The 72,089-nt window shown below is 35.5% G+C and overlaps 1 long non-coding RNA gene across 1 annotated transcript, besides 2 other annotated features; it reads right to left on the bottom strand.

Moving 5' to 3' along the window:
* Positions 1–26,384: 26,384 nt before the first annotated feature.
* On the bottom strand, positions 26,385–57,197 carry LINC02790 (long intergenic non-protein coding RNA 2790). Its single transcript, NR_125991.1, has 5 exons — positions 57,143–57,197; positions 56,756–56,862; positions 53,071–53,144; positions 42,844–43,072; positions 26,385–26,732 (listed from the first exon to the last, which is right to left on the bottom strand). It is a non-coding gene; the product is annotated as a long intergenic non-protein coding RNA 2790 (long non-coding RNA).
* Positions 45,070–45,611: an enhancer, noted in NCBI's record as "OCT4-NANOG hESC enhancer chr1:96469210-96469751 (GRCh37/hg19 assembly coordinates)". NCBI's record gives its function as "activates a minimal SCP1, AML or CMV promoter by ChIP-STARR-seq in naive H9 embryonic stem cells {active_cell/tissue: H9 hESC(naive)}" and the evidence as "EXISTENCE:reporter gene assay evidence [ECO:0000049][PMID:30033119]".
* Positions 45,612–46,154: an enhancer, noted in NCBI's record as "OCT4-NANOG hESC enhancer chr1:96468667-96469209 (GRCh37/hg19 assembly coordinates)". NCBI's record gives its function as "activates a minimal SCP1, AML or CMV promoter by ChIP-STARR-seq in primed H9 embryonic stem cells {active_cell/tissue: H9 hESC(primed)}" and the evidence as "EXISTENCE:reporter gene assay evidence [ECO:0000049][PMID:30033119]".
* Positions 57,198–72,089: the final 14,892 nt, after the last annotated feature.

The following is a 72,089-nucleotide window of genomic DNA, read 5'->3' as shown; positions in this document are numbered from 1 at the left end:
TAAGATAGAAGAGAGTCATGGTACTTGGTTTATACTCCAGGGCACTGGCTTATGGTAAATGTAAATGCTTGAGAGTTCCACTCACTTTTCAAGGTTCAAGTCATAATGTTATTGTGATGGCTAATTTTATGTGTCAACTTGACTGGATTAAGGGATACCCAAATAGCTGGCAAAACATTATTTCTGGATGTGTCTAAGAGGGTGTTTCTCGAAGAGATTAGCATTTGAGTCAGGAGACTAAATAAAGAAGATCCACCCTAACCAATGTGAATGGCATTATCCAAATTGTTCAGGGCCTGGATAGAACAAAAAGGTGGAGGAAGGATAAATTAACTCCACCTTTTGGAGCTAGGACATCATCTCTTGCCTTCAGACATTAGGACTCCAGATTCTGGGCCCTTCAGACTCCGGGACTTAACACCAACAGCCCTCCTTGTTCTCAAGCCTTCAGACTCAGACTGATTTACACCACCAACTTTCCTGGTTCTCCAGCTTGCAGACAGCATATCATGAGATTTCTCAGCCAATTCCCCTAATGAATAACCTCTTCTATGTCTGTACATGTTGTATTTTTTCTGTTTCTCTGAAGAACACTGACTAATACAGTTATCTTCATAAAAGCTTCCCACTCATCATGTTTTCAAACTGTAATTAATCATTTGCTCTTTGCAGTTCAACTACATGTTTTTTCCTTTAATAATGCTGAACACAGACTGCCTTATTTTGTAATTACTTCTGTAGACATCTATGGCAGAGGCTGGCAAACTTTTTCTGTAAAGGGTCATACAGTAAATATTTTAGTCCTTGCAAGTATAAAGTATCTGTCATAATTATTCAACTCTGCCCTTGTAGCAAAAACAAAACCATTCACAGAAAATACATACACAAATGAGTGGGGCTGCATTTCAATAAAACTTTATTTATAAAACCAAGTATAAAACCAGATTTGGGCTGTAGGTTGTTCATCCTTGATCTATGCCGAGAGGACGTAAGTTCAATTGAGGCAGAGAAGTTCTTTATTATTCTTTGTAAACCACATCAGGTACATAAAGACCGAAAAATTGTTTCGAGGTTCAGACTCTTTGGGTTAAAATAACAATTATTCACTAGTTTTGGGAACCTAAGCACGGCATTTAACTGCACTCTGCTTTAGTTTCTTCAAGAAACAACTGTGAAAATAATAAAACCTACTTCACAGTGTTATCGTGAGAGTGTGAAATAATCCCTTGAAGGTATTTAGCACAGTGTCTGGCACATGTTAAACACTCAGGAAATGCCAGCCATTAACATCGTGTGCAGTGTGGGTGCTCAATAGATAGATGGTTGTTGAATAAACACATAGTAAGATTTAATTCATGTTTCAAGTGTATCTTTAGTGTATTTACTATCACTTAAATATATTGAATATAAAAATGTTATTAAAATATCTATTATTCAAAGACATATTTACAAATCTAAATATCTATAGAAATTTAAAGTGGCTGTTACCATCTTTAACAATAAGAAACATTTTTTGAAAGATACAGAATATAGATATAAAAAAGGAGATAGTGGGAAAAGCCAGTGCTTAATTTTATGGAAGTAAACAAAGACAATTCTGGAAATTTATCATTTTTTCAAAAATTGAAAAACCAATAAGTTAACTCAATTAGAAGTAATAAACATGATTTTTAAAGAACAAATCAATACCAGAATTTTTGATTGTTTAATAATGTTAAAAGACTAGTAGATAAGTAGGTTAACAAATCAATTTCTATCTTGATTTTAATAAAAATTATAATATTTTATCATAATTATTATTTATATTCAGCATTATGTCCCTCCAAATTAACAAAAATCAATATACACAAAAGTTTGCTGAGTAAAAAGGAAATAAGATGAGGAGGATATTCAAAACACATTCAGTGAAGGAGATTTGGGAAGAAAAAGTAAGTTAGTAAAATATCTGAGGCATCCAACCTTGAGAAGTACATTGGAATTTAGACCCCCTTATTTTGCCTCTCTGAATATTTTCCAGTCTTACCTGCCTTGATGTAAGTCCTGGGAGGTCAGCCTCCTGTGAGGCTTCACCTGGGATCCCTTGCCTGTTGGCGTTCAGTTTTTTGGGCCAGTGGAAGGAACAAGAAAAGAGTAAAAGAATGGGAGAAGAGAGACCAGAGGGCTTCCTCACTACCCCATGTACTTGGGGGCTGCATCTCTGGTAGATCCCAGGTCTCTGCACAGCTCCAAGTCCGGCCCCAGAACCCTAGAGCATTCTCTGTTCTCACTGGACACTGGCCATGCCCTCCCCATTCCATGCTCCTCCTGCTTAGGGAAATTCACAGCTTCCTGCTGCTACTAAGTCTCTCGGCACCTCAGCATTGCTTGCCCACACCTTTGCGGGTACTTTCAGCAACATCTCCTGACTCTGAATGATATAAGAAAGACCTCTTACGGATGTCATTATTTTAGCAAAAGTCTAACTTAGAGAGAGGTGATGAGGTAATCAACATTAATTTAATGCCTTTCAAGCTTATATGCTGCAAAATATTTATTAGATGAGATAAATTGGGAAACAAAACTGAAACAAATACCCTAGAAAGTAGTAGCATAATGTATTTTGTGTTTATATCACTAGTAAAGTGAAGCTGCAAGTCTTGAATAAGACAGAAAAAATCATTAAAATATAAGAACTGATATAAGAAGTCCATTTCTAAACATTTTACGCTACCTTTTGGTCTCAGACACATCCTGATCAGCTCAAGGCCCTTAATAAATTCCTCCGTGACCCTGGATTAGACACAAGGTTCCCATTAAAACCTGGCCCCTCCCATTGACCAAACATTTCCTTCTGTCTACACGTCTCTGGTTTCCATCTTGGCCATGTAATTATACATCCTGATCCTTTGAGGCTGCCTCAAGGCTCCCCCAGGCCACCTTTGTGCAGCAGGTCTGTGTTTTGTTTTGTTTTGTTTGTTTGTTTGTTTTGTTTTGTTTTTTGACAGTGTCTCGCTCTGTCGCCAGGCTGGAGTGCAATGGCACAATCTCAGCTCACTGCAACCTCTGCCTCCCTGGTTCAAGTGATTCTCTCGCCTCAACCTCCTGAGTAGCTGGGACTACAGGCACGCGCCACCATGCCCAACTAATTTTTGTATTTTTAGTAGAGACAGGGTTTCACCATGTTGGCCAGGATGGTCTCAATCTCTTGACCTCGAGATCTGCCCACCTCGGACTTCCAAAGTGCTGGGATTACAGGTGTGAGCCACTGCATCTGGCCAGGTCTGTCTTTTGACTTCTGCTTTCCTTCACACTCTGAGGGACTGTCCTGCCCACTACCCAGGCCCAGCCCTCCCAGAACTCCAGCTTCAGCAGCACGCATGGCACTTCTCACTACACACACTACCCACTCGCTCAGGAGGGAAATTCAAATAACCCATTTTAAGACACGTTTTCAAAAGATGTAAATACAAATGTCTTTCTCCTTTCTCAGAGGGAGAAGTCGTAAGTCAAAGGACCTCCAGGAGCAAACCTGAAATAGAACTGTATCTTTTCAATGATTTGCTTCCCTCGGTTTTGTTTGTTAGAGCTAAGGTCCTCAAATTATTTTGCTCATGTATCTCCTACAATAATTTTGCAAAACTATGTATCTTCTTGCACATTTTAACCTGATATCTAAAATGTTTCATCGTAAGTTTTAAGTAAGTTTATTTCTCATCACTAGTGAGAATTCACTGCAGCTAGAATATGTATTTCTTAATGTAATTTGATAAAATGTATATTAACTCTCTCGTTACATAAACTTCATCAGATCTGAGAGAAATTTCATAATATTTTATATGTTTTATCTAATGTGTTGTCCAATAAAGACAAATCCAGACTTACATAAAGAAAGACTATTAGAAAGATTATCAATAGGGAGAATACTCTGACTACAAGATCAGTGAGTGCCTTGAACGTCAGGCAGAAAAGGGCTTTTCTTTCATGGGGAGGAGTAAACAAGGCTAGAAAGAACCCGAATTCAGCAACTGATCAGGAAATATGGCTTTTTGTGGTCCAGCAGTGTTGAGGAAAGGTCACTAAAGAGGGGCTGTTTCCTATTCAGCCGGATCAGGCTGAGGTGGGTCAATGTTGAAGGTCCAGTGGGAAGAAGAGAAGCTTAACAAAAGATTGGTCAAATCAGATCAACAAGTGCTTTGTTCTGATTGGTCAGTGGAGACAAATAGTTCAGCTACTCACTTATGAAGCAAAGAATGGAAATTTGGAAAGCCTGAGTCTGGCCTGGTGCTAAATAAACAAGGGGATTATCCACAAAATTTATCTAAATCATATGAGAATGGGTAGTTCTTTGCAGTAAGCAGTCTCCCAGAACAACAAAAAAAAAAAAAAAAAAAAAGGGGGAATTTCTTTAATTTAAATTTCTTTAATTATGTTTTCCAGGATTACAGAACTCAGACAAAGCTCAACATTTTCTATAAAATATTCTTATTATGTTGATAAGACGAAGTGTCACTAATCTCTACTGTTTCACTGTTTCCTGTATTCTGAATTCAGAATGTCTCAGTATGGGCCAATGTCTTCTGAGGAAAAGCCAGGAAGTGCTATGTGTGTAAGGTCCCTTGGTTTGTATTGAAGGGGAGGCTCCTACTAGTATTTCCATATTGTTAGGGACTCTGGGAGGTTTCATATCCCATGGCAAAGCACCACAGTATAATCTGCAATGGAAACAGGCTCTGGCTTTCTTCTGTAAAGTGGGAGAACTACTTAAAGTATTCATGCCTGGATTACACTGGGAAAGTCTTTGTATAACAACTATGGTTTTGGTGTAAAAAATACTGTTTTAGACTACCAGTGCTTTTCACTGAGAAAATTTAGCAGAGATTTTCATTATTACTGTTTAAATTTCAAGAGCATCAAGTGTTGCAATAGACAATAATAATTATGTTTATTCTGTATTTCTTTCTTTTAAGGAACACATAATATCAACTCATAGGCCCTTGAAGATGCATATTATCTCCTGAAAACCTCTCTACTAGACCATGTCAAGACTTTAGAAGACAGCTATGATTGAGTGTTAGAAAATCTAAGTTTATACTGTCATTGTAGCGGGCAGTGCAAACAGGAGGAAGGTCAGTGATGTGCGCTTCCACATAGTTAAGTATTTCATGGGTTACCTTACCTAACCCCTCACATCATCCATTGGAAATGTAGGATATTCTTTCCATTTTTAAATGAGAAAACTCAGGTTTATGAAGGTTATCTAATTTGCTGATGGTAGCCTAAAGTCAATGGAAGAACCAAGATTTCAAATATGATGCATGTTCTCAAATTCTGTCCTCAGTTACCAGGCTCCTTATTTTTAAAATTGCTAAATTTGGAAGCAATAGACCTTGGTAAGATATGTTTCTTCCATTTTCCACTTTATCATCCAGAGCAAGTCCATGAAACTCTTGAGATTTGGTTTCCTTGTTCATAAAATGGAAATAGCATTACATACCTTATATAAAGTTGAGAAGAAAAAAAGAGATTAAAATATGTAAAAATACTTTGAAAACTCTACACGTGTTGGATCTTGTAATGGATCATGGATCTTGTCCATACCTGATTTCCAAAACACTCAAATTAAGAGGATTTCCAATCCTCTTCCCTATACATACACAAAAAGGAAATTTTGATTTTTTACCTTTTGTAAGAACTTTTGTAAAAAGTTCTATTTGGAAAAGGTACATTTTGTAAAAAGTTCTATTTGGAAAAGGTACATTTAAGATACCATTTAGTGTGCAATTATTGGATTTGTACACAGTTCACCAGGAACTCATTTACTTCCGTGAAGTGAAAGTATATCTGCCAGGCTTGGTGGCTCATGCCTGCAATCTCAGCACTTTGGGAGGCTGAGGTGGACAGATCACTTGAGTCCAGGAGTTCAAGATCAGTCTGGGCAACATGACGATACCCTGTCTCTACAAAACAATACAAAAATTAACTGGGCAAGGTGGTGTGCACCTGTAGCCCCAGCTACTCTGGAGGCTGAGGTGGGAGGATCATCTGAGCCTGTGAGGTCCAGGCTACAGTGGTGAGCTGTGATCATGCCACTGCACTCCAGCCTGAGCAAGAGAGCAAGACCCTGTCTCAAAAAAAAATATATATATATATATATATAAAATATATATCACATATGACCAACAGATAAATGATCTTCTCTAAGACATAGTGAAGTAGTGTTTCATTCTGGGAGCCCTATTATCAGAGTGGTATAGACACATTGGAAAGTACTAACAGGCACTCCAACAAGCATGATGAAGATCTGATGTAATTGATTTATGAGGCAAGATTAAGAGAATTAAATATGTATGGATTGGTGAAGCAAAGACTATGGAAGGATAAGATAACTGCCTACTGACATATGATAGTATAAACACCAAGGCAGAAGAGAAATTATTTAGCAAGCTGCAGGAGGATAAGTCTATGGCTAATAGGGTAAATTTTTATTGTCTTTTTTTTTTTTTTTTGAGATGGAGTCTCACTCTGTTGCCCAGGCTGGAGTGCAGTGGCATGATCTCAGCTCACTGCAACCTCCACTTCCCAGGTTCAAGCGATTTTCCTGCCTCAACCTCCCTAGTAGCTGGGATTACAGATGCTTGCCGCCATGCTCAGCTAATATTTGTATTTTTAGTAGAGACGGGGTTTCACCATGTTGACCAGGCTGGTCTCGAACTCCTGACCTCAAGTGATCCGCCAGCCTCGGCCTCCCAAAGTGCTGGGATTACAGGCGTGAGCCACCATGCTTGGCTGAGTAAATTTTTTAAAAAAAGAAAAAAAAAATTTCAGGCTAAATTTCATGAAAAAATTTCCTGGCTGTGAAATCTATTAGCCTCTGAAAAGTGTCTTTTATGACAATATTAGAGAAGGGCTATCCCTTAAGATATTTAAAGCAAGGGAGAAAGTAAATGTAACGGTTTACTATAAGAAACAATTAGGCAAAATTGAGAAGGTAGGCTGGATGACTTAAGATATTTGTTGTCCTTAATGATCATATTTAGTGATTTGAATGGTTAAATCCTAAATTTTTGAAATTATACATATTAAGAAATGACCTCATACATCAGATTACCTTAAACTATCATTCTTATTTACAACACTCAGTTTCAATGGTTTCATTGATGTTGAACTGAATAAATATTTTATGCAACCAAATGCTACCATAATTTCCAAGTGCAATCATTACAAGTTCAAAGTTAATTGTTTTTAAATGTGTATTCTAAAGAAAAAAACATAATAGTGTTTAAATTTTATTATGTTTAAAACTGTTTTTAGGCATTTAGTCTCTATTTTACAACAGGGGGAACAAAATAATATTAACATATCCTATTATTATACAGTATAATTTGTTTTACCTTTGTTTGCTGTATTCAATGCAGTTTGGCATAATGAAAAGGCAGTTAAATTTGCACTCAACCCACCTAATTCAATTCTGACGCCATTAAATCTCTCTGACCATCAAACTTTTAAAAAATAAGTTGGTGGCTACATTGAGGTGACCCCAAAGCAATTGCAAATAAGAAAAAGAATGTTGCCTCTGAGAACAAAACATTAAAGCCAACACGTGATAATGATAGCTTACAGCAAAGACCCACATGGCATCTAAAGACGCAGAAGGATTTCCCTTGTAAATTCATTAATTGACACTTGATGTTATACTTCAGATTCCTGTGAGTCAGTTTATTCTATCCTGAGCATTTCTAGCTCTAGACCAATAAAATTAAGTATCATATACTTAATCACTGAGATTCAGCAAAACTATGACAGCGTGAAGTGTCTCTTGGGTTGTCACCCAGTGGCAGCTCCTTTTATGTTGTTACACCAAATTTGATGTTCATAACTGAGGGAAAATACCTTTCACTGATCAATGGAGAAATACACAGAATCAGTCCCATAACTAACCATTTACTTTATTTCTAAACCTTAAGTACCAGCCCAACACACAAAGGGCCTCTTGAACCTCTCTCTAACCACAGCATTCTCACATGCAAGCCTTCACCTTCCTCCAGCCATTCTTCTGAGCCTTGGAGCCATCAATATATTTTCGTAAGCATAAAGATTTTGCCAATTCTCAATTATTTCAAATCCATAAAACATGAAGTTATTTCATAGATTTCTAGAGACAGTAGGAAACTTAATAATTCAGGTTGGATACTTCATATTACATGTAAAAGGGAAGGAGGATGAAAAGAGCATTGAAAACCAAGGTTTTGTAGAAACAGATAAATATACCTCTTTCATTGCAGTTAGGGAGGAAGAAATAGTGAAACCTAGACTATACGGATCATTGTTAGGAATAAAATATTGTAAAGATTTTTGATAACTCACAGAAGGCTGAGCTTAGGTTTATGTGTAAATCCCTTGAGCACCTCACAAAACTGTTGCCATGACCTTTGCTCTGGACTGGTCTTCTTTTGCTTTGACTGGACCACCTGCACCTGTTGGTAGACACTGCTTTGATTGTGCTTCGTCTTCAGGATCATGCTAATGAAGGCGTGTTTTATCCCCCATTAAAAATATATAACATTTGTATATATTTACATATGTATACATTTATTTGTTTATATATAACTCATCTATATGTTTATACATATACATGAGGAGACTTTAAAAATTCATGAAAAATGGAATTCAAGGATACAAATAAAAAATAGAAACTTTGTTTCTTAACACTACCTCTGTCCAGTTCAAGACACTTTTGTAAGCAACAATACTAGTCCTTTAGTCCATTCCTAAAGAACTATGGGTCCTAAGAATTTAACCATGTTAATTAAGTCTTTTTACCTTATTAACTGAAAAAAAAATGGGTGCCCTTTCTGGATTTTTTAAGATTAGGAAACAAATATAAGTCAGAAGAATCCAAATCAGGACTGTAAAGTGGATGCCTAATAATTTACCATTGAAACTCTCACAAAATTGCCCTTGATTAGAGTAATGAACAGGAGGATTGCCTTGGTAGAGAAAAAAACTCTCTGATGAAGTTTTCCTGGAGTTTTTCTGCTAAAGTTTTGGCTAACTTTCTCAAAACACTCTCATAATACACAAATGTTATTGTTCTTTGGACATCCAGAAAGTCAAGAAACAAAATCCCCTGAGCACCTCACAAAACTGTTGCCATGACCATGACCATGACCTTTGCTCTGAACTGGTCTTCTTTTGTTTTGACTGGATCACCTGCACCTGTTTGTAGCCACTGCTTTGATTGTGCTTTGTCTTCAGGATCATACTGATGAAGGCATGTTTTATCACCCATTATAATTCTTAAGAAATGCTTCAAAATCTTGATTCCATTTGTTTAAAGTTTCCCTTGAAAGTTCTGCTCTTGTCTGCAGCTGATCTGAATACAATCGTTTTGCTGCCCATCCAGTGGAAAGTTTGCTTAATTTTAATTTTTCAGTCATAATTATGTAAGCTGAATCAATTGAGACATGTATGTTGCTGGCTATTGTTTCTGCTGTTAAGCATCAGTCCTCTTCAATCAGGGTACAAACAAGCTTCATTTTTTCCTCACAAATCAAGGTGAAAGGTTTGCTACCACAGGCTTTATCTTCAACATGGTCTTGTCCCTTTTTAAAGTAAGTTATCCATTTTTAAACTGCTGATATCTTTGAGGCATTGTCCCCATAAACTTTTCATAAAGCATTAATGATTTCACTGTTCTTCCACCCAAGCTTTACCCTAAATTTAATGTTTATTCTTGCTTCAATTTTAGCAGAATTCAATGTTGCTCCAATAGGGGTTCTTTTCAAACTGATATCTTATCCTTCTTAAGGCCTCAAATGAGATCCTGTTCACACACATTATGAAAAGTTAGTATGAGTTTATTTTGGTGCAAAAATTTTTGAAATTCACACATAATTTTTTTCATAATGTGTATTTTCCATGAACTTTTTGAAGATATTTTATAGTTCTGGGCAGGGACAAGTGGATTTTTTTTTTTTTTGCTCCCTTTTTTTAAATTTTAATTTGAGTTCTGAGATACATGTGCAGAACGTGCAGGTTTCAAGGTGGATTTTAAAAAGGGAGAGCAATTGCTGAGAGCTAGAGCTCAGACTGGCACAAATGAATGCTGAGGGTTTCTGAAGAACAGGGAGGCCCAATAATCAATCTTAAGTGTTTTGTGTTGATGGAATCTAAGCCCTCTCTATCTCCCCATGTATTGCTGTATTCTGCTCAACACAAAATGGTCTTAGAGTGGTCACTTTTTGTTTGCACTTATTTCTTGTTAGGGGGATCTTTTGGGAGGTGGTATTTGTTCAGTTATCTTTATTTTGTTGTCACTGTTGGATTGTAAGTGTGGTTATTTTATGGATAAAAAGGTAAAGGGACTAAATTCCATGGCTTGTTCTGAGTGACAGCTGAGATGAGTGGTGGATAATTACAGACATACACAAATCTGGTTGAGCAGGATTTGAAGAACAATGTAAGCTATCCTCCTCAACATCTCAAGAAAGAATGATAGAAATGTAAACCTAGAGCCCTATGGCCATATTTCATTTGAATCCTAAAAGTCAGGAGCCTCCCATTTGTGTCTGGATTCCATAAAATGGGGAACATAAGACCCAAATTGTTCAAGTGGCTTACCTAAGGTTGGCGGCACCATTCAAGTTCACTGATTCTTGTGGTTTTCTCCCCATGATAAGAAACTAATTTCTAACTTCACATTGGTCAATTGCAGCCTCTGGAGTATGGCTACCTGCCTATGGCTCACAGAAATTTGAAATGCTACCTGAAAATGCTGTTAGGGCTTTAGAATGGAGACAATGCCAGAGGGTGCTAGAATGCTTTTGTCCTCAACCATGAGCCACAACAATCAGAGATCGGTAAGTAATTGGCATTTTAAATAACCAAGGTCTGAGGTGCCTGGAAGGCTAGCCTTGTTACTGAACTCCACAGTGTTTTCTGTGATGACAAAATTATGGACAGAAGCTTTTGGGGTTGAAATGTACACCAAGAGAAGTTGATTCTCCCCTATTTCCTTGCTGCCCTGATGCCAATTGTTCTTCTCCTTCCTGACCCCTTGGCTTATGTGGCCATTCCTCTGGCTTTGCACTAGACTCAGATTTAGGTTTGGATTTAGTTGATAGGTGCCAAATTAAGCATTTCTAGAAATACAAGGAATTTTTTTTAGTACACGCTTCTCATTTAATGCTTATAGCTGCTCTGAGAAAATATTTATTGTGCACAACTCACTTGAGTCCTTGCTATCTGAGATTATTGGCCTCTCCTGGGGCTCGAGAGGCGAAAGCAACTCCTGAAGCTGAAGTTCCATGGCAGGAGACAGTTTTGTTTCTTGGATCAAGGAGTTCCAGAACTGAGAATATGTTTGTTTCCCAGATCAAGAGCAAGCACTGCGGGTGCTCAGGAGTAAAATCCTACAAAGACTGTGACTCTGAGCACTCCTGCTGCCTGCTTCTGTATATTGAGCCTTAAAGGAATACAGAAACAAACTAAACACGTTTTATTGGGTAGAATTTACACCAAGCTCCTGAGAATTGGGAAAGAGAGTAAATAACATTTTCCTTCTTTATTATGTTGCTGCCTCTTATGAACTACCTCATTGAATGTGAGGCAGTATACAATCAAGTTCCAAGTAAATAACATCATTAATTCAAATGGAATAAAGTGTGAAACATGACCCAATCTAAACTATGATTTAAAAAAAATTAGAATGATCTCATGTGAAAGTTGACAGGAATGTGCTGTAATTTAGAAATATATGAATCTTCCAGTGTTCCCAAGATAACATTTTTATGTGCTGATGAAATCTAAGTAATATATCTTCTTAAAAAAAAAAAAAACCTCTTCCCATAAAACACCTTTATTAGAGTTTACTGAGTTTAGCAGAAATGGCAGCTAATGTTTGGAGTGCCTATTAAAGTGCAGGTCATTTGTTTGATAGTGATTATAGAGTGTATTATTAAAAATGTGCATCCACAAAATGTGAACATTTCCAGCTTTATACAGATCCACACAGAAAATAAAACTTTTAAACTGTGGAGATTATATATCCAGTAAAATATTTGTTGTTTCACAATGTGTTGTTAACTGCTGACTACTCTTCAGTAAGATGCCACATAAATGAAAAATTAACCACTGTAGAATAGAAAATAGTTTAAAGTCCTGAAGCGAGTTTCTGTGCATACAAAATAGCTTTGTCCCGGGCAATGTAATGTAGAAATACTTCAGTGAAGAAGACACCATAGTAGAAGGCTTGACAGCAAAACAAAACAAAGACCAGCACTGGAATTGCTAAGTTAGGGAGCTGCATGCAAACATAGGCTGGTCTGAATTCAAGATGTTGGAGGTCACATGTGCAGTTTGGGAAGATGATGAGCTTTCACTGATGTTGTAACTACATCTCAGCAATCTGAGGCACAAGTCTGCTTCTGTTGCGCTGTGAAATTCTAGAGAGATATAATAAACTTCCAGATTAAAATTTCTTCTCATATTTAGAGAATTTTTTTTAAAAAGTGATTGCTTTCCTCACTCCATGCTTTAGAAACCTCTCTAGTGAAATCACTCTTCAGCCTAAAATGTTACTGTATAGTGAATTACATTTTTAGTGTTAATCAGAACATTTCATTCAACAGAAATCTGAGAATTATTTCTCCTCATTGATTTTGTTTCTTTCTCTCTCAAAAACTCAGTGTTAGCAGACTTCCTTTCAGACTTTTGAGAAGTGACAATTTCTTTTTTGCGTGTTCCAGGAATGATTTTTTAAAAATAGCTACCTTATTTTGCTGTCTGCCTAAAACACTTAAATGGAGGCCAAAAGTACCAAATTTTTGTCCTGCTGCTGCTAAGGTAGCCTAAGACATTGATGTAAGTTAGAACCCAACAGGGAAGGAAATCTCACTGTCCAGAAATTGCCTAGTTGGGACATGCTTGCCTGTGAGGACTTAATTAAGTTGCTGAATTGGTTTTCTGAGTTTCTGCCAGAACACAGTGAAGGAGTATGTACCTGACAGCACTGACCAAGGTAATTATTTTCTTGATTTTAAAGCAAATTTGGAATTGAGGATTTACATAGAGTCATTTGTGGGGAACTTCATTTTCATCAATGCTTTCCAGGATGTAAGCCCCATTTCTATTTGAACCAGTTAGACAATATTGCAAGCTGAATTAACTTCTATAGATCCTCATTCCTCATTCAGAATATACCAAAACTGTAAACTGCCCAGTATGTTAGAGGACTTGAAAGGGTGAACAACTTCTCATATTATCTTCTCAATTCAAAAGGTGTCACTGTTTCTGGCCTTCATACTGTAAGAATCATAGAGTCAAGGTAAAGACTACACTTAAGAAGCTTTCTCCTAGTGCCGATTTCTTAGTTAATTCCATGTAACCTGTTAGAGACTGGGCTGTGAGCCACATGAGTGCAGGGAAAATACCTTAATCCATTTGTATTGAATGTGCCTGGTGATAGGAGGTATCCAATAAATATTTGTTGAAGGAGCAAACAATTAATGGATGAGTGTGCATTACTACCTCTTTCTTTACCCCTCAAGTTAAAATTTTTTTGCAAATAGCATATTGGAAGTGCTACATTGAAAGGTAGCAGGAACAACAAAAATATGTTACACGAAAATTTTTAGTAGAAATGATAGCTCTTAACTCCTTTCAAAGAAAAACTTAGAAGACTTTGCATTAGCCAAGAAACAAGGTCAAACAACTTTATGAACAATAATATATCTGAAAAAAGAACAATTCCTTTATCCTTGAAATATCTGAAAGAGCTTATAGAAAACATTGATCTAAGAGCTTGTCAAATATGGTATTTTGCCAAATGCTTGCCATCTTCAGCCATCACCGTATTGTCTTGCAAAGTGGGGATTCTCTTCCCAGTCCTTGCAAACTTGGCAATTTAGTTCAAATGGGACTGATCTACTTATGCTTAACTGCTGACAAGCAAGCTTCATGAAGAAACAAAATATATATATTTCCCAGTGGTAGGGCCAGGACCTTCTTTTTATTCAAATTACGACTAACAGAGTTGAGACCCTGGAGAAAACTACCACATTTGAGTTCTTATAGAATCCTGGAAAGTACACCCTATTTTTCTCTTTAAAACAAAAAGAAACATAAAACAGCAGAGCAGTAGGAAATCATTTCCTAGACTCATCACTGGAACATACTTTCCTAAGAAAATCCCGATAAGTGAAGAAGCTGAGCTCAAATCTGGCCTGTTCCTGAACCTGTAAAAGAAGATGACAGTCTATCTGATACAATACATTACGTAGAATCAGTGGTTGCTATTATCAGCCTGTCCTACAAGAAACAACGTTGGGATTACTTGCTAAAACATCAGTTGCATCAGGCTTCTGATAAATGCTATTTTAAGCCACAGATATAGAACCTTAAGTGTAAAGTGAAAAGAAATCGGGATAAGGAGCTAGATTACTATCATGTCGTAAGCCCTGTTAATTTTTGTTTTGTACTTATTGAAAGAAGGACTCACTAAGTCATTGCTTTTGCCCTATTTAAAAAAAATTATATTAGACTCTCCATAGTTTGGAAAAAAAATTTCCATTTTGTAAAATAAGTAGATTGTACTAGATTCACTTTTCATGTCTAAACATTTTCTGTGATTTTATGAATTCAATTAAATATCAATTGCATTTCCTTTCCAAATAAATGAATTCCAACATGACAGATTTTTCTGTGATACCAATGTCTAGTCTAGTTCCTAGGATAAAGTCTGTGTATAATATATTTTTGTTGTTGCATTGTATCTACAACAAATCTTTCCAAAAGGAAAAGGTAAACAACATTTCCAGCATCTTAGAATGCAATATTGCTTTTAAGAAGGGGAATTAATGACAATACATATTTTACACCTTCATATTCCTTTTTTCAAAACATCATATTGTAACAATGAGGATGCAAAATAGTTTGTGAAACTGATTTTTAAGCTTCTGCTTCTACAATAGTCTTTAATCATGTAGAAAAATTATGTTTAAAAATGTCCTTCTAATATTGAGTAACAGCTGTGCTACACATTCTGCTAGTACTAACAATTCATAAATTAAAGTAACTGGCAATTTTGCACTAAATTTATGTCAACAAATGCCTGGTCAAAGTAGGATAGGATAAACATTAACGAAGTTTTCTTAAACAAAAGACCAGCCCCATTAATTTCACTGGCTTAAATAAATGGTTAAATAAACCATCAGATTATTGTGGGAGACTTGTATTTTTTTTCTCCTTCAGAAATCCGAACCAATTTGCCTTAATTTGTTACTAAAATATTCTTGACTACTAGATGATGGTCAGAGGCAATGCTATATCTTAAAACTAGACAAGCCTCCTGCATATTCCAGATACAATGCAACAAAGGTTGTGCTTTTAAGAGGCTGTAATAGATGAACGCAGCCACTGATTTGTGTGTTTATTTATAAGTCTCCGGTATTCCTTAGGAGTAGAGTAGTCTATTGTGTTCTATTTGCACAATTATCTGCTAATATTTATTTCTACAGGCAAGATTAGTACCCTCCCTCTTTATTTTTTGTGATTAATGCTATAAAGAATGGTATTCCAAAGAGTTTCTACATATGAAGGATCTAATTTTGATGCAAGAAAAAAAAGTAAATAGATGCATGGAGGGTGGAGACAAAACTGAGAGAAATACAGCAGAATTGCTCTCCTTTGCAAAGACAAATTCTTGACGACAAAACCATCCACCCCGAGACAAATTCTGATTGTCACTGAAATTCAAAAATGAAGCAGTCTTCAGTTATTCTGGCATAAAATGGCATATCAAATCCAGGCAGAAGAAAGTTTAGGTTGGCTTTAGACTTCTTGAAAGTTATATTCAATGTCAGAAGACAATGGAGCAATTTCTAGAAGGTTTTGAGGGAATGTGTTATCCAAAATATTAGACCCAGGCAAGATATCAGATAAATCAAATGACAACCAAAATTCTTCTGAAACATGCTTCTGTATTTCTTACAAAAAGAGAAAAACAAAATCAGAACTCCCATATTCTCCATTCAAATGTGATAAACACTCTTATGAAAACTACTCAAAACTCAAAAGTTAAAATCACTACTTCAGAATTGAGAAACCACTGTAAAACATCTGGAATGAAAATCAAGATTATTTCCTGCAATAATTGTGGTTGCCAAATAAAGGTAAATGTAAGCTTAACAATAAAATTATGACATATAAATGTAATATATATTAAATATGACATATAACTAATAAAAAAATTGAGAGATGGAGATGGAGGCTGGGAGCAAGTGTAAAAAGTTAATACTTTTGTGTCTCATAGCAGAGGTCAATTGATATTGTATAAGGTTAAAACATGTAGCTAAAAATGGCAACTCAAGTGCAATGTTTTTCACAGTTTCTCAGGATTAGAGGGATCTACTATGAAACAGTATCTTTTGAGGTGATGAGATATTTTTTGAAGTTAAGCAGTCCTTTCCCTTATTTCTTATGAGATTTTTCTCTGCAAAATTTAAATAAATAAATATTAATTCTTATGTTAAAAATAGTATTACACTTTGATGCCATTTTATACATTTTTTTCTTATTTCTCTGCCCAACCACTCATCCATCCAAACTTACAGCTCCTAGAACAGTTGGCTAAGAATAATGCTGGTGATGAATAAAGATGGAATTAGAGGGAGGATTTTACATTTTTCTCTGCAAGTTTCTATTAAATTTTTAGTAATAAATATGTATCTTTTTTATTAAAACAATATAGTCATTCCCCTGAAAAAATAAGAAAATAAAAAATTAAAATAAAGATTGATTCAACAGCTAAATATCAAAGTTCCTTTATGTCTATATCCCAAGGTGACTTAGTTGATCATTACCTTTTTAACTTCATGTTGTCACTTATTTTAATGCACATTCTTCTCCTGGATACCATATTTTGAATTTAAGTACTTTGCTTTTTAACTTACCAATTAATACATTTTATAAAGTCTTATCATGGTAAGATGTATAAAGAATTAAAACAATACAATAAAAAGCAACCATCTCTTAGCTCATCTCTCCCCACTTCCAGTCCTGGTACCCAGAGCAATTCCCCTTAATCTTCATCGTTTGAGATTTTCCTTCATACTGACACCTCCTTTTTCCCCCAGCTTTAGACATATCCATTGGTTTACTCTCATGATAGATGTGAGATTAATTCATATATACTATCCCCTACTTCCCTAATTTACCACCTATCTATATAATTTTACAACTATTATTGGTTTCTCCATGGGTCATATCTTTAACCTCAAACAACATAATTAATTATAAGTTTATTTCTTCTTCAGTCTTGTTCAGTGTTCACACAACATTTGATAAAATTCAAAAAGTAGCATTCCTTTATTTTCTTATGCTCTTCCATTTGTATTATATCTGACAATAGCACTCTTACCTTTATATTGTCAACAATGAATAATAATAACATTCTGGGTTTTTGTTTATTTATTTTAGCCTTTCTTGTTGTTTTGCATTTCCATGTACAGTTTAGAAGCAGCTTTCCATTTCTACAGATAATGTGTGCTGGGTTGTTTCAACTTAATGGATCATTTTTCTCACCAATGTTTTGTAGGACTCAGGGTAAACATATCATATATCCTTTGATAAATTTATTCTTAGGAATTTGATAATTTTTATATTATTGCAGAAGTTATTTATTTTATTTTCTATTTGCTGCTAGCAGAAAGACATATGATTGATTTTTGTACATTGGTCTTGAACCTGTGACCTTGCAAGGCAACTAGCTGCTTGTATATTTCTTGGGATTTTTGTTGTATACAACAGTATTGTCTGCAAATAAAGAAACATCATCTTCTTACTTTTCAATATTTGTGTCTTTTATTTCTTTTTCTTGCCTTAAAATACTGGCTAGGACCTCCAGTATATGGTGAGTATAAGTAGTGATGGCAGAAATATTTATCATGTTTATGACCTTTAAGGAGATAACTCTCAATATTTTATCAGTGAATATGCTGCTAGCTACAGGATTTTTAGTAGATATTTTAAAATTCAAATTGAATGAATTCTTCTTTATTTAAATATACCTATTTAAATAAAGCAAATATTACTTTTTTCCTCTACGAATTAAGATAATCATCTTTTTTCCTTTTGTTTTTAATGAACTATCTTTTTTATTTCTTTACATGCTTATTTGCATCATAGAAAATCCCACTGGCTCAGACTGTTTATCCATTTTATACAACACTGAAATTGGCTAATATGGTTAGGTTTTTGTGACTATGATCATGAAAGATATTGTTCTATAATTTTCTTCTTCTGTAATGTCTTTATTGGGATTTGGCATCACGTTTATGTTAGCCTCCGTTGTAAGATAAAATGTTTCAAGTGTGGGAGTTTCTTTTTTTAAATGTATAGTAGAATTCACCAGTGAAGCTATGTTAGTTTGTAGTTCTTATCTTCCGATGGGTTACAGGATTACATTATTTTTAGGATTCTATTTTATCAGTAGTGTTTTATGAGTGTATCTCTTATATAGCTTTTTTAGAGCTTGTTCTACGTAATGTCTGTGATTCACAGGTGCCATTGTTATACCAGTTTGAGTGAGGTATAGAAGACCTGCCTCTCTTTACATGTCATTACACTCCCTCGTTCATAATATAATTGTCTGAAATATTTTCTCTACATACAGTTAGAGCCACAGTGTTATGATTTTTACTTTAGCCATAAAGCATAATTTAGAAAATTGAGGAAGAGAAAGAAAGCCTAAAGTATTTACCAATATTTTTGCTGACAGGGTTCTTTCTTCCTTCCAAAAATTGCAATATTCTTTTTTTTAAAATTGTTTCCTTTCTCTTTAGAGAACTTATTTTAATTACTCTTTTAGGGCATATCTGCCAGATTAGTTTTTCTTAATCTGAGAATATCTTGATTTTTCCTTAATTTCTAAAGAACATATTTGATAGGCACACAGATTTGGGTTGATAGTCTTTTCTTTCAGCACTGGGAAAAGTATGGTGCCGCTTTCTTTTAGCTTCCATGGTTGCTAAGAGGAATTCATTGTTTTTAAATTTTTTTTCTCCAATAGATAAGGTGTCATTATTCTCTGGCTGCTTTCAAGATGTTATCCTTGTCTTTAATTATCGGGACTTTATGATGTGTCTTGACCTGGCTATCTTTGGTTCATTCTTTTTGAACTTCATTCAGCTTCTTGCACCTATAGATCAATGTCTCTTACTAAATGTGCAAAGCATTCAGCCATTATTTCAAGTATTTTTTCAGCCCTGCTGTTTCTCCTCTCTTTCTAACATTTCAGTATTTCAAAATTTAAATATTTTGTTACAGTCCCCTAAGTCCTTGAAGCTCTGACATTTTTTTTCTAGTTAGTTTTCTCTATATTGTTCAGTTGGGTAATTTCTATTATTCTATTGTTAGGTGGCTAATTCATTCTTGTATCCCCTGTATTCTACTGTTGAGCCTCTCTACTGGGTGTTTTAGTTTGTTTTCACTTCTAAAATTTTCATCTGGTTTTCCTTTGTATCTTTTATTTCTTTGCTGGACTTCCTTTGCTAAGGTTTTGGATATTTTTTCATTTGTTTCAAAAGTGTTCATAATTGTTCATGAAGTTTTTTTAAAAAAATCATGGCTGCTTTAAAATCTTTTCCAAGATTTTAAGATTCTAAAATTGTATGACTCTAAGATTTTATATTATCTTTTTTGATTCTAAGATCTCTGGTATTTCACTGTTAGCTGTTGTGTGTTTTTTCATTCAATTTGAGATCTGCTTGGTTTTGGTATGATGAGTGATTTTTACTGAAACCTTTATATTTTGGTATTAGTGATGGCAGCGGCGGCCCATCTAGAGTGGTCACTGCCATGATGCCAGCTTCAGGGGAGGAGGCATGGTTGGGGCTGCATGCTCCATGGAACTAGCGGGAGCCAGGAACAGGCAGAAGCCCTGCCCCCTTCTGAGTTGGCAGGGTGGGAGCCTTGGGCTCCCTGAGCACAGTTGCAGCCGCCCAGCTGCAGCTGCAGACCTGAGCATGCCAGTGCTCTTGGGGGCTGGGAGCAGGAAGGAGCCCTACCCTCCTGGGCACAGCTGCAGCCGCCCAGCTGTGGCTGTGGACTCAGGCATCTCTGCACTCTCAAGGGCCCAGGAAGGCCCCCCTATGCCGCTGCAGGCTCAGAAGTGCTTGTTCCCACTGTCTGGTCTCTCCCCGCTCTCTGCACCCACTTTGATCTCAGAGCAAAGTTGAGGCTGAGCCCGTGTGCTGTTGCAACATGGCCAGGTGTGTGCAAACTGGGGGCAGCACTGTCACACCAGCCCCCTGCCTCCTCGACCCCCTCCAGACTTCGGGCACCAGTAAGCATGACAGCGAAGCTGACCGGGGCATTGAGGGCAGTTCACGCTGGCCTTCAAGCGTCCCTTAGCACAAAGTAATAGTTATAGGAGGCAGACAGTCTCCCAGGCAGAAAAGGGCAGGTCCCTGGTGAAGCTCTACCTTCAGGTCGGGGAAGGCCTGAAGCCTGGGGGTCGGGCTCCCAGTCCCACAGACTGGAGTGGGAATTTATAGTCCTTTATCTGGGCTTCTCATAGCCACCAGATGAACCAATCAGCATGCACTTCCTCCCCTCTGAAGCCCATAAAACCCCGAACACAGGAGACTGGAGAGACTCCATGACAACCTGCCAGCAGAGAGGAGCTACCCACTCCAGGGTCTCCTCTCTGCTGAAAGCTGAACACTCCTCAAGACACCTTGGTGGGGCGAAAGAGCTGTAACACAAACAGGGCTGAAACACACTCCTTGCTTGCCACGATGCAAATGGATGAGAGGGAGGGAACAGCTACGGCCCTTTGGGGAACCCAGACCTAGGAGCTCACCAAGCCAGGGCTGTGACACCCTCTTTGGGGCTCTGTGGTTCCTGGTGTCTCCAACCTGCCATGCACCATTGTGTTCCCCAGTGCCAGCCGTGGAAGATGCTTATGGTGCGCCTGGTCCAGCTGCAACCTTGCAGGGAGCCAGTGTCCATGCTGGCACCTGGAGCTGCCTGTCCTGCTGCAGCCAGTGTGCCTGGGTGTGCACCGTGGCTGGATCCCATGCTCACTTGCTCACATACCCCTCACCACTCTGCTTGCCTTTGGCAGGCAGGGGTCCGGGCCAGTAGCGCAAACCAAGCACAGCCTACCAAGCCGAATGGGCCCAGCAGGCCTATGCAAAACTGGAGCAAAGGCACCACAGGCCACAGAGGCTTTTGGCTGTTGAAGTGACACCCCAGGGATGTCATAACATTAGGTTATGAGATTCTAGGTCTTATTTAAAATTTCTGTTTTATATGACTTTTTCTGACAGTGCTCCTGCAGGAACAGTGTGGGGCAGGAGGGAACAACATCTAATTCCTGCCCAATGGGTCTAGAAATCCAGGCTTCCTTTTGAACCTTGCTGGACATTTTCAGGGATGGGGGTGATTCTTTGTCAGGCTGGGTGGAGGTGAAAGGCCCAGCTCACCACAGAGTACATGATTCTTTCCTGTGGCGTTCAGCTGGAATGGATAATTGTTGCCTTGCTAGGCTGCCCCTTGCCTGGTTCTTTGGCTACAAGGAACACAGTTAGCTGGGGATTTTATTTTTTTTTGTCTGTACCTATTGTGTTTCTGAGATACTGGCTTCTGCAGCTCCAAGATTAGAATATAGGAGGCAAGAAGAAAGCTAAGAAACTAATCATTGTGTTATTCTCAAAGTCTCTAAGCCAGTCTACCCTCTTTTCTCCACCTTTTCAAGTCTTCTTATGTTTGCTTTTTATACAATGTCCAGGGCTTTTAGTTTAGTGAGAAGAATGTAGAAAAGTACATCCACTCTATTTTCCCAGAAATTGAACCATCCAATTAATTTGTAATTTCAGGTTTTATATTTTCTAGTTCTAAAATGCCCAGTTTGTTCCCTTTTTAAAATTCAATTTAAAATTTATCTTTTTGTCCATTTTTCATGTATTCCTCTAAGATATTTGGTAGCTCTTTCAATAGCTTGTCTACTAATTCCAACATCTGAATATAATTCTATGACTGCTTTTTCTGTTATTAGTATTTACTTTGTCTTGCATCTTTGAATATCTAATTATTTATTTTTAACTAGATATAGTATTTAAAAGATCCTTATGAAGTAAAGTAAATAAACATTGCTCCCCAGATAGGAACTAAGCAACTCGGCAACTGGTTTGAGAAAATGACCACTTTAGGTCCAAACAGTTGAACTCAGATGGGTCTTGGTTGCAGCTTTAGTTAGCTTCAACTTACCTCCTGTTTCAAATATTTTCAGGGTAAGATCCATTCTGCATGCATTGCAATCTCTTCCCTCTTGCAAGATCTAAGAACTGTGATACTACAGAAGGCTATTATTGCTTTCCAGCCCAGACTCTTATCTTCCATGCTGCCATAGCCAAATACCCAACAAAAGTCCAATGGGAAAAAGATCGGCAAGGAGAGATAATTAGCTTTGTGTTTGGGAATCCATAGCCCTAATATGTCAGCCAGCGAGCCCACCATGTCATTAAATCCTCTTGTTTCTCATTAACCAAGAAAAGTGGCTCTTCCCATGGCAGTCTGATTTTCAGCCTGCCCAAACCTAAACTAGGCAGGCCATGTGGAGGAAAGTGGCAAATAAACCCTGCTTACTTGGAAATGTTTTATCCTTAAGATATACTTCCATTAGACTTCTTTATGACCACAGTTCTCTAACAGTGTTAAAACTAGATAATTTGTATTTCGTAGTTTCTCTGTTACAACAGAAATGACAGATGGGTTGCAAATTTCTATATTCCAGTAGAAGCTGGAAGCCCTAACACTGTGTTGTGAGAGTGAATGAAGTCTTACATGATTTCTTTCTTTTCTTTTCTTTTTTTTTTTTGAAATGGAGTCTCGCTCTGTCACTCAGGCTGGAGTGCAGTGGCACGATTTTGGCTCACTGTAACCTCTACCTCCCAGGTTCAAGCAATTCTCCTGCCTTAGACTCCTGAGTAGCTGGAACTACAGGTGTGTGCCACCATACCCAGCTAATTTTTGTATTTATTTATTTATTTATTTAGTAAAGACGGAGTTTCACCTTTTTGGCCAGGCTGGTCTCAAACTCCTTACCTCAAGTGATCCACCCACCTCGGCCTCCTAAAGTGCTGGGATTACAGGCATGTGCCACTGCGCCTAGCCTATAGATGGCTTCTTAAAATTGTAAATAAATATGCTGCATTTGTATTATGACTATTTAATAATTATTACTAAAGAGACAAGTAATGTGCTAGGACTATATGTTCTCCTCTCAGGATTCACTTTTCCACTCACGGAGAATATTCCTAGAGTTACATTCAAGGAATTTGTTTTTACCCCACAGAATCCTTTTACTATATTTTCAATCGGCCTCTTATTTTAAATGATGTATGCAATTTTTTTCCCCAATTCTTTCACTCCAGCTAGCTTTCTAGTCTTGTTGTTCAGCCATAATTTTAGAATTTTCAGTGCTCTTCTGGAAGACCTATTAGTCTGACATTGGATTCACAAGGTTATCTGTGTCTTTTACTTTAGATTTTATTAAGTCTGTCTTTTGGTATTTCTGATGTATTTTTCAGGAGATTTTCTTCACTTTATCATTTTACAGACAGATTGACAGAGATATACAGATATGATATTTATGTAAATACCTACATGTTCAAATTCAAATGTGCTTTCTTATTAGTATTTGGTATTTTTTCTCCTTTCAAGTAAACCTGCTCTCATTTTATTAAAGTATTATCTTCTAAATTTCTCTAGAGACATTAATTAGGATGTTTTCTAAATATTGTTCTATTCCCAAAATATTTGTTTTTCCTGTGGGGAGGATTTCTTTTTGTCTCTTTCTTTAAAATAAGTATTTGGATGATTATACTTTGCACTGAGGATTTCCCCTAATGTCTAGAGATTCTTGTTGTCCATTTAATTAAGAGACTACAAAAAATCTGACCATAAATACTGTTAAGGGCTTGACAGACTTGGCTTAATTTAAGTGAGCAGAGAGCTGGCAGTAAATTTTCAGACACGTCAGTGACAGACTGTTTAATGCTGGGGTGCCATCTCCTACACTAGCTACCCTATTTCTCCCTCAAGGAGGTGGTTCAGTTTAATTGAAGAACCTCACTTAAAGTTGCTGTCATTTTGCTTTTCTGCATGTGGGCTAAATCCCTGTATGCCAGGCAATCTGTGCACAGACATAGGAAAGAGGGAAAGAGGTCGATTGATTCTTCTACAGACTTTAATTCTATCTCATTCCTACTCTTCATAGACATAGTATTTCCAGCTTCCAAGCCCTACTGATCTTCTGCAGTGAAAAATCTGTTTCATCCTTGGCTAAAATTTTCAAAAGTGTCCTTGACTTTATCCTTCTCATTTCTGCTTTATTGGCTCCCAATCCCCAATATGGTTTTTGTCTGTTTTTCCAGAAGGAACAGTTTCAAAGAGCAACCATAGATTGATGTATTCTCTTCCCATCTACTCCCTCCTTTGATTTTTGGCTATGCCTTTATATATCTATTTTGTTTTATTTGAAATAATGCCCATAGAGATAATGAAGAAAAACATATATTCATTCTGACATCTTGAAAGATTTTTAAGTTGTTTAAAAATGTATTATTTATTAAATAATAAAATTTTATTATAATGTTATAGTTACATCTTGGCTATGGTCACTATCCTAAGAGTAAGGAGAAAAAGCAACTCAGAAACCATTCTAATCAAAGAAGAAGAACTTACAGTGTATGAAAATAATTCCATCCACTTGTTAATGGCTTTGGGAGACAAAATGAAATTTGCTTGAATGCTGCCTTCTCTTTCCATTTCTCCCTAAACATTTTAATGCACTAGACATTAAAAAAAATCGTAAATGTACTTATAAAAATTTTAAAGGAACACTTAGTTGGAGAAGTGGTGTTACCATAACTGAAGTGTATATATGTCTCTTTAACTAAAATTAAAACTGTATCAAAGAGCTAGAGATCATTAGACAGAGGATGGGAAATTATCCAATGACAAGCTGATTCTCCTGAGATAAAAGCCTAGAAGAGAACAACAAATTAATAATTAAAATTTTCTTATTTCCATCTAGATTGTGCATTTTTGTTATGTGACCATTATTTACTGTCTTTTCAGGGTTTTTTTTTTTTTAAGGAGTCTTGCTCCGTTGCCCAGGCTGGAGTACAGTGTGTGATCTAGGCTCACTGCAACCTCTGCCTTCCAGGTTCAAGCCATTCTCCCACCTCAGCCTCCTGAGTAGCTGGGATTACAGGCACATGCCACAATGCCCAGCTGATTTTTGTATTTTTAGTAGAGATGGGGTTTCACCATGTTGGTTGACCAGGCTGGTCTCGAACTCCTGACCTCAGGAAATCCACTCACCTCAGCCTCCCAAAGTGCTTGGATTACAGGTATGAGCCACCATGCCCAGACATCTTTTCAGTTTTATATAGCAAAATATGACAACTCAATGGCCTTAAGAAACAAAAAATACGTATTATCTCTGAAACCAAGAAGTCCAGAAGCAGAAAGTTTCTAGGCTTGGTGAATTCTAAAGATTATTAATGTCTTCAAAAACTCAGATTGTTTCTATCTTTCTGATCTACTATCCTCAACACATGGCCTTGCCTTCTCTCATGCGGGTGGGATGGCTCTCAAAGTTCCCGTCATCACATGGATATATGACAATGGCCAGTGGAAGATGAGCTATTTTTATGCATTACTCTTGGTCTTCTGATCTAGCTTTTCACAGTTTGTGTATAAGAGAAATGGAAAGGGCAGGTGGCAGAGTATGGGTAAGAAGGTAACGAGATACAAGCAGCATTGTTTTCATATTCACATGAGAATGTGTAAAAGAGGAGAAATAAATGTTTTGTTGTGTTTTCCTGTGCACAAAATAGCCACTTGGGCACTGAGGGCTCCAGAGAGGTCTCTGCCACCTGTGGTCTTTCAACAGTGCAAACATCAGCAATAGCAGCTTCTGGGGGTGACAGGAGGGTTGTCAGGGACAAGCAGGAGATGGTTAATAGCAAATCAAGCTGATGTGTAGAAGAAAAAAGGAGGAAGAAGTTACGAATTCTCATACTAACACCATATCAGAGACACTGACAGCAGACATCACTAGAGCTGTTCCAGAAGGTAAACAAGAGAAAATGACAGATGTCACCAGACAAAAAGCTGACAGGGCTCACTTCTGAGTACATCTGAAGTACCACCTCAAGATTTCCTTTTGCAAGAAAAGCTGTCCTAAATTAACAATGGAATGAAAGTTGCACCCATTTTAGAGATGAAGAAATCTTCTGGTATCTTCTATCTCCAGAGTAAAGCTTCTCCCTCTCCTTTATATGAATTATTTTTAATACACTTTTACATTTACCTTATAGCAAAATGAATGTTTATCTAATCCATTTGTAACTTTATTTATGTGATGTCTTGTGATTTCAATTTTAGTTAGGAAGTCATGATACAAAGCTTAATCTCCATTAACTGGGAGTAATGAGGGACAAGGTAATTGAGGATGAGGCCATAAACAGCCTCAACTTAGAGATAAAGCATAAAGTAGGTAGAAAAAAATTGAAGAAGAGAGATGAATTTCCAGTTCACAGTGACACACTGTCCTTTGGACTGGCGTTGGTGTACAGAGGGGGTCCTTAGTATCCATGCCTATGCTTTTTGATGCTGTAGTTGACATACAAATACAGATAACTGACCGGAGATGGGCTCTCTGGATCCTCTCTGTGGCATATCTGAAACATGAAGACAGAGAAATAAAAATCTTGAAGTCACTGGAATTGAATCGTATTAACAGCAGTGCCTAGTGGCAGACTAAGCATCTGCTTGGAGAACCAACAAAGCAGAGGTAGTGAAAATTGGCAATATTTGTGATAGCAGAACATCAAAATCAACCAGAATAGTAAATATTTAATTTCTATCTTCTTCTGCCCACAAATAAACCAAGGTCGTAATAAAATAAAATGAGAAGTTTTTGAGCTTTCTTTTATTCTTTTATTGATAGGGATATATATGGTAAGACTATACATATAAGTTTTAAATTCCACAGAGGGTAGTCAGTGCCCTACACTTTTCAAAGCTTAGTTCCTGTAAACTTCTTGTTCTTCTTTTCTTAGTTCTTCTAAAACTCTAATCACTCTTTCAGTTTAGGTCCCCATAGCCACCTTAATTCCTACTCTTTCTGAAGTGCAATTATCCTCTTTCCCTTTGATTCTCTGAATTCATCTTGGTACCTGTTTGGAGGTTCCAAAAACAAATGGAGGTTATGTTAAGAACCTCCATTATATAGTTATATTAAGAACTATAAAATCAAAAGTAAGAAAACATAGATCTCTTATACTTATTCAACATCCTAACAAAGTGCTTTCGTACCACTATTTGATTCTTTCTGGAACCTTAGGAGACACAGATATTATTACTTTTGTTATACAGATGAATAAATGTATCATAAATAACAATGATCACATGCTTAAACTGTAATACCTAAAGTAAAAAACTAGTTTGGTGCTCTGTCAAATCAAACCAGCTGGCTTGGAAAGCTGATTGAAAGTAAAGAATACAGATAAAAAGGTAGAAGAAAGACATACATTTTGGAGTCCAATTCAGACAAAGCCAACAATTCAATATTTTAATTAAATTAATCTGAGTTTATTTCTGTTGTTTGAAAGCAAGGTAATTTCTAATAAGAAAATAAGGTAAATTATATCAAATAGATCTAATGGATTTTTTTTAGTGAACTTCCATGTGATATTTATGAACTCATTTATTAATTATAGATGTTATCCAAAATGATGCCCATACAATAATTTAGTCATTCTAAGCATCTCACACATTGTCATGTTGGAACCAAATAGCCCAAGCTTCTCCTTACATCTCTCTGTAGCTAGTGTTTGCTTCTGATTCAGTAGAGGGTCTTGAGAGAGTGATGAGAAGTACATATATGGTTGCTGATAAGAATGGGCCTTCTTACCTTCCAATTAATATAACACAAATGTATTGGTTGTTATGTGATTCCAAACAATAGATACAATCTAATGTGTATAATTCTTACTGATCTTTAGTCAACAATCTAATGTGTATAATTCTTACTGATTTTTAGTCACTTATTTTGAGGAATGTACTGTTTTACTTTTACCATGTTTAATTCACAAATTATTTAATCTTTTCTCTATTATCTAACAGTACTCCACCAAAACTACAAACCCACCATCAAGAGTTAACTAGTTTAACTCAAAGATGAGAGTGATTTAGGCAACTAGTAAGTGATAATAGAAAGTGTAGAGAATTAATACCCGTATTTGAACCCCCTGTTCCAGCTAAGTGACTATAAACAGATCTTCCAATAGGTAAAACCTAACCTATGGAGAACTGTTTGCCTTTCTCTGAATCTGGGATACCTCGTTTAATTTTCAGTAACCTCATTTCTAAGAATTAATATCACAGATTTTCTTCCATTTCTTGTAGTCTTATATTTTCTTATATTTCTTTTATTGTTCTTCTTATATCATCCATGATACTGTGGGAACACACCACAAATAACTCTAAATAATTGTTGGCTTTCTCTTCCTTCCTAAGAAACATCTTTTTGCTTCTAATAATGCAAACTGCTCCTGATTTATAACCTCAGATACTTTAGGTAATACCAGTAACTTCAGGGTCAGTAGTGCCTGCAGAGCATAGCCTTGTTAATCAGTCAAAATGATTTCATGTGTTTTCTTAGCAGCATCAGAAAGGGCAAAGGATTTATGGGTAATATCATTTTATGTGTCACTGTGGTGTACAATATTGTCATCATGTGTTAAAACCAGCAATGGTCTTCATTGATTTTAATCATAGTCATACTCACCTCAATCTCCCCTGTGTGCTACCCCTCCCAAAAAAGATAAAAGAAATCTGAAGACATTTTGTATAATCACTTAAAACACTTTTAGTCATTATAAGTTTTTTAATGCTTTTATAGTTAACCAGGATAAAGTGCCACTTCTCACAGATCATATGTCTTTCTCACTAAAATTTCAACCAAAAACACTTAAGGCTATTGAAATATGTGCATTTTAAAGGTGGAGGAGGTTCTTATAAATAGCCACCAGTGAAGAGACTTATTTGCCTCATTTTTCTGGGAGTATTTTGTGTGTGTAATTTTATTCAATAGAGAGCTTACATTTTTATGGTGATTCATTCACATATCAGAAATTCAATAAAAATCCCATAGCCAAGAAGATAGACTTACAGGAAAGGAGTGAGGGAAAGATAAGCTTAAATTGAAACATGTCAGAGCAGATCAGTTGCCCCTCCATCACCCTTTGCATGAGCCAGCCACACTTCTCCAATAGGCTTGCTTCAGGAAAGGAGAAAGCTAAGCCCTCATCTACCGTTCTCTCAGTATGAAAGAGAGACATTCATTCATTTGCTTAATCAAGCTATCATTTGTTCTTTCATTCTTTCAACATTTAGCCAATGCACATTCATGGAATCACATCTACATGCCAGGTGGGATGCTGGAGTGAGATGTCAGAGGCTTCAATTTCACAGTCTTCTGCGGAAGTTAGATAAGAAGAAATAATAATGTTAGTAATATACACAAACTACTGGTACCCCAGAGGAGGGAGTGGTCAGGTCTGGTGGATTAGGTTTAACAGAAAACTTTTCCTGGGACATTGTCTTACCCACTACAGTATCCTCAGCACTTAGCATAGTGCCTAATACACAGCAGATAGTTGTAGTGGACACAAATATAGCAGCCTTCTGTCTCCCAGAAATTCCCCTGATAGTCATGTCATGTAATCCTCCTACCTTGGCCTCTGCTACCTACCCTCTTCTCTAACTGAAAGGTCTAAGTGATTAGACATTTGACCGCTACTGGGGCAATCATAATACTCTATTCCTTGGCCACAATGCATGATCAAAGAAAAAGCCCATGGCCCAAGCTGTAAAAACTAAGGTTCTTCTTGGTTACTCATTTATTCTTTATTAACTTTATGTATAGAAAGAGAGCGCTTTCTTTTCAGGTTTCTCTCATCCTATACCCAGCAACTATGTAGTGCTATGGTTTGAATGTGTTCCTCAAAGTTCATGTGTTGGAAACTTAATCCCTAATGCAACAATGTTGAGAAGTGAGGACCTTTAAGCATGAATGAGTAATGAAGGCTCTACTCTTATGAATAGATCAATGCCATGATCAAGGGAGTGGGTTAGTTCTTGAGGGAATGGGTTTCTGATAAAAGGATGAATTTAGCTTTCTTTATGCTCTCTTGCATTCTCATATGCTCTCTTGCATTCTCACGTGCTCTCTTGCTCTTCCACCTCTGCCATAGGATGACACATTATGAAGGCCCTTGTAAGACACTGAGACTATGCTCTTAGATTTCTCAGCCTCTAGAACCATAAGCTGAATAAATTTATGTACATTATAAATGACCCAGTCTGTGGCATCCTGTGTGGTTATAGCAGTATAAAATGAACTAAGACACAAAATGATAAACATTTAGTGAGTTCTCAATATGTATTTGTTGAAAAAATAATTGTGTAGTTGTGAAGTTGGTAGAGTGTGAATCTGGAACTTCTAGGTTTTGCACCTTTTGAAAAAGCCCATTCTAGGAAAAGGATGATGAAAACTAGAGGAAAAGTACAAAGAAAGGAGGAGAGAAAGGAAAAAACAGAAGAGTCACAAAGGCATTTATGAGCCTAGTTCTACCATATTTAATACCCTCTTAACTCCTTGCCTTCCCCACTAACATGCTTTAATAAACTAATTCAAGTTATTGGCACCTGGAAGAGTCCTAACACTGTATTCAATAAGTAGTTGTTGAAAGAGTGACTGAATGATAATTGAATAAACAGATTAATAAATGAACAAATGAAGCACATCTCTGCAGAGGGTACTACAAGCCCAAAACAAGCAGATGTGCCACAGCATCGTATGCTGGATATGATATTTTAGCCCACAGTATCTATTCTCACTCTCCATTTTTATCTTCTATGTGTACTGCAGGGGCTAGAAACTTCCTTGAAACCAGAAGTCTGTGAATTAAATTCAACTAATGAATGATATACAAGTTTGAGAGGCTTGAAAGGGTGATGTGGTTGGGATATTGTTGCTTCTGCTGGTTCTAGGAATTAAGGTGGGAATAAATACAAGCACTGAATTCCCAATTTTGGTCAGAAACTTTGTGGTTGTGAGAGACAGCTGTGGCAATGGCAGGGGGAGTAGCAGCTTCCTTAATGTGGTTCACAGTTTTTACTGACATGCCCTTAAAATTCTAGTCTGATGGGACTCCCTTGAATTCGTCTTCTTTAGCCCTTCCTACAGTGTTGTAAACACTCAGTTACTTTCTGATAAAACACCTGAAAAATTTCTGTTGTCTGTTGTAAACACTGAATTTCTTTCTTTTAAAACATCTGAAAACTTTCTGAATCCTGACTGATGGGCACGCAGGGAATTATAAAAGGGTAAGTATTGGATCTAATACAGTGGTTCACAAATGAGGGTGAAGAGCAACTTTGCCCCTTGGAGAATATTTGGCAATGTCTGGATACATATATATATACACACACACACACACACACATATACATATATGTGTATATATACATACATATACATGTATGTGTATATATATATACATACATATACATGTATGTGTATATATACATACATATACATGTATGTGTATATATACATACATATACATGTATGTGTATATATACATACATATACATGTATGTGTATATATACATACATATATTTGTGTGTGTGTGTGTATATATATATATTTGTCATGAGTTGGGAAGGTGGTGCTACTAGCATCTGGAACCTAATGGGTAGAGGCCAAGGAAGCTGCTAAACATTCTGCAATGCATAAGAACATACAGTAAAAATTATCCAGCCCAAAATATGTTAAGAATAAGGGTGACAAGCCCTGGACTAAAGCAATTTTCAACAGGTTGTAGCTACAGGATTAAACTCTTTATTATTAGGCAAGGCGAGATTGTGAAGTGCCATATATGGTGCTCGAAAGAATGGGCAGATCTCATTCTCCCTCTGACACCTCACTATTGTCCTTTTACAAGGTTTGGAAGGCTTAGGGCTCTAAATTCTGTTTTAATGTTTAAATATGAAAAGACTGCACTATTTTAATTTTCACTATAGAGATGTTCTTAAGAATTTCTCAGTCTTGGGACCAGCAACAGTCATTGATCTTAGTAAAAATTGCTTATAGGTATTACATATTACACTACAATGATTATGTTGTCATAAATGTCTTCAACCTAGAGGATCTCTGTAGAGAAATCATGCATGCATGCTACCACTTCGATAATGGTTCAGAACTATTATCGTTCAATGTACATTTATTAAACAATATATGAAAAGACATTAATTTTAACTCATCACAAGGCTACAATGACCTGAAAAAAATAAATGGTTTAAAGCACATGAGATCAACAAATATAACAAAAAAAGAGGCATTATAAACCTCCTGTATATGTATTCCAACCCTGATGTTTTTTAGTAAACACAAATGAGCAAATCTTGAAGCGACATGGGACTGTCCTGATTGTTTATCATGAAAATGATTCAAGGGTTAAAAGAGGATTTCTATTTGATAATCTATAATTGCTGATTTTACCAAGGTCAATACAGAATGATGCCAGCACAATGATACACAGGACAGCTGGGACCAAGAAATTTGAGAAGGTACAAATAAAAACTAAAAAAAAAAAAAAGTTTAATTTAAATTTTAAAAATGCATGTCAAAAGTGAACTGTTAAATATTCATTTTTAATGACTAAGTTCACAGTGCTTTCTGTGTGGTACAGATGGCACAGGGATTCAGGGCAAACAAAGCATCAATTTCTGCATACTCGTAGCTGCTCAGTCGTAATAGCCAGAGGCCCAAAACTCCAGGGCTTTGAGATGATTCAACTAGACCTCTTCTGCCAAAATCCGCTGGATCTATAGAGCTTCCATCATAATATTGAGGGTGAAGGGATAGTAGGAAATGTGGGTTGCCTTTGCTTTAACATCCATGGAGAAAGCTTTAGTTATTGGAAAATGACCATTTAAATTCCAATTAGAGATTCATTTATGAAGGAATAATGTTTTTGCAGGAAAGGAGGAACAGACAAAAATTTCTTACATAGTTTAATCCAAAAATTTTAACAAAAATTAAGCAAATGGAAAATTGTGCACATTTTAATCAGGCAGAATTTGTTAACTGATTACAGGAAATGGTCTGAGATGTTTAAGAAGCAACCTGGTTTTTTGTTGAACACAGGGGTATGACCTTATCACTTAGAGCTTATTCTTTGCATAATAGCTTGGAGAAAAGAAAGAGCCAAATGGCATCATCTTTCTCCCTGTCTTACTGTCAGGGGAGAGCTAATACTCATATAGTATAATAAAAAAGAGTATTAAACTGCATCTTTGAACAATCAAAAATGATGCACTAAATGAATACTGAATAAATGGCCAAAAGCTTTTTTTTTAACAGGAGATCATTTTACCATTTGCATTGTGTCAGAATAATAGACCAGACTTCCCATTCTACAGACACTTGATTGAGTGCCTACTATGCGCCATGTACTATTAGGTGCTACAGAAAAAATGCAGAAGTCAGTAGAAGAATGCCTTTCTTCCAAGCCTAGTAGATAAGATGAAACGAGAAACAATGTAACCAAAGTCTGCATACGGCATCAGTAAAAGAGTTTCGAGCAAAATTTCAGAGACTATATCATCACGGGTTGTAAATCTGGGAGGGTTTGATGGTGGAGGATGGTAAGAAAGGAATTGTAAAGAACTGGAAGGGTTTGAAATGACAGAAATGGGAGAGAACTTTTTGTAGAAAGAAATCAGTAATGCCAAAAGAATAGAAGACAGAAAAGATAATGGGCACATGCATGAATTAGTAGGTAGTCCGGTTTAGCTGGAACTAGTGAAACATGTAGGGAACTCGTTGAAAATACGTCTGAAAGGGTTAAGTCAGAGACAAATGGACTTCAAGATCTATAGCAGACCTTAGAAATCCTCCATTACACTTAAGAAAATAAAGACTCAAAAAAATTAGTTATGCAATATGATACAGCAAAGTGATGATCCTAGTAGCCAAGGATATATTATTTTGTGTCTCCTGAAAGACCACTTCCGTTGTTCATTCTGTATATTTTGCAGGGTAATCTGGGTGTTCTTAAATGCCAAGTAAAGAAGGTTGTACTAATTATTTAATGTGGTAAATCTTATAGAAGTACTAAATATCTTTGATAATGGAAATGAATCTTGAAAAATAGAAAAAGAAGAACAGAAGAAGCCTTTTGTAGAGATGTGATTGATGATTAGATTTTTAAAAAACTGGGTGAACCTTCCAAAGATCTACTTACCCTACACATAGACATAGAAACCACCTTTCATATACTTCAGGTTTTGCTTAACCAGTCTTTAACAAAGCTGTGAGATTATGCATTGAAAAATCTGTTGCAGAAATTAAAAACATCTAGTTGGAAAGATTCACAGCCCAACTGATTATAAGGATTTTTTGCTGATATATGGCCTGGTCTTAGTAATTCCTGATTTAGTCATAAGTGTGTGAAAATCTTAGGTAAACAAATCCCTAAGACGATTATGGGAGAATTCCAGCATTTATTAAGACAGTCACAGTTTATAAACTATATGTTTTTGAAATAGAAAAAAAAGTTTATTATATTTTAACAAGGATATCCATTTTGAATTCATAATATTCTCCAAAACATAACAGCATGCATGGCATATATATATATATACAGCATGCATGGCATATATATATATATATACAGCATGCATGGCATATATATATATATATATATATATATATATATATATATATATATATATACACACATGCAATTTGTCATGAATTTAAATAGCAATGAGTAAAATGTATTACCAAATTTGAATCTGACATAAATTAAAACTGAATGGGTTAAAGAAAATAATTTCAGTCTCAGGCCAAAATAATGCTCAAATACAATTTAATATGTATTTTGATTTTAATCTCAAAAGTTATTGCTTTATTTCTCTGGTCTTTTACAAAAGCAGATAAATCAATGTTTCATATGTGGCCTTTTCCCCTGGCAATCCCTAAAAAAGCTCCTCCCATTTACATGCCAATTTCAATTACTGATTTTCATATCTTGCTTCTCTTTTGAAGACACAATATATAAGGAAACATATTAACAAGCATTTATGTTGGGTACAACTAAAATGAACATTAAAAGGTTTACCAAACTTCACACCATAATTTCAACTAGAAACCTTGAAACTAGAATAAAAGTATTCATCATTTTAATAATCAATGCTGTTTAAAGTGTGTTGCATCATTATCTCTGTCACTAAAATAATCTTGTAAGTATCTATCATTATGTCATCCAAAGACTGAGTTGCTCAAAGTCATACATATTATCATTAGCTTTCACCTGGCTTCAGGCTCATACTCCATCCAAACCATTGCCATTCTGCCTTCCATCAGAAGAGTAATCAGGTGGTTCAGTGGCAAGAAGAAACATATTCAAGACAGCTCATGTGGAGGAGATTATATACAATGAATACTATTCAGCCATAAAAGAATGAAATAGTGTCTTTTGCAGTAACATGGATGGAACTGGAGGCCCTAATTTTAAGTGAAACAAGTTAGACCCAGAAAGACAAATACTGCATATTCTCACTTATAAGTGGGAGTTAAATAATGAGTACACATGGACATAGAGTGTGGAATGATAGACATTGCTGACTAAGGAGGGTGAGAGAGTGGGAGAGAATGAGAAATTACTCAATGAGTACAATGCATGTTATTTGGGTGATGGCCTAAAAGCCCCTGATTTCACCACTACATAATCTATGCATGTAAAAAAATTATACTTGTACCCCATAAATTTATACCAAAAAAAATGAAAGGAGATTAGGATTAGTATGGTTGTAAAAGAGAAGGGGAAGGCTCACGTGAAAAGCCAAAGTTGGCAGCAGCCATGGCAGGGAGGGCCGTGTAGGTCGTCTATTCAGAACTTGTATTTGGTGGGGATCCAGACACATAGCATAATGGCTAAGATCATAGTCTGTGTAAAACAGCTAGATTTGGGTTTAAACTCAGGTCTCCTCTCAGACGGTGTGTAATCTCGGCTGCTTGCCTAACTGTGTAAGCAATCATTTCTTTCGTAAAATGGGGATAAAGCAGTTTTCTTGAAGATTGAATGATGATTAAATGAAGTAATGCAATAAAGCACTTACTATAATGTGTCCATAATAAAGGCTTGAAATATATTATTGATTATCAATGTATAGTCTTTTCATGATACAGTTTTCTCACAGTATTTATGCAGGATTGCTTCCAGGACCCCACAGATACCAAAATCTGCCGGTGCTCAAGACTCTTATAATAATGTAGTGTTTGCTTATAACCTATGCAATCCTCACATATACTTTAAATCATCTCTACATTACTTATATCTAAAGTAATGTAAATACTATGTAATTGTTATACTATATTAATTTTTTATTTGGATTATTATTTTTATTTTTTCCCCAAATATGCAGATACAGAATGCATGAATACAGAGGGCAGACTGTATCTGATTTGGTGTCATCAACCTCCCATGATAAATCCAAAACTATCCTTCACAAACATTTGTCTACTAAAAGGAAACCACCAAATATTGCCTCTATGGGAACTTCTCTGTATCAGTAAACTATTTTTTGTCTTCATTCAACCAGTAAGAATTTATGGAACATGCACTTTATTTCCAACACTATGCCAACGACTGTAGATTATGGATATTTAAAATATGTTTTTTAATCCGGAGGAGCTTGCACAATAAGAAGGTAGAAGAAAATGAAGGTGGCTGCTATGTGGTTGCATTTTGTGTCAGGAAAAACGGAAAGCCAAATAACTCACTGGACACTTATTGCATTCCAAGCATGATACTACAGATGGTTCCCAACTTGCGATGTTTCAACTTAACAATTTTTTGATTTTATGAGGGTGCAAAAGTGATATGCATTCAATAGAAACCATACTTGAATTCTGAATTTTAATCTTTTTCCAGGCTAGTGATAGGAGGTACAATACTCTCTTGTGGTTCTGGGTAGCAGCAGGGACCCGCAGCTTCCAGTTAATCCTGTGATCACAAGGGTGAGCAACCGGTTCTCTACTGTGTTGCCAGATGATTTTGCCCACCTATAGTCTAATGTAAGTGTTCTGAGCACATTTAAGCTAGGCTAGGTATTTAGCAGGTTGGGTATATTCACTAGGTTGCGTATATTAAGTGCATTTTTTACTTAAAGTATTTCAGCTTACAATGGCTTTGAAGGATTGTAACCTTATCAAGAGTCAAGGAGCAGCTGTAGATATTTCCGTGCATTGTTATCAGAACTTAGTCCTTAGCAGACCCTCATAAATAAGGCTGGGATTTTTGTTCTGATAACAAGTAAGGAAAATGAGCTCAGAATCGTCCAATAGCTTTTCCAAGTTCAAGCATTTACTAAGATGACAATTCATCATCGAAACACTCACTCTGAGCTCTTTCCATGTACAATGCTTCCTTTCCAACTCTCCAAACTGTACTACTTTTAGGTCTAATAAAATGAGGACCAGAAAGTGATTTTTGTGTTTAGCAACAATAAATTTATTTTTGACCTTGATGAGGACAGTTTAGTAAAGTAAAGGAAGATGCTAGTGGAAAAGGGGTGAAAAACGGTAGCTGGAGAGGGTGTAAGTTGAGGGAGAGATTGTTTTAATTTCTATTTTATTAGGTCTTTCTATAGCAATGAATACTTGATTTCTTTTTCCTTTTTAAAAGCATCTTTGTTTTTAACCACTATGTCTCAGACTTTGAGGGCTTCTGTTTTGCTGGTTATCTCTTAAAGGTTAGGGCTCCGGGATACACAAAATCCATGCTCCAGTGAGATGACTTAACCCTGGTTCTACTTGAGATTTTATTTCATCTTTCCAAAAATATTTTGAGGTAGGCATCACTTTATAGATGACAAACAAAAACAAAGAACTCCTTGAAGCTCAGAGAAGGTAATTTACCTAAAGTCATGGCTAGTAATTGATGGGTATAAGATTGGGATAAAGGTCAGTTTGACAACAAAGCCATGTGTGCTTTTTACCATACCAACTTTTCTAGAGTTCCTAAGGCATGTAATTAAACATGGGCCACCTACTTGGGATTCTCAAGACTCACACTGGCCACCACCTTCTACCCCTTGACTGCTAAATCACGGAGGGTTAGTCCTCAACCAGCACAACTGAAACATTAGGGGAGATCAGAACTTTGAATATCTGCTCAAGCTAGCTCTGTAAATGGTCAAACAACCATATCTAAAAAGCCCCAAGTTTGTCTCCACATAAAATCTTACACCTGGCTTATAGGCTACTACAAATCTCTAACTCTTGAAAGAAGCACAAAACCAAAGACACCAATAGGCTCACTGCTTGACAGTTGAATCTAGAGATCATTTATAAATCTGCCACATGCTGTAACTATGACCGTAAGCTGTTCAAAGTTAGTTACTCTTGAAGATGAAAAAATTTACCAGTCCATCAAAATATTTGACCAGACTTGCTTAGCACTTCAGTGATAACAAAGGAGCTAACATCCAAACTATTATTTTCCTGGGTTGCATTCATGGCACTGACAATAATATCTCCAATGTGTTCTGAATTCTTCCCACACGTATTACTTTTGATCTTCAAAGGTACAAGGTGGTAAGTGAAATAGTACATGGAGTACAAGCAGTTCTCTACAAAAGGCTTTTTCAGAAGCTTTAATTTTTTCTTGCCTTTCTTGGTTTTCATAGTAATGATTGGAATAAAACAGAGACACTTTTCAGTGATAGAATTAAGACCTCTCTTCAGAGTAAATCCTTCTTTACTTTGCCTCTTTCAAGTGCATGAAAAGAGCTGCTAGATAAGTTTATTTAATCACTTGGAATACGTCATGTTAACTCAAGGAAGAAGCAAAGTGCCTGAAAAGCCAGAATAAACTGTGCATAACTTTTTTTTTTCCCCTCACAAAATCTGGTTCCAATAAAAACCATCTTTACTGCCTGAGGCTAATGTGTAAGTTAGTGAGAGATTACGGTCTGGTTTTTATAGCATTTTATGTAGTATTTGACAATCCATAGGGACCTTGCCTGTTAGCCCTTTACAAATATAAAATGTAATTTTAAATTTCACTTCATCATGGTAATAGGCTATATAAGCTTTCTTTCTAAAGCCTACAGACCATCCTGTCACCTCAGGGAGCCTCAAACAACCTGACTTAATCACCTCTTGGTGACTCATTGCACTCTGCTCACTCTTTTAAAAATATATAAATCCTAATTATTTTTAAAACCCTTTTAAAATGAGCAGTTTTTATGTACACACTCAGGCTAAGTGCGCACACACACACACACACACACCCTAGATAGGTAGGAAGACATTCTTTATCTTTGAACGATTGTATTTCTTTCCTATGTATATTCTCTCCTATGCCCTTCCTTCCCATTTGTAGTAAAGTCTCTTTAATGGAGAAACTTGGTTCAGGCAGGCAGCTAATCAGCCAGATCCCTAATGGGAAAATAAAATAGTGGCAATCACTTGTAGTGTGATCCTAAGGTGCATACAGTGTAACTACTGAGGCACACAACCATCTCAAGAAGTAGATGATTTTGTTGGTCAGTTAGTAAATAGATGAAACTACTTCTGATAACATTTTATAGATGAGGGAAGAAAATTTCAGAGAAATTGACTTGTTCAAGATCTCAAGGTCAATACTTAGCAAGAGGTGACATTAGGTCTTCTAGTATTTAGTTAATCCCTACAATGTACCTCACAGCCATCAAAATTGTTAAGTAACTTCCATACCTCCTAAACAGGTTACGTCTTGTCCCTATTGGAGTTATTTGTCATTTAATTAGATACTATATTTAATCAGAACATGGTCATTGCAATTAATGGTTAATACCAAGGTACTTATTATTTCCTATAGTGTGACACTCTATGCTGGTCACTGTCATGGCACTTCCCCTGTATGAGCTTAGCAATAAGATAAATGTGCCCTTTGCAACTCCCATCATTCCCCGCCCAAGGTCTAGGATTGCAGTGCTCTCAGGCTAGATTCCTCCCAGGAGCCTGTGAACTCCACAGTCAATCCTGGAGCTCAGAAAAACCATTTTAAAGATGGGCCACATTATGTAATCTTGAAACCTGGGGTTACTAGTCCAGCATTTGCTCCATCTTAATGTCACAACTTCTTGGACTATCTACTCTGAATCTAATTTTACCAATTTACAGACTGAACAAGTAGAATCCCACTCCAGCTAGTCAACCTAAGGTTTAGAGTGTCAATACCTCAAAACCTACCTTAAGCTGTTCCAAAATCTCAAAAACAGAATTCTAGTACACATCTAATGGTCTGATGGACAGAACCCTCTTTTTTTTTTTCTAATTTGCTTCTTTGAATGCGAATGCATTATAACTCGCAGCTGAATACTTCCATAAAGATAATTACATATGGCAAGACAGAAAAACTTTTTGAAAAAAAAAAAAAGACATTCCCTTGAATATGTGCCTGAATTCATTTACAACTGTTGCTGCTTTAAACACTTCAGGCAGAATAAGTGGATGGCACTAAACAGCTTAGCTGCAATTATTATGGAATGTCTGAGGTATAATTTCCCCTGCGGTTTTGTTAGGCGTACAAAATTCATAATTCTGATTTGTGGCAGGTACTTATTACCCATCACAGGTGGGGATATGCAAATATTATTCTAGTAGGGGTGAACAGCCTTTATTTCCGCATTCAGCTATTAACGAGATTTGTGAGTCTGGTACTCTGGGGCCATTTAATTAATTAGATGGTACAGATAAAATATAAATTGTTTTGTAGGCTACACAATTCCTGTCCCAGGAGGTGTAAAACTGAAGCTAAACTAACTTAGTGTGGATTGATTTGTTGATTTTTATATAGCTCCCAGTAAATGTAAATCATTACTTTTATGTAATGATTTATGAAATGTAAATCAATACTCATTATTTCACTGTATTAATTCTACTCATAATCCTCATATTCTCTAAGTTTCATTAAAATAGATGTATGTATTTCACTATTTTGTTAAGTGACTTTATCACTCAATCTCCATGTCCGTGGTGGTAAGTCCTCTACTATACATGGAATGAACAGTATAGCAGATCTTTCAAAAAGTTTATCATATTCTTAAGTAAGAAGTTTTGTTGTTAATTTATAATATTATCTATGTGGAAATAATATATACCATGATAAACCCTGTGGAATTGCATGACATTTAATGAGTTTTATTGGGATTAGTCAAGAAATAATGCAACCTCTACAATTACATCCACATAAGAGAATGTTTCTCATGCATTTGATAACTCAGGGAGATGAGTTTGCAGTTATATAATCAATGGTAAATAAGTTTAACTTTTTCTTTGTCTTTATATGCTGGGCATTTGGTGCCTAGCAGGACCATGACAAGAAAAATTTGGAAACTTCCACTGATAACAGTGGAAAAAGGTGCTGTGATTAATTAGTGATGTCGGCCATGGGCATGTCATCAAAGAGTGGTATTCTTTGTGCTAGATATTTGCCATCCTTTGTTCATCTCTTTGATGACAACTCAATTAAAAGCCTTTAATCAGATTGATGACATCCTTAATTTGACAATTAAGAACAAAATTGTGCATATTTCATTTCATTCAGAAGATACTTGATTCTTAAAGTTATTAAATTGCTTTACAAGTCCCATCTCCTAATAAAAACTTGAACATGTTTTCTTCTATTTTACTTTGAAGCTAGAAAGTAATTATGCAAATAATTATGCTGAATATTTTTCTAAGTTAAAGTTGTGCTTACCTTAAATTTTATTTTGGGATAAAATACTAATAACTTTCTAAAATTGAAGTTTGGCTAAGTATAATAATTTCTCTTTTCTCTGAGCACTATGTTTTATCTTCTTGTAGCCTCCATGCACCCCTATCTTTCTTCATTTTTTAATGAAAAGCAAGTATATTTATCAAAAGAAGCACACTTTTAGCATCTTGGCTAAATAAAAGAAGAGGTATGTAAGAAAATGCAAGAGCTGGAAAACAATTTCCCAAAGGAACTTAATAACTACATTTAAAATAATTGCAAAAGCAGAAGCCCACACATCATGTTGACAACCTTGAATGCAAAGCAAAATACTTTAATGTGGAGACCTGAGAGCTTTGTGTTCCAGGCCAGCTTTTAGAAAATGTTTTCAAGGATCTTCTGTTAATCTCCATAAAAAGCCAGGAAAGAGTAAACTTTATCAATTTAATAAGAGATTTATAAGGTGTTACAACCATGTATTCTCTATCTCTAAGGGAACAAATTAAATGAAAGGTGATAATTATTCAGATTCAAAACATGTTATAGAAGGCAAGACAAAATTAAATAATTAGAAAAATATTATTAGTGGGAAAATATGCTGAATTAACAAAAGAATTATATACTAAAACAATTGGCCAAGATAATACTACTAATATATTTAAATGATTTATACAGATAATAATGAGATGGCCTACTAATGGTGTGCTTTTATAAAGTGGAATTCTTTTGAATTTGCAACACTGATAGTTAAAATAGCTAAAAATGATGGAGCCTAAATTATAATTATAGAAACAATTTGAAATATATTATTGATCCCAATCTGGTAAACATGCTATACATACAATAGGAAAATCGAGAAAATAAAGATGGAACAAACGCACACTGCATCAACTGTGTGCTTGAAAGATAAGTCCTTACTTTCTTCTTTTATATTATACTCATAAAATTACCTCAGAGATGCACTTACTTTATATTTTGTGTTATGCAGGTTTTTCCGAAGTTTCAGGCCTTGGTAGCACAATCACTCTGCAGTTGAAGTATTTGGTGATAAAGAAAGAATATTTATTTCCCTTCAGCTCTTTGGAGAACATCCAGGGATCACATTGAAGTCATTTGATGTGTGAACAGAAGATAATGAGCAGATGTTCCTTGATGGCAGAACTTTTAGGTGGAGGTAAGGACCTGGACTTACCTTGCTGAGTTAAAAGAAATAGTAGAACTGGGTGATGATACATGACTCTATGCATTTGTCAAAACTCATTGAGCTGTACATCAAAAAGAGTAAACTTTAACGCATGCAAACTAAGAAAACTAAAACATCAACCAGCATGTGGAAGGGCAAATTAATTAAACTGTTAACAAGTATATGATATATTTGCACTGAATGAGATGGAGGTAAAGAGAGCTGACCTATGTAGCTTTGGAAAACAATGTTTTGACTGTAAAGCTAAACTTTAAATGTAAATTATAAATGAAAATAGAGAAACTGTAGAGTCAAGGACAAAAAAAGGAACTTTAGACCTGGTGTGATGGTTCACGCCTGTATCCCCAGCATTTTGGGTGGCTGAGGTGAGGAAATAGCTTGAGCCCAGGAGTTTGAGATAAGCCTGGCAACAGGGTGAAACCTCTTCTCTATAAAAAAATACAAAAATTAGCCAGGTGAGGTGCGCATCTGTATTTTTAGATACTTGGAAGGCTGAGGTGGAAGAGTCAGTTGAGCCTGGGGCTGAAGTGAGCCATGATTGTGCCACTGTACTCCAGCCTGAGTGACAGAGTAAGATCCTGTTACATAAACACTGTACTCTGTTTTCGTTTTCATTTATTTTTCTCATAGAGGTACATGTTAGCCCTTCTGAAAGGTTAATATATATATAGGGATTGGATAAATAAGTAAAAGGAAGATGGATATTGGGTGTCACCTTTCTCACTGTTGGAGAATAAAGTTATAGCTAAGCAAGAGGGGAAGGCTAAAATAAACTCCATAGTAGTGGATCAGAGTTGGAGACATCTGCATGAACTTATTTTTAGCTTACTATAGATGCGAATGGATAGATACAGAAACAAGCATAGATATTCATGTACACATAAATTAGTATATATAAATGTATGTACTATATACATAATATACTATATAGTGTGTGTGTGTGTGTGTGTATATATATATATATATATATATATATATATACAAACTAAAGATATGCATGTACACCTAATAGTATACATAATAGTTGTGTTGGTTGAGAGGTCCTAGAAGCAATGATAACCCAGTGGCAGTGTGCACAGACAGCACCTAGATCTTGGTTTCTAAATACCATTTTACCCAAGTAAACCAAGGCTCCTTGAAGAAATGGTTAATTGTAGGGTTAGGGCAAGAAAAATACAAAATGAACCTGGAATCTCTTACAGTGGCAGAAAGTAAGAAAGTGGAAAAAAAAAAAAGCAAAGGATAGAGATGTGTCAAAGGGACACAGAAGCCAATTGAAAGAATTCCCAATGGCAAAAACTGGCACAATTTCAACTAAAAAATAAATAATGTAATATAAAATAAATATTACAAGTCTATTTGGATATAAGTAAATGATGAGAAATCATCTTTATTCAAGAATTGCAAATAATGAAGCTTAGTTATCCCAAATAAGCTCTCTAAGAGATGAAATTTAGTCTTCCCTACCCCTTCTTCCAAGAATGGGCTAGACTTAGTGACTTACTCCCAAAGAATAGTGAATGGATGAGAAAAAAGAGTACAATTACAGTGAAGATACCTGGCAAGCACTACTATCTCAACCTGATAAAGGTGAAGCAGTGGTCTTATGTGCACATGAAGTGCCTGCTAATACAATGGGAGGAGTAGGGCACTTCACCTCTGTGGTAGTCTTCTAAAAACTCATAACCCCAGTCTAATCATAAGAAAAACAGCAGATAAACCAAAACTGAAGGACACTTTACAAAATACCTGACTGATACCCCTCAAAACTATCAAGGTCATGAAAAACAAGGAAACGTTAAGAAACTGTAACACACCAGAGGACACTGAGGAGACATGGCAACTCAATGCGATGTGATACAATTTGAGCAATGATGTAAATACTGCAGTATTTTATCAAAATTAGATTGGTCTTAGAACAAAAAAAACACAGAGGAGTCACACATCTTTTCAAAACCTCTTTACATATATTATATAATATATTCATTTATTTTAATGTCATACACATTTTTATGATTGTTGTCAATTTTTGAAAAAATTTTTTTAAGTATTTTCATAAAAGAGCTGCAAGATTTCAGGGCATTGAGATATTCTTGTGCGGTGATTACTCTTAAATACTCTTGCAAGCATATAAAATTTGAATTGTTCAACTTAACTATTCCACAGTGTATATATACTTCAAAACATCATGTTGTACATGACAAAAAATATGATTTTATTTGTTAATTTAAAAAAACATTAAACATTTTTGAATTGAAAAGCATTTGAAACATTGTTAGAAACCATTTCTACTGTGGGACAGTTAACAACAATTGAACTATACAAGGAAGTGACTACACATCTCATAAATATATCTCCACAAATCCAAACTAAATGTTCCTTCAATCTTCCTATTCGAATCACAATACATTCCCGCGGAGACATTAATGCCTCCTTATGTGTAGGTAAATGAGTTTGGGATAGAGGGTACGCAATGTGGAGAGTCAGTAAGGAAAAAGATTGATTGTAGCTAAAGCATTTGCACTTTTGCAAATTTTACGAAAATATATGACAATACAAAGATAATGCTAGGTCTCTTCCAAGCCCTAACATCTGAATCTGGTGATAAGACAACAGGATTCAAACGTGGCCATAAGGGTAGTGATGAAAATTTTTAGGCCTCAAACCTAAGCAGCAAGCTTCATGCAGATAGCTGATCATTGGGAAATCAGCACTAGCCTAGTCAAATGGTAATCTGCACCTTATTTGTTTCCTTGCATATGTTGATTCCTTGTATGCCTTTCACTCAGGAACACAGAAGTGGGGGAAGGAAGACAGGTGAGCTGAGAAGTGAAATTCAGGAAAAGATTTCAGCAGACTTCTTGGCCATAAAAAAATCAAATATTTATTTTAAAAAAATTACATAGTACATCTGTGTTCTAGGTGCTACTCTCAGAGCTTTATCCGTATTACTTCATATATTCTTCAAAGCAACTCAATGGGTTAATATCTTTATCACCCCATTTTTTAGATGAGAAAACTGAGTCACAGAGAGATTAATTTGCCCAATTCACAAAATAAGTGGTAGAGCCGGAATTTTAAGATTATAAACTTCACCCTTATCTTGTACAATTTTTTAGAAAGGTGGAAGGGGAAAATTAAAGGAGATATGAATAAAACAGAGCAACAGTTGCGAAAAGATGACCAGTAGATGGAACCTGACCCTCTGATTTGTCTACTAGTCAATAAATTCACATTAGAATTTGAATACCTTTAGGAGGGTCATACGTTTCAGTTTGGTGAGTCTCCACAACTTTTTGAGGCACTGCCCTGCCACTTGACATAGTAATATTGCTTGTCTGGTCTCAAATTGTTTCAGTTGCATACAAAGAAACAGAAACTAGAGTCTGATAAAGTGGGGAGACGGAGGAATTATGGAAAAGCACGTAGATGACGTAGATGAGAAGAGGGTAATAGAGAAACCGCATTGAACTAAGTGACCCACAATGTAACTTTATGAACTAATAAAAGTTACATGGAAAAAAAAAGTTTTCAAATCCTAACATTGCTTTCCCTTAAAATACGGGTGGAAAAAAGGGAGAGGAAACCAAAGATGCATTCTGTTCTCCTCTCCTCTTGCTCAGCTTAGCCTCATTCTACAGATACTATAGATGCAGATCCAGAACAGAAATAATTCCCTCCAACCTTTATCCAATTCTCTCTGGGACTCTCATCCAGGCTTTAGACCAATTGGGTCCTTTTGTGTTTTGGACCAACCTACAGCCATCTGGAAAGGATTCTCTGAGCCACAATTAGTAATTCTCTGCTATGAAATCAAGTCTTCTTCCAAATAAAATAGAACATAGCCCAGCCTTCAGTCTGCTAGAGCAGATCTTCGTATAGCGGCAAGCAGCCCTACCTTTAAGGCCCATCCAAACTGGAGCATGTGAAGGAGGAGAAGCAAAAATAAGTTAAGATGAAAATTTAAAATACCTAGTACTCTAGGCTCCATATCCACATTCAGACATGAAGAAATCCTGGTCTTGGACATATACATATTTGGCATGAGAACTTGGATTGCTTCTTTTACTGATGTTTATTCAATCTTTCAAAATGACAAATACGAGAAAGACTTGGTAAATGAGTTTATTTTGGAGATTTGTTAAGAGTCTGCTCACTGCTGGAACAGTGTATACAGGAAAAATATAAAATCATTAACACTCACTCCAAAAATAAGCAACTCTCAGCACTGACACCCTTAACAAAGCTGCTAAAGAAAAGGCAAGTGGGAAAGTTTGCCTTTTGACCACACTCTGAGGATAGGCAAAGCAGGAATCACCTTAAAGAATAAGGGGATGTTCACTAAGCACTAAGTGACCCTTTCCACAGGCTTACTAGAAAAGCCAAGTTAAAAATCTTTTGAAAAAGCCACACATGAAAATTCAAATCCTAGCTAAATCAAGGTTGTTCTGCCTTCTATCAAGTTTAGCACAATCTCTCAATTTCTTCAGTACCTTCTGAAAAATTAGAATAACAGAATATTATAAGGTATTCTGTTGGGTCACAACAAAAATAACTGCTTGTTAATAAAGAACATAATTGTGACCCACTTGCCCTGCCCCAAGTAGACAGCTTGAGAATAAACACCAATCTGGTTGGCTTGTTTCATTTTATGGCAGGTGTGTGTTTAGTTTCGTAAAAAACTGACAAACTGTGTTCCAAAGTGGCTATACCATTTTGCATTTCCCAAGCAAAGAATGAGAGTTCACATTGCTCCACATCTTCACCAGGATTTGTTGTTGGTGTTCTGAATTTTTACCACTATAATAGGTGTGCAATGATATCTCATTATTATTTTAATTTGCAATTCCTTAATGAAAAATGATTTTGGGCATCTTTTCATATACTTTTGTCATCATTATATCTTCTCTGGTGATGTGTCCATTCATGTCTTTTGCATATTTTTAAATCAAGTTGTTTTCTTACATTTTAATCTGAAGAGTTCTTTGTATATTCGGAATATCAGTTTTCTATCAGATATATCTTCTACAAATATTCACTCCCAGTCTGTGGTTTGTCTTTTCCTATTCTTGACAGTGTCTTTCATAGAGCGGAAGTTTTTAATAGTGAAATCCAGCTCATCAATTATGTCTTTTATGGGCTTTATTTTTGGTGATACATCTAAAAAGTCATTACTGTGCCCTCGGTCATCTAGATGTTCTCTTGTGTTTTCTTTTAGGAGTTTTATATGTATATATATAATATTACATTTAGGCTTATTACTTATTTAGTTATTTATTTATTTATCTAGGTTTATGGTATTTTGAGTTAATGTTTGCTATGGTTGTAACCCTGTCTCTAGATTCCTTTTTTTTTTTTATGTGTGGTTGTCCAATTGTCCCAGCACCATTTGTTAAAGAGATTATCTTTTGTCCATTATATTCGTTTTTATAAAAGATTAGTTAACTATATTTATGTGGGTTTTTTTCTGGGCTCTTTATTCTTTTCCATTGATCTATTTGCCTGTTTATTTGCCAACACCACACTGTCTTGATTGTGTAGTTTTATGGTATGTCTTGAAGTTGGTAGTGTCAGTCCTCTGACTTTATTCTTCAATATAGTGTCGCTATTCTAGGTCTTTTGTTTCTCCTTATAAACTTCAGAATCATTTTGTTGATATCCACAAAATAACTTGCTGTTATTTTTATTGTGATTGCATTGAGCCTGTACATCAAGCTGGAAAAAACTGACGTCCTCACAATATTGATTCTTTCAAGTCATGAATATAGAATGTATCTCCATTCATTTAGTTTTTCTTTGATTTATTTCAATAGAGATTTGTAGTTTTTCTCATAAAGATCTTGTACTTGTCTTAGATTTTTACCTAAATATTTTATTTTTGGGTGCTAATATAAATGTGTTTTTTTAATTTCAAATTTCACTTGTTCATTGCTTGTATATTAGAAAGAGATCAACTTTTGCATATTAATCTTGTACCTTGCAACTTTGCTATAATCACTTACTAGTTTCAGAAATTTTTTTGTCTACTCTTTCATATTTTCTACACAGAAAACCATGCATCTATGAACAAAGACAGTTTTGTGTCTTTCTTCCCAGTATATATACTTTTCATTTTCTTTTCTTACCTTATTACATCTGCTAGAACTTTTGGTAAAATCTTGAATAGTAGTGGTGGGAAGGGATACCTTGTCCGTTTTTTGTTGCTGTAGCAGAATACCTCAGGCTGGGTAATTTATAAAGGAAAAACGTTTATTTTGGCCTACAGTTCTGGAGGCTGGAAAATTCAATAGCACAGTGCCAGCACGTGCTGAGCTTCTCATAGGATCCTTCTTTCTGCTTCATAACACGGTGGAAGTTACCACATGGCAAGAAGGCAAGAGCATGTGTGACAAATTAGGTCTCTCTTTCTCTTCTTATAAAGCCACCAGTTCCATCATGTGGGCCCCACCCTGATGACCATATCTAATCCTAATTACCAGCCAAAGGCCCTAACTCCAATCAACATATAAATTTGGGGATTAAGTTTTAACACAAGATATTTGGGAGACCCATTTGAATCATAGTAGGAAACATACTTGCCTTTTTTCTGATCTTAGTGGAAAGTTTTTAGTTTTTCATCATTAAGTGTGGTGTTAGCTGTAGGTTGCTTTTTTAAATCAAGTTGAAAAAATTCTCCTCTATACCTAGTTTGTTGAGGATTTTTATCATGAACAGGTGTTGAATTATTTTAAATGCTCTTTCTGCATCTATTAATATGCTTATATGATTTTCCTTCTTTAGCTTGTTGATGTGATAGATTATATTGATTGATTATTAAACCAGCCTTGAATATCTGGGCTAAGTTTCACTTGATCATGGTATATAATTCCTCTTTCTACATTGCTGGACTTGACTTCCTAATATTTTGTTGAAGATATTTGAATTTATGTTCATGAGAGAGACTGGTCTGTGGTTTTCCTTTCTTGTAATGTCTTTATTAGCCTTTGATATTAAGGTAATGCTAGATTCAGAGAATAAGTTAGGAAGTATTCCCTCTGCTTCTATCTTCTGAAAGAGATTATTAGAGGATTGGTATACTTTCCTCCTTGTTTGATACAATTCACCAGTGAATCCATTTGGGCCTAATGCTTTCTGTTTTGAAAGGTTACTGATTTTAGATTCAATTTATTTTATAGATATCAGTCTATTTAGATCATCTAAGGTATCAAAGTTGTGGGCACAGAGTTTACGATATTATTCTTTTATAATCCTTTTAATGTCCATTGAATCTGTAGTAACGTCCTCTCTTTCATTTCTGGTATTAGTAATTTGTATCCTCTTTTTTTTTCTTAGTTAGCCTGCCTAAAATTTTTTAGCTTCATCAATCTTTTCAAAGTCCCAGCCCTTGGTTTTATTGATATTCTTTATTGATTTCCTGTTTTCAATTTTATTGATTTTTGCTCTGATTTTTATTCTTTCTTTTCTTCTATTTACTTTGTATTCAATTGGCTCATCTTTTCCTAATTTCCTAAAGTAGATATTTAGGTTATTAATTTTAGATCTTTCTTATTTTCTTATATAGGCATTCAATGCTATAAATTTCCCCTAAACACTCTTTTTGCTGCATCCCACCAGTTTTGTTGAGCTGCAATTTCATTTTAATTTTGTTAAAAATACTTTTAAAATTTCTCTTGACTCATGTTTAGATGTGTGTTGTTTAATCTCTGAATATTTGGGGATTTTCAAGCTATCTCTCTGTTATTATTTCTAGTTTAGTTTACTGTGTTGTAAGAGAAGACAGATTGCTTTATTTTTCAGAGTGCTATATATTTGTCTTACCTCTCCATTCTTAAAAAATTGTAACATCCTGGCTGGGCGTGGTGGCTCACGCCTGTAATCCCAGCACTTTGGGAGGCCGAGGCAGGCAGATCATGAGGTCAGGAGATTGAGACCATCCTAGCTAACACAGTGAAACCCCGTCTCTACTAAAAATACAAAAAACTCAGCCGGGCATGGTGGCAGGCACCTGTAGTCCCAGCTACTCGGGAGGCTGAGGCAGGAAAATGACATGAACCCAGGAGATGGAGCTTGCAGTGAGCTGAGATGGTGCCACTGCACTCCAGCCTGGGTGACAGAGTGAGACTCTGTCTCAAAAAAAAAAAAATATTGTGACATCCCTTTCATTATTCTCACTCCCATTTTTAGAGTTGCATCACATTACAGGTAAAGTCATTCTTTGTCCCAAGTCCCCCTATTTAGTTACTTCTCTGCTGTGACTTTCCATGTTATTTCTCACCTGTTTTCTTCAAAGTGAATGTTCACATAAAAAAAAAAAGAAAAAGAAAAAGAAAGAACTCAAGAGGCATTTAAAAAATAATATATATGTACAAAGATATGTATTTAAGTTGATGAAGTTACTTTAGCTATGGGCCTGACATCACTGATCAGGAGAGACATCGATTAATAGTTCCCAAAGTCATTTATTTTTTTCCAGACTGAAGTAAATAAGCAAATGTAACAGCACATATATTTTTGAACATACTTTTTTTGTACCATGATCACAAAGCCTGTGCCATTCTGAAAATGTCTTAGCACTTTTATTTGGGGGAGGAAATGAAAAAAACAAAAGGCTACAAATGTTTTTAAGTAACTAAACCTCATGTAGGGAAAATTCTATTCCTAAATTCTGATAGATTTCTGCCTAAATTGAATTTAGCCACCCAATTGTTCCTATTAGTTTTTGAACAGAGCTAATGCCAGGGTAAACAGCCTTTGCTTCAATCAAACACAGTCTCATATGGTTTGGCTGTGTCCCCACCCAAATCTCATCTTGAATTGTAGTTCCCATAATCCCCACATGTCACAGGAGGGACCAGGTGGGAGGTAATTGAATCATGGGAGTGGTTACCCCCCTGCTGCTGTTCTCATGATGGTGAGTGAGTTCTCACAAGATCTGATGGTTTTATAAGGGGCTTTTCTGTCTTTCACTCATTCTTCTCCTTGCTGCTGCCATGTAAAGAACGACATGTTTGCTTCCCTTTCCACAATGATTGTAGTTTCGCAAGGCCTCCCCAGCCATGGGGAACTGTGAGTCAATTAAACCTCTTTCCTTTAAGGATTACCCAGTCTCAGGTATGTATTTATTAGCAGCATGAGAATGGACTAATACAGTCTGATGTGTTGCTACACTCTGAGCTCCATTGGAAAAATTATCACTGAAGAAGAAAAGCCTCAGTTTGTTAGACCTAACAGATTTCTGTGGAAAAGAGTACATCTTAACAGAAATAGTATTTCACCATTAAATAGTTCATCACTACATGGATTTCTATAAACTATGGCTCAAACTGTGTTTCTAAAACATACAATCTTTACAGAAAAACATACAAATCTGCTTTAAGATAATTAGCATTTCAAATAAAGGCAGCCTATGGAATCAGCCCACAACAGATAACTCTATTCAAGCACTTAACACTTAAGTACACCTCTGTATATGTCACCAAATTTGACTAAATGAACTGAAATGATCCCATCTCATACATAAGGACATAGAGTAGTGAATTATACTTTTTATCTTTGGATAATTGGGTTCAAATTATATAATACTTCCTATATAGGAGATATTTAGATCAGCTGTAAAAAGATTGTTTTTTCTTGTCATAGGCCTCATCTTGGGAAATAGAGAAGAGCTTAAAGGCTTAAAACTTTCCTAACTTTAAGAAGATATGGTAGAGGTAGTTTTGTTAGACTTTTCAAAAGGCAATTTCTATACCATATTTATCATAGTGTATTATTGTTAGTGGCTTAGATAGGGGTTTAATTAGAGAGAATGTGAATTCTTTGAGGGAAAAATGTATTTAAATTATCTGAATATCCTCAGTATCTAGTATAGTATCTGACATATAGATATTAGAAATATTTAATTATATCAGACATGTTGTGAAGAATGCAAATTATTGCATGGGGAAACACCCAAATTGTTGTCCACCCATTGTGACAATAGTAAGTACTTACAGATTTCAAATGAGAAAAGCCTGCATTCTGACTCTAGTCTCACTCTGAGGGTTACAGGACACTGTTCATTTCCACTTGAATAAAAACAAGAAAAAGCAACATTTGTAATTGCAACACTTTTTGATGTTATGTATATTTTGGCAGGTTAGCCATGAAAAAGTCACAATGTCCGTCTCCTTTTTATCTTCCAAACTCTATCTTTTTTTTTTTTCTTGGAGATTTTCTTACCCCTTCACAAACTGAAGTTACTACTTTCTCAATGTTTTTCTTTTTCTAATATTTCCTGGAAAAACTTGTACTTCCTTTAATATTTTAGAAATGAATCAATAAATAATCTTTTCTTTTTTTTTTTTGGTAGAACATACAAATATCTGTCCATTTGTTTAATATTTAAATTTACAGTAAACTCTGTTCTTCACTTATTTCTCTGGGTACCGGTCTGCTGGCACAAGTGTCCCTGAAGTCCTGACTGAAGATGAGTTGCATTATATGTAAATAATATGCAGAAAAACACAGGAGAATTATTATAGTCTAATAAAGACTCCCTTTTTAATTTTTATTAAAATCCACCAACCTCCTTCAGGATGTTTATTCAGCACTTTCTCGATGTAAAGGGACATCCTCAGTGTTTTAATCCTGTGTTGTCAGAATTTCCACCCAAAACTCATTGTCCCCACTCTCCCTGCTGGACCTCTGATCTTTGTATGCAGCTTCCATATAGTAATCCCCGTAAGTCAGGTCACAGTGCGCTGACCTCTTTATGTGATCCTCCGGGAGGATCTCATCCACATTCATGGTTTTAACCATGCCTCATATGTTGATGACATCCTACCCATCCAGGATTGACCTTTCTGTAAGGTTAGTCTTGTATCCAGTGGCTTGCTCAACAGCTAAGCTACTCACAATCACAAAGAAACTATCCTCTGAAAGATACACACCAGGCTCTAACATTGGTTACCTGAAGGTGATGAAAGTGAAGAAAGACAGGGAGGTTAGCTTTGCCTTTCTATATTGTTTTCTATTTTATTTTATTTTATTTTATTTTACATAGCAAACGTTTGTGTTGCACATTTGTTATTTTGTATTTTGGTAATTACTAAATAAAGACAAAGTAGTAGGAGCAGGAGAGGAAATGTGCTCTACACCTTGCCTCTCTGCCTCCAATTTAGTTCTCCTGAAAGCTATGCTTCATATAGATGATCTTTCTAAAATGGACATCTAACAATTCTGCTCTTCTCCTTAAAGCTAACGGTCTCTTGACTAAAGGATAAAAATCTAAAATCCTTAATATGGCATATTTCTCCTTTGATTCAGCCAAACTTTATCTTTCACTTTCAGTTTTGCCTTGATTTGATACTACAGCACTATGTTTTCTCTCAGCTAAATAGGAATTATTCTTTAGACTCAGCTCAGATGTCTTTTCTCTTAGAAGTCTTCTGCAACACTCATCCCCAACATCCAAGTTGGGGTGGATGTATCAGCTCTGTATTCCCATAGCAGCCTAATGCAATAGTTATCATAAGTGTTCAACAGATTTTGGGGGATTCTTAAGTCCGTTTTAGGGGCTCCACAAATTCAAATTATTTTTGTACTAATAGTAAGATGATATGTGCCTTGTTCACTGTGTTGACATTGGTTATTTGGCACATATTTTTCTGAAAATAAATGACATTAGGCTGCTACTTCAAGAAAAACAGCTAATAGTCTTTATTGTTATGACAAAATTTGAACGTTTAAGAGAAAATTAGAATTTTGGAAAGCTTTTATCAGTCATTGTGAGCTTGATATTATATAATAACATTTATCAAATTTTACAGGATTTATATAACTCAGTGAACCAATATCTTTTAAATGATCAATTATAATGTATATAATTATGCATGGCTAAAAGATCCATCCAATATGTGAGATATATCAATTAGTTATGTATAATATGAAAATTTATTAATATTACTTTAGGGTACCCTTTAATACTAACATTTTAGAAACTACTTGAATTTTGGTGTAGTTTAAAATAATTACCTTAAAAGGCTATTGAAATTCTCTTCTTTTACCAAATATATACTTATGGGAAGTGATATATTTATCATATGTAACAACCCAAACAACATATTACAATAAATTAAAAATAGAAGTAGATATGAAAATCCATGTATCTTCTGCTAAGATGGATATTAAGTAGATTTGCAATAATTTAAAACAATGCCATTCTTCTAAGATTTGTGTTTTGGAAGATCTAATTATATTTCACAGAAGAATGTTATGTTAACATGTAAAAGGTTTATTGTATTTTAAAATAAATTAATAAATATTTTGAAATAACTCGTTTTAAATTTTTCATAGAGTAAATATTGATACTTTTAACACATATATGTCCTCAATAATTTTTAAGCATTTAAAATGTTCCTGGGATTTAAAAAATTTGAGGACTGCTTCCCTAATGCATGTCTCAGTTATTACATACCACATGGCCTTATAAATATGTTTATGTGCCTGTCTCTGTAATCCTGCACTTAGATCCTTGAATACTGAGCTGTCTTTAATTATTCAGTGTTCAAGGAGGTTTTACAGGGAAGGAAAATATGAGTGTTCCCTTTGTCATTTAATGTTCAATATATTGAAACTCACATCTAAAAGATAAAACTATGAAAACTCATTTTTTTAAAGATTCAAATATCAGTTATTTTGACTAATTTCTCTCAAATAATGTACATGGCAATTATAAATTTCTAAACAATTTAAACAACAATAAAGGTATACACAAATGCAATAATACAAAATTTATAACATTAACATTTAACTTCTTGTCTAAAAGAATCAACTCCATAGACTTACTTTAATTATTCCTTATTTCTATACCAGATTTTGTACATTCTCAAATTACTTTAATGCTTATTTTGATATTTTCCCGTGGTTTCAGAAAGTATTATATTGATTTCGTTCTGGAATGTTATTGATCTTTCTAGATTCCCTTCTTCTCAGAACAGCAGATGTTACAGAATCAAGGTTATCAAACAGTTACTGAAGATCTTCTCTCAGGCCCCGGTACAAGGGAATTAAACCACAGTGTCATATAATTTGGCTGAGTCCTTTTCAACAATAATGTTTTCCTTGTTTTATATTTTAATGCCCCCTCTTTCTCACATGTATTTTTATCTCCATAAATTATTATCTTTCCAATAAATCAAGTTTTAAATAGCCTGCCATACTTAACACATTGAATCGTCTTTGCAATGCAGTAACCTGGTTCAATATTATTAACTCTTCATTATTATTTTTATTGTAATTCAAAAGATCCAACCAGTATTTTCATCTCCTAGGAAATAAAGGAGTGAAGCTGCACTCTAACTCTCATCGTTAGTTCTTTGACTAACTGATCGAAATTTTGAAATAGTGTGGAGCATTCTTTCCACTGAGATTTTATGTGTAGCCACATATGTTATAAATAGCTGGAGCTGGTTTAAATATGGTTCTTATGAGTGACTATCGCTGTTCACCATTCCTTCCTATTCTTGGTATGTGGCTACATTTTCCAGAATGACTTGAGTTTACCCAGATAAACTTGGTAAACCAGGATACAATAAATGTAAAAATCCCAAATGATATGCCAACAGTTTGTTTATTAACATCTGTAAAAACTGTATACCTCTTACCGTTTTGCAACCTTCTTTTTTATTTTAATTACCTTTGAAACACTGTCTTCACTTGAATTCCAGGATAACACTTTGATGGCTCTTCCTGATCACCTTTCTTCACCTCCTCTGTCAGTTCTTTCCTCTTCATGTCCTCAATCTGTGCATTCGCATATCCAGTGTTCATGTGCATATGTGTACACACACACATAAATGTTAATGACTAATACATTTCTGTCATCAGCCCAGCCTTCCCAGAACTCTAGCCTCATATAGCCACTGCCCACTCTATATGTCTTCTTGAATGCCTAATAGACAACTCACATTTAATATGCTTAGCTCTGTGCTTCTGGTCTTTATCACTAAACCTGCTTCTCTTCCAAATTCTGTAAATGCCAACTCCATTCCTGCAGTTCTTTAAGTGACAATTTTGGCACTACCTTTGACATTTTTTCTCAGACTCCATAGCAGTCTTTCAGAAAATCTTGTTCATGTTAACTTGGAAATATATGCAGAATCTGATTCCTTCTCAAGCTCACATGATTTCTCTCCTGGATTATTGCAGTGGACTCCCACATTGTGATCTCACTGCTACTGTTGCCCCACCTGCAATCCATTGTCCCCATAGCTGCAAATGGCTGTTTATTTCACCCGGGGAAAAGCCAAACTCTCTCCACTGGCAAAACAAACAAACAACAACAAAAAACAAAACCTCTACACAATTCTATTTCCTGGAAATATCTGACCTCATCTCCAACATTCTTTATTCTTTATACTACCCTTTACCCAAAGAAACTCCTGGTTCTCTTTCTCTTCTTCACAGCTTCTCTCTGGCATTTATTGCCTACCTTCCTCATTTATTTCTTTCTGTAGTACTCAGCACCATTGAGATACAAGATTTTGCTTATTTATTCATTTTTTTCCCTCCACTAGAATGCCAGCTCTAGTGATCGCCCAAAGTAGACACTTAATAAATAAAGGTTGAAGGACTGGATTAAATAAAACATATATCAAATCTGAATATCAATAAGAATTTTTGGTTTTTTATAAATCTAATGTGTTCCAATTAACTGTATTATTGCTATGATTTTTACTACATGGTCAAACTATTTCAACCTGGCTATCTGGAACCTCTTTACTATTTATTTATTTATTTATTATATTTTATTTTGAGACGGAGTTTCACTCTGTCACCCAGGCTGGAGTGCCATGGCGCCATCTTAGTTTACTGCAACCACCACCTCCCAGGCTCAAGTGATTCTCCTGCCTCAGCCTCCCAAGTAGCTGGGACTACAAGTGTGCACCGCCACACCCAACTACGTTTTGTATTTTTAGTAAAGACAGGGTTTCACCATGTTGGCCAAGCTGGTCTCGAGCTCCTGACCTCAAGTGATCTGCCCGCCTAGGACCCCCAAAGCGTTGGGATTATAGGCATGAGCCACCATGCCTGGCCCAGGAACTTCTTTAGATTTTGGTTTTTTTCTTTATAACTGCCTCTGTTACCCTTGAAAGTATTCCTGTGGCAAAAGTAAAATTTCCGGGCCCATTCTATTTTTCTCCTGATGTAAGGTGTGGAATTAGCTACACAGAAAACCAAACAGTCCTGATTTTCTGTAGTGGAGAGCAGTATGAGAGACTAAAATCTTTATCCTAGGGGTTTCCTGAAAATTGGAAATGGGTGAAGTTCTAATACTACTGCTATTTCTACTATTGGAGAGCTTTAGTAGTGCCAAGCTTTAAATAATATATTATTTTAAGGTCCTAATGTCACACTGGTGTTTCTAATTTAACCAATTAGATTACCATGTTCTACTTTTCTTTATATGTAATTTCATTGTCTTTTTCTTACTTTGGCCATTTTTGTATCTCCAGAATCTAGTCCAGTGGCAAATAAATAGTAAATGCTCAGTAATTGTTTGACAAGTCAATTATTTTTATATAGAATAGTAAGATAAGATGGGAAGTTTTAAGGACCAGTGTGATTTAAGTCAAGTATTCACATTAATGTAATGTGTCACTAATATAAGTCCATTTCTTGGGCTAGTTTGGGAGGGCTCATGAGAAAGCTAGTTGAGAAGCACAAGTATTTCCTGACATTTCTTCTTATCTAGTGTGCTACAACATGTGTTATTTTCTCCTTACAATAGAAATGGGGCCTCTAACAGAACAGATTCTATGTGGTGCATATTTATCCACTTGTATTAAAATTTCACTCAATATCACCTTTTTCTCTAAGGAATTCAAAGTGCTTTACACAGATTAGGAATGGTGACAAGTCACTTGTGAAGTAAATAATAATGCTTTGAAATAACATAGCACTTATCATCAGTGGAGCCCAAAGCACTTCAAATGATTTATCTCATTTATCTTCACAATGTTCCTGTGAGAAAAGACAAGTATTATCTCCACTTTGAAGATAAGAAACCGTCACAAACTGGTCATGAAGTAAGTCAGGGGCAATGATAGACAATGAGTGAAAGATGGTGCATATGGGACAGATTCTCTTCTCTTGGACCAAAGCGCTTTTTGTAAGACTGCTCTTTTCTGCATAATGAGTTTCAGTAGAATAGTCCTTCCAAAGAACTGTAAAAATCATCTTACAATACGTCTTACCAATAAGTCATTTATTTATCATTTACCTGGGTGGTGACAACAGTTCCTTCTGAGTAAAATCCCTGCGCTGGAGATTGTGTGGTTCTTGCCAATGATTCGCTCAAATATGATGGGAGATGGTAACTTGTAGGTGCGAGTGTTCAGCAATTTTATCTATAGTTAATTCACATAATTCACAACTTTTAAATTCTTTCTATTCCTTTATTATTGAAGCTTTTAGAAATGCAAAGTTGTTTCTAAGGATTTATAAATATTTCTTCCTGATATCCATAGAAAGCCATATAACACTTTAAAACAATAAAAAATTCAGACAATTTTTAAAATGTGTGTGCCTGATGAGAAATACTTCATTTTTATATTTCCTTTACCTAGACTTCCTTCCAAGACTCTGGCAAAACCTTCTCAAGTACACATCTGAGATGGTTAAAGTCAACACACTATAATTCTCCTGACAGCCATGGACCTTAGGCGGCTGCGCCCAGAAAAACTTTTCCAAACCAGCGAGTCAAGGGATTTTGATGCTTGTCATGAAATTCTTCCAAGAGCATCACTGACTTTCTAACTACCCCAGAATTGAATTAGAGTAAAATGGAAAACATTTATTTCAATATCTACAGGAAGTGTTTACTTTGTACTTTAACATTGAATGGGCTTCTAGCTCCTGCTAAGCCACCACTACAAGAATGATAAAATCATTCTGTGAGAGATGCAAAGTTTTACATGGAAGCAATGAAATCAAGTTATTTTCAAAATCTCTTCTCCAGAGGATTTCAAGTGGGGGGTTGGGGGAGAAGGGTCCATAAACCCCTATAGAGTCCTTAGATATATTAGTCAAGATTCTCCAGAGAAACCTTGGTTCTCCAGAGCCAATAGGATAGATACAGATTGAGAGAAAGATATAGATAGATATAAATAGATTTAGATTATCTATTTCTCTTTCTATCTATATCTGTTTGTATCTATATATATTTCTGTCTATATCTATGCTATTGGTTCTGTTTCTCAGTTCAGTCGTGTGTGCGTGTATATATATATATGTACACAAATAATTTACAAAATGTAAAAGAACATTGCAATAAAGCTTCATTTATTGAATGCCTACTATGTGCTAGATACGTTAATTTCTAATGTGCATTATCTAATTTAATCCTCACAGCAGCCCTTCTTACTGATTGTCAGCAGCTAATAAGTGGTGATGAACCCAGGTTTTCACCCTGAACAAGGACACAATTGACTGATATGGGGTCAGCTCCATTCCCTTCCTATTTTACTTCTCTTTAATCATATATAAAATAAGTGTCCTACACATTCTAACTAAGCCTAATGCCAAAACTTTAATTTCAAAGTTGAGGCCGGGCACGGTGGCTCACGCCTGTAATGCCAGTACTTTGGGAGGCCGAGGCGGGTGGATCACCTGCGGTCAGGAGTTGGAGACCAGCCTGGCCAATATGGTGAAACCCTGTCTCTAATAAAAATACAAAAAAATTAACCTGCAGGCACGCACCTGTAGTCCCAGCTACTCGGGAGGCTGAGGCACAAGAATCACTTGAGCCTGGGCAGCATAGGTTGCAGTGAGCTGAGATCGCACCATTTCATTCCAGCCTGGGTGACAGAACGAGACTCTGTCTCAATTAAAAAAAAAAAAAAGTTGAAATATCCATAGGAATGACACAAATATTTTATCAAAAGATCGTTGAATTGAAACAGGAGTGACAGCTCCAACTGCACGGGGGCTGGGATAGTGTGTCATCATCAGTAACAATGATGTTGTTATCATCTCTGCTGGGGCAATTCTACCCTTGTAGGCTACTGATGTCGCTCAGAAACTACTCCAAGGAAAAGATTTTTATACTTGGAAGATTTAAACCCAATGAGATGCTGCACTTGTGGAGTTGAAATAACTCTCATTTGTGTTTTCCTAGAGAAAGCTATTATTGATGAAAGCCTCAAAGGAATAAGGTGTAGGACCAATAGTGCCTTTTTCCTATGGGACATACAGAATTTTCCTTGCAGATGATGTTGAAGAAAAATTCTACTTGATTCGTGTTTTACCTGTGCTCAAGTCATTCTAAAAATTATTGCCACCCATTAGGAAGATTGGCCTCAGCCATCAAATGGGCAAGGCATACCTGTGAGGACTATCTATGGATAAATAGCTGCTTCATTAACGGTTAACGTTCAAAAAACACCAATATATTTCTGTGTTTGGACAGTTATTATTACACAAGCAAAATGCAACAGTTGTGATATAGTCCTTTACCTAATTTCCTCTGTGATAGTGAAGACCTAGAAGTTTGGATATTCGAGGTGAGGGAGGTAAGACAGAGGAGCAGAAAGGGATGTGTAAGAGGAAAGCAATAACAGAAATGGGAGAGAAATTTAAAATCAGATTTTCTAACTTAAGCTAGGATATTATGGACAGACATACCTATCAACTTTGTCTCTAATTCAGGGCATTTTTTGATAAGCAAAAGCAATGACGTGTACCCTATCAACATTTAATGCTCTGCATTATACTGATGTTACACAAACATCTTTCTTTGAGACTCTTTGATGAGATCTGGCTGGTGAAGCAATTAACTCCATTCCCTCATCTTAGGTAGTCAGATTTCCCTTTGGCTTTTAAACATCTTTTAATTGGATACTATCTAGTTATTGCTCACATTTTATATCACTAACTTGTCTTTATGGATTTTTATCATTGGTCACTTTTGCCTTCTTTGTGGGAACACAAATGCTCATAGCTTCAATTTATTTTTTCTAATTCGTTACAAAAATTGCATTTGTTGTTAGTGGTGGTAGTTCTTGTTATGCAAAATGTTAATGTCAAAGAAAGCCTTTTATTGCATATTAAATGCATATGCAAAAAAATCCTTAGTAATTCTGAACCCAGTTATCTCTGATTTGACCAACTTACCCAACTGAGAGCCAGTTGATGAGATACAAGCCATCTTTATTCTAATTTTGTAAGAACTGTGGAAGGAAGGAAGAGTGTGTTTCTTTTTGTTTGTTTGTTTGTTTGCTTGTTTTGATAGAGATGGGATCCCTAGGCTGGTCTCAAACTCCTGGGCTCAAGTGATCCACCTGCCTTGGTCTCCCAAAGTGCTGAGATTACAGGCGTGAGCCACCACGCTTGACCAGAAAGAGTGCTTTTAAAGAACAGAAGTCAAGTAATAGAGTCAGCCTGAGTTCCCCTTTTTTGTGTAATATCCCACCCCTGTGCCTTTGCTCATGTTGTTCCTTTGCCTGGAATGGATTTGCTTTTATCCATCCTTCAAAGTCCAACTCAAAGTTACATCTCCTATGAAGCTTTTCCTCATTGCAAAATTCTCTCCCGGATTTTCATTTCAATTTACCTATACTTGCTTAAAAGATGTCACTTTCTACCTTGCCTTGAAACTAATTATGCTCAAATCTTATAGCCCTATAATAAACTGTATATTTCTTGGAGTGATTATTGTGTGTGTGTGTGTGTGTGTGTATATGTATATATATGTATATATATATACATACACACACACACACACACACAATAATCACTCCAAGAAATATATATATACATATATACACACACACACGTATATATAATGCTTCAGTGCCTAAGCAGAGTGCCAAGCACATAGTAGAAACTCAACAAATGCTTGCTTAACAAATGAATTTAAATGCATATGAATTTAATTATACATATTAAGTAACAGTATAGTTTCAAGCAGGATTAACCAATTATTTGTGGCTATATTTCTTGATCAGATGTAAAAACATTTGTTTCAATCACTAATAAATAAATTATTTCTAGAAGTTAAAGACAGAATTTTACTGATTTTAGTTTAAACTAAAACTTATGCTTGATATAATGTCAGTATAATATAATAGTGAAGTTAGATTCAAATTACGTGATTTTTGTAGTTTCTAGGATTTTACTCTTCTAAATATGTGATGTTACATTAAGTGCAGTGTAAGAAAGGGTTATGATTAATATGATGAAAACTATATCTTAGCATATAACTTTAATAAAAGTAAAAAGTTCAAACAGAACATATGAAATTGTGTCTATGAATCAGGAGAATAATCTGCACCTTATTAGTAAAAGTAAATCTTGCTTTTACTGAGCCATAAGTGTTTTTATATCTAGAGCTGGCATTACAGAACTACTGAGATACAGAAAAAAAAATGTGCTAGGACATAAACTCTTCTCATGATTTAAGATATGTCAAAAGATGTAGCTATCTTCAAAAGAAATAAAGCCTACCATCACCAACATTTGCTGTAATCAGCTTATAATTGTTTGGGGGTCTGGGGGGCTGCTAAAGACTGCACCTGCCTCCCTAACTACGGCTTTCCACTTTTCATTTTAAAGAGGCTAGTACCCCATCATGCTCACAATCTCCAAAGCAGTTCCTGCCTCACCTCCAAGCTGACAGAAACCTTGATTCTGATTCTCAGTTGGTTTTCTGCCTGTCAGAAGGAAACTTCCAACAGTTTGCTATGGGTTTTTTTATTCATTCCCTTCCAGGCTTTGTTCCTCACCATACACATTGCAAGTTTAGCCTAAGCAATGTCAATGGGGTAGGCTGAATTGTGATTCAGGGCAAGTCTAATTTCTCCCAACAGACAATTTCAAGCTAATGCTGACCATCAGAGGAAGGCTGTCATTGATATCATCTGGTTAATGGCATAACTTGGTCCACTCAACTCAAATTGCATCACTTACACTAATCTGCTGCAGTTCTGCAGCCCCACTCTGGAAGAGCCCTCTGCCTCACTGACAGGAGTGTGCCATTTGGTCAGAGAGCATGATGTAATTGCAACTGCTTTTCTTCTGATGAAGTATTTAATATGACCTTGCTATCATCTTCAAATAAATTATTTACCCTTCTAACAGCCAGAAATTGTCCAGACAAACTTAAGTAGCAATAAATTTCATAAATTATTACAGGTCAGAATGTACTCCTAAGTGACTCCAGTCAGTAGCAGCCCATGGAAAATCCTATAAAACTCCATTTTCCTCTGTCCAGCCAAGGTAGATTGGTAGACATAAAGCTGAGTTATCAAATCTTACTTTTACTCATCTGCTCTCAGAAGCTTACAAGTAATAAACAACTTCATGTAGTCGGCAGACAAATTGATGGTGGGGAGCTCTCCATTAAAAGGATAAAACAATGATGCTTTGTTTTCTTCTTACACAAATGGCCAGCTGAGATTCATTTGGTTTTCATTTTTAGAATAAAGCAGTAATTTCTGGTGTGACCTAAATGCACCACAAAATAAAGTATTCATGACAGACCTACATTCTTGGGGAAAATATTTTATTCTTCTTAATAAAGAAAACTACATTCAAAGACTTATGACTTCACTAGATATTATTCAGCCATTGTGGCTTTGCACCTAAGACAGCTTCATGTTAAATTTCCTTTTAGGTTTAAGTGTTCACTTTTCATCAACAATCTTTGCTAATATACCTGAGAGAGGGAAAACAGGGAATCAAAACCTCGTTGGCCTCTCTTCATGACCCCTCCAAATTTAATTTTATGAATCACTTTGATTTTTTTTCTAGCAAAAGCAAATTTGCTAACTATCAAGTATTCTCAAAGCCAGAGCCTCATGTAAAACAGAGAGCTCCTGATGCTGCAATTACCTGGTCATTGATACTAGTGAGCCTTTCTGTGTTTCACTCTTATGAGATGAAAAGTTGTTATTAAAGAATAACATATAAAGTTGGATGTAGCTTTGGACCTACCAGAGAGTGCAATGAACACTTCTGGAGGCCTGAGAAGTGGCTTCTTTATTCTGACTGAAACAAATGCCATCATGGAAATAACTCTTAGAAAACTGGGGAGCTTTCAAAGACATCCTCTTGAAAAAAAAAAAAAAGAAATCTCCAGTTCCTGGGAAACAGTGACAGATTAATATGCAGAGTGATGCATGGCTGTCACAATCAGCACTTGCCTCAGTGATTCCTAGATTGTTAATAGCTACCTTCTGGTGTATAGGCTTGAAATTCCTATAGTCTACAGTGCACCAACAAATACTGACCAGACAGTGCTGGCCACTGCAGTGGGCAGCAGTGTTTCTCCAAATACAAGGCATAGAAAAAAAAAGAATATGATTTTCTTTCTCAATTAATAATTGGAAGAGAGACATCATCAGCATTTTAGTTTTAAATAAGATTTCCATCTTAAATGAAGGGGATGGGGACACTAAAATGAAAAAAGGGTGGCGGGGAGTCAAGAACCTGTTTTAATTCAGTCTTTTTGTTTCCTCCATGCCACACAAACAAACTTCTTTTTAAAAATTGGATTCTTTGCCTGTTCGTTAAGGTTCATCCCAGGGTCCTGCAGATCTATCACAATCTGGCCACTCTGTACATTTTCTAACTACTCAGGCCCAAACCTCACTGTGATGCTTGACATTCCCTTCTTCCATATTCTGTATTCAATCCATCGGCAAATCCTCTCATCTCTCCCTTTCATATATATTCAGCATCCATCCACTTCTCATCACATCCACTGCTACCATGTTCATCTGGCTTGAGCCACCATCATTTCTTGCCTAGATTATTGCAATGGTTTCCAAATGGAATTCCTTGCTTCTACCCTTGACACCCCCGACCCCTACAAATTATTCTTAAAACTTCAAGAGAGTGAACCTGTTAGAACTAGTGAGATTCAGAGGCAGATTTATTGTGAAACTAATGAAGCTTAAACTTCTATGTTCTTCTCCTAACAGTTCATTCCCAAGGCTCTAAGAGGGCCCCAAGTCTAAGCAATGTGGTTAGATGGTAATAAATTTCTTGATGTTTTCAAAAGTAAGATTGTTAAGTATTTTTGAAAACCTGAATTCTAAAATTAACATACCTGGAAATTGAGGCTCCACAAAAACTAAATCAGATAGTATCACTACTTTTGTCAGATCATCTCTGTCCTCTGTTCAAAAACCTCTAATGGCTTCCCATCTCATTCAGAATAAAAAAATTATTAACTAAGGCCAAAAAAGCCCTCACTGTGTCTCTGACTCATTTCCTACCACTGGATCCAGTCACACAGGCTCCTTGTTATTTGTGGAACCTGCTAAATGCACCTGTACATCACAGCCTGTCCAATGTGTCACTGTTTCTACTTAGAAGGCTCCTTCCTGAGCAAGCTGATGGGGACTACCCTCTCTTCCTCCAGATATTTCTGCTCAGATGTTGCATTTATTAAAGGAGAGAATTTCCTTCACCAAACTAGTTTTTAATATGCTTCACCACCCATCTTTGACACTTCTCTTCTTGTTAAATTAAAAAATTTTCTTTCAAACCACTTACCATCTCTTGCTTCAATTTGTTGCCCCCCTCCACCAGTTACACATTCTCATTACTAGAATATAAGCTCCTTGTTATACATCCTCATTACTAGAATATGAGCTCCTTGATGGCAAACTATAGATAGAAAAACAGATAGATGGATAGATAGATAGATAGATAGATAGATAGATAGATAGATAGATGATAGATAGATAGATGGATGATAGATAGATATAGATATATATATAGATATCTCACTCTTCCCTATTGCCTAGCATCGCATTTGGCACACATAAATCTTGGATTCATCCATTCAACAGAAACATACCAAGTATGTTTGTATACACTGGAGAGAAAGCAGAGAACAACGAAACCCCTTTCTGTGGTACATGCGTTCTTACAGACAGAATGTTACTGTTGCTTCTCTATAGTTGAACTGTAAATCACCCAGGTAAAACTGAGGTCTTAAATGTCTGTGAATTATTTTGATAATGAAATAATGTTTTTTCTATTTGATACTTCTTATACCCACAAAAGCCCAAGTAGAATTCCTTATTTGTACTACTTTTTGCTATTTAAGGAAGAAGACTTTTACACTTATATTAGCTAAGCTTTAAGAGTGTAAGCATATATAAAAGGACATCTTGTGTCTCAAGTACTAAAATGAGAAGAATCGTAGTACTCCTCTGTAGGGCATGTCTTAAGAAGAATGTAATTTACTGATTACTTAATGAGAAAAGATTTCTTTTTTAAACAAACTTGTAAAAGAATAATGTGTATTATCTTCTTCTGTTTTGAAGCAATTATAAGTAGTAACGTCAGTATGAACTTTAATAAAGTTTAATTTGTTTTTATCTTTTTTATTTCAAACACTCATGTTTACTAGGCTGGCCTCTGAGTCCATAGGTCTTTACCATTATACTGTATTGCAGTCACATGGAAATATAAATAAGTTTGCTTGTAAATAGAAGTGAAACATCTATATAAACATTAATGCAAACAGGAATTAGAAGAAAGCTGGAGTAACCATTTAATCTAGAAAAAGTGGACTTCAGAGCCAGGGACAAAGAGGGACATTTCATAAAGATAAGGAGATGAATAACTCATCAAGAGGGCATAAATATTCTAAATTAGTATACACCTAATAATAGAACTTAAAAATACACAAAACGGACACTAACAGAACTAAAAACAATAATAAGACAAATCCAAAGTTACAGCAGGGGCCTTCAACATCTTATCTTGGTAGCTGAAACAATTTGGGCAGCACTGTCAATAAACATGATCTATTGACATTTATGGAGCTTCCCATCTAACTACAGTAGAATACCATTCATTCAAGTTTGCATGGAACATTCACCAAAATAGACTATATTCTAACTCCATAAAATAAGTATCAATAAATATAAAAAAAACCCAATTATACAAAGTCTATCCTCTCAACAAACACATGTGAAAATTAAATAACACACTTCCAAATTACTCAAGACTTTAATCACTAGGGAAATTGGAAAATATTTTTAACTAAATGAAAATAAAATTGCAACATAAAAATTGGGGAGATGCAGGTTGACGATAAGAGAAAAATTCCTATTATTAAAATCTTATATAAGAAAGGAAGAAACTTCTCAAATCGATGATATAAGTTTTCACTTTAAGAAACAAGAAAACTCACACAATATTCTGAGATAACAAACCTGCACATGTACCCCTGAATCTAAAATAAAAGTTAAAATTATAAAAAAAAAAAAGTAAAAGAAACAAGAAAAAGAAAATTAAACCCACTCTAAGCAGAAAGAAGAAAATAATAAACATATCAAAGAAATAGAATGCAGAACAATACAGAGAAAAATGTATACCACCAAAAAACAGTTATTCAACAAGATCAATAAAGCTGAAAAACTACTAGCTAGAATAATCATGGAAAAAGAAAAGAAGAGACAAATTACCAGTATCAAAACAAAAAACATACAGATTTTTAAAAAGGAAGAAGTAAAACTCTTTCTCTTTGCAAATAACTGATTGGCTCTGTAGAAAAATCATAAGAAGTCACAGGGAGAAGCTATTAGAAATATAAAAGGAGTTAAGTAAGGTCACGAGATACAGGACCATATGTGAAAGTCTATTGTATTTTTACATATAGACAACAAACAATTGGAAACCATTTTTTAAGGGTCATTTATATAAGCAACAAAATCTAAGAAGTGCTTAGAGATAAACTTAAATTATCAAAACCTATACACTGAAAACTACAAAAGAATGCTGAGAGAAATTAAAGACAATATAAAATAATAGAGAAATAGATGGATTACATTAATGTATCAGAAGACTCATTATTTTAAGATGATGATTATCTCTAATTGATCTATAGTTTTAATGGAATCCTAATCAAAATCATACCATGATATTTGATAGATATTGATGAATTTTTAATTCTAAAATTTATGAATAGGTAAAGGACTAAACATCTTGGAGAAAAAATACAAAGTCAGAGTACCTTACACTATCTGATTTGAATACTTATTATAAAGCTAAAGCAATCAAGACACTTTAATATGAATGTAAAAGTAGACATACTGACCAATGTAATTGTAATAAGAGTAGCAAATTCACACATATAATGCCAATTGATTTTTTAAATTACATGAAAAAGTAATCCAATAAGGAATGAATAATCTTTGCCACAAATGGTATTGGAACATTTCAACATCTGTATGCAGAAGAAGGAAAAGAAAAAGAAGATAAGGAGGAGAAAGAAAGGGAAGAGGGTTGTGGCAGGAGGGGGGAGAGAAGGAGAGGAGGAATCACCAACATAAAAAACAAAAAAACCCCAAATCTTTGACCGTTAACTCACAGAATACATAAAATTAATTCAAAATAGAAAATTGACCGAAATGTAAAAGGTAAAGAAAATAAAACATCCATAAGGAAACCTAGGATAGAGTACTTACATTTTGAAGTGGTCAAACATTCCTTACATAAACACAAAAAGCCAAAAACACTTAGAAATACTATAAAATGGACTTCATCAAAATTAAAACTTTCTGCTATTTGAATGACAATGTTAAGAAAATGAAAGAGCAAACCACAGCCTGGAAGAAAATATTCATAATACATAGATATGAAAATAGAGTTGTATACAGAATAGACAGAAAATTCCTACAATTCAATGATGAGAAGAGAAACACACTAATGAAAAAGGCTAAAAATATTTGAACAGGCAATTTACAAAAGAAGATATACGAAGAGCCAACACATACGTGATAAGATCCTCATCCGCTGTCTTAAGAAATGCAAATTAAAACTACATCACTTTGAATGGTTGCAATTAAAAAGTTGGATAAAATCAAATGTTGGTGAGAATGGGGACCAATGGCAACTTTCATTTATTTCTGGTGGAAATAGAATGGTACTAATCTAGTTTGGAAAACAATTCTGCAGTCTCTTATAAAGTTTAAAATGCACTTACCTTATAATACAGCCAATCTACCCTTAAGTATTTACCCAAGAGAAGTGAAAATACATTCACACAAAGATTTGTAGGTAAGCGTCCACAGGCACTTTGTTTACAATAGCATAAACATTAGAAACAAGTCATACACCTATCAACTGATGAGTGGACAAATTGTGGCACATCTATGCAATGGAAAGCAACTCAGCATTAAAAGAATAGAATTACTAATAAATACAACAACATATGAATCTCAGAAACATTATGGTAATCAAAAGATTGTGGAAACACAAAGAGAACATATTGTATGATTATATTTTTGAGAAACTCTAGAAAATTTTAAATTGTTATATGAAAAGTAGATCCCTGGCTGCCTGGATCGGGGGTGAGGAGAAGAGACTGCATGGATAAAAGCATAAATGAGTATTTTCTGGCAATATTCTTTATCTTGATTGTGGTGTTAGATGCATGGGAGTATATTTTTGTCAGAACTCATCAAACAGCAATTACGAAGAGCGCAGTTTATTGTTTTTAAATTATACCTCAATAAAGTTGATTAAAAGGAAATAGTATGTGAGTGGGCTAAGCGGGCCTCTTCCTTAGTTACCAGAAGCAATTCTTCAGTCTGTAGAATGGATAAAAATGCTCTTGTGGTTTATGGGTTTCTTCCTTAATGCTACTGACATGTTCCTCTATGTTGCACAAAAAATAGCCAACTGCCCAGTGCCGTCTTCATTGTTTTACAGCTGCTAGAAAATAATAGTATTCTATAATTTAGAATCCTCCAGAACTAAAAGATCTATATCACCATCACCAAGTTTAAGTTATCTGGATTTATGAAGTTTCATTGTGCATAAAAGTAAAGGGGGATATTTGAATACAATAAAGTATATGTTGTGCTGCTTTAAAATAAAGATGTGTGTAATGCAGGGTGTAGTTTAAGATTAAAGGAAACAGCTCAGGAAATCCTTGCTTAATTGAATTGAATGCTTTCCCTAAGATGCCTGTTTGGATTAATCACAAACTTGAAATTAATTATATTGCCTTGGAGAACAGTTAATATTTGGTCCAAAGTCCAACCCTCTGCCTTTGGAAAGAATTGAAGAGGAATTTGGCAAAGGGAGAAAAACCTGGCAAAAGAAGTTTGGGAGTGGACAACATTTGAGATATAATGCTTAGGAAAAAAATATAGGATCTAGAGCTTATGTAGATACAAGTGGCATCAGATAAAATGATAGACAATCTGGTTGAAATGATTCAGATGTATTTTGAGGTACAATGAGATGAGGAATAGTCTTTCAGCCACATTATTTTAAAGTTCAAAATAGTATTTAGGAATGTCTGATCTAACTCCCTTATGTCAAATGATAAAATGGGGACAGCAACATGCCAAATAGTTTGCTTTTGGTTTCTCTAATGAGTTGAAGAATCTAGAAAAAAATCAGATTTTCTGACATCTCATTCAATGATTTTTCCATATTGCTCTGTTTGCTGATTCTTAAACACATTCTTAAAGGAAAGTGGTAAATGTCACTATCTAGCTAGAAGAAGGGCATAAATAGATATTTTGGTAATCATGTATTTGGCGATTGTGACACAAATTATCAGGACAAATGTCTTTTATTGGCTATAAAAATTCCATTTTATTATTATAAAATGAGAAATCACTAAAGAAATTTCTCCATTCAAGCTAATATTTTAAAACAGTATGAATCCATCCCATATGCTAGCAAACAACATTTTGTGTCACAATTTGACACATAGAAATACAACTTGAAGCATCAAAAATTAATAGTTTATATTCAAACTGCAGTCCCCTAAAAGCAGGTAATGTGAATTATTTAAGGGTAATTTCGATCTGAGAAAAATTCCCCAGCATCATTTGCCTTTGGGAATGCAGAAATCTTGTCTTGTAATTCGCTTTATAGGTCTATACGTTTGTTTTCCATCTTACAGTATAATACTCTTTTTGTCAATCTGTTTTTACAATTGGGCAATTTAGGAATGTATCATCAAACCTAACTGCTGGAGGAGTATTCTT

Source organism: Homo sapiens, chromosome 1 (genome assembly GCF_000001405.40).
Source record: "Homo sapiens chromosome 1, GRCh38.p14 Primary Assembly".
Taxonomy (NCBI): domain Eukaryota; kingdom Metazoa; phylum Chordata; class Mammalia; order Primates; family Hominidae; genus Homo; species Homo sapiens.
This window is presented reverse-complemented; position numbering and strand designations above follow the sequence as displayed.